The 69,245-nt window shown below is 56.7% G+C and overlaps 3 protein-coding genes across 3 annotated transcripts; 2 read left to right on the plus strand and 1 right to left on the minus strand.

Moving 5' to 3' along the window:
• Positions 1–31,683: 31,683 nt before the first annotated feature.
• FOXF1 (forkhead box F1) lies at positions 31,684–34,379 on the plus strand (the record flags this gene model as incomplete). Its single annotated transcript, XM_081273912.1, has 2 exons — positions 31,684–32,818; positions 34,198–34,379. The coding sequence occupies 2 exons, from the start codon at positions 31,684–31,686 to the stop codon at positions 34,356–34,358; spliced, it is 1,296 nt and encodes a 431-aa protein (XP_081130038.1). The 3' UTR covers positions 34,359–34,379.
• Positions 34,380–45,285: 10,906 nt separating this feature from the next.
• MTHFSD (methenyltetrahydrofolate synthetase domain containing) lies at positions 45,286–58,483 on the minus strand. Its single transcript, XM_081273913.1, has 9 exons — positions 58,315–58,483; positions 56,387–56,490; positions 54,940–55,053; positions 52,183–52,296; positions 50,635–50,725; positions 49,154–49,266; positions 48,799–48,924; positions 45,804–46,314; positions 45,286–45,757 (listed from the first exon to the last, which is right to left on the minus strand). Exons 1-8 carry the CDS (start codon positions 58,328–58,330, stop codon positions 45,826–45,828), a joined length of 1,167 nt encoding a protein of 388 aa, XP_081130039.1. The 5' UTR covers positions 58,331–58,483; the 3' UTR covers positions 45,286–45,757; positions 45,804–45,825.
• A 6,423-nt stretch (positions 58,484–64,906) lies between these two features.
• On the plus strand, positions 64,907–67,626 carry FOXC2 (forkhead box C2). Its single transcript, XM_081273911.1, has one exon. It carries the CDS (start codon positions 65,366–65,368, stop codon positions 66,866–66,868), a length of 1,503 nt encoding a protein of 500 aa, XP_081130037.1. The 5' UTR covers positions 64,907–65,365; the 3' UTR covers positions 66,869–67,626.
• The last annotated feature ends 1,619 nt before the right edge of the window (positions 67,627–69,245 follow it).

The raw sequence follows: 69,245 nt of genomic DNA on the forward strand, positions 1-69,245 counted from the left end.
CTCTAATTGTCACTAATATTTAATATTTTTTCAAGTATTTATTGACTGATTGTATTTCTTCTTCTGTTCAGTTTCAAGGAACATTTTTAAAACCCTTTAAAACAGATCAAGTTTATGTCAATCTTTTTTTTTTTTTTTTTTTTTTTGCACCAGAAATTGAACCCACTGGAGCTTAACTGCCAATGTCTCGGCTGGGCACAGAATCATGAGCCACCACACAGCTTTGTAGATTCAAAAAGCAATTCTTTATTCCCGAACTCACACCGGCCTCTACACATGTTCTGGTGCAATCCAGTTCTGCCGCCCAATTCACCTACTCCACGAGGCTTTCTTCCTAATACTTTTCTGAATCTCACGAGAACTCCACGGGAACAAGCAGCAGGAACACCCTAATCCCAGCAGCAATAATCTTCAACCTCCAACTTCCCTAAAACCCCTATTGTCTTAAACCGGGAACGCCTTAAAACCAAATTATCTTAAACCCGGATACTTCCTAAAACCTGGATCCACCCTGGTCATTGAGCAGGGTCACCTTTCTCAAACACACATGCAATGTCAACAGTGAAATTCCAAGGCAAGTCCATTTAACATGGGGTACACTGGCAAGGAAATTTCGATGCGTCATTCCTACTTGGCAATGGCCCTCAGCATCTCCCCCCTTCTGTTTAATTAAGCAACAAGCAATGTGGCTTAGGGACCGTGCCTGGTAGGTTGTCCAATTCAACATATGGTTCTTACCCGTCATGGGAAAACTGACCTTTAGGCCTCAGCCTCCTGTCTTAGGTTGAATCCACTGCAATCAGATCAACCCGTCACTGACTACCGGTCCAGCATTCAGCCATGCTTGTGGATAGGCCTATGCACCAGTGGGGGGGTGAGGTTCTTGCCTCACTTCTGTTGGCCCCCAAATTTAGCCTTGGTGCCAGTGGGGGAGTGAGGTTCTTTGCCTCACCTCTGTTGGCCCCCAAATTTTAGACCATCACTAGTAGAAGGGAGGAGGATACAGAAATGCCACGACACCAAGCCAATTGATGGCTCCTTTGGAAAAATTGCGTCACTGGTGACACCATCAGCAAAGATATGCCAGCAGTACCACAATTCGCTGCATCAGACGATATTTCACAATGCATGCAACTGATATATACTCCAGGCAAGTTCTGCAAGCAGTTCAAATCGGAGGAGTCTATCAATATGTCCATTTCCTCCCAAAGTAAATCAAGTCCTTGATTGAGCATTACTTGTTGAGTTATATTCATTGATGCATCAGTTTATACAGTTTACTGTGATAGCTATCGTAAGCTGTAGTTTGGTTTTATCTTAGTCTTCACCGGCACTGGGATGGAGATGGGAATTCTGGCAATGACGCTAAAGAGACATTATCCTGAACAGAATTATTAAATATAATGAAAAGGAAAGGTGAAAGTAAACAAACAGATCTGTTAACCTCCTAAAAAACAATCCTTAACACCTGTTTACCTAATTTAAATTAGTAAGCAAACAGATCTGTTAACCACCTTTAAACACAATCATTAACAGCTGTTTACCTAATTTAAATTAAACCATTTAAATCACGTGAATTAAAAAAAAAATTCGGGGGGCTGGGGATGTGGCTCAAGCGGTAGCGCGCTCGCCTGGCATGCGTGTGGCCCGGGTTTGATCCTCAGCACCACATACCAAAGATGTTGTGTCCGCCGAGAACTAAAAAATAAATATTAAAAATTCTCTCTCTCTCTCTCTCTCTCTCTCCTCTCTCCTCTCTCCCTCTCTCTAAAAAAAATAAATAAATAAAGTGTTTAAAAAAAAAAAATTCGGATCCATTTTTTCATGAGCGCTCCTCATATATGAAATATGGACATATACACATACAGACATACAACACAAAACAGTGCACACATAACATACAACACATAAGACAATAAAGGCCTTGTAGCTTTACCTAGGTGAAATCTCCATTGCAATGTTTAAAAACTCTAGTCAAAAAATAAAACACAGTCAAAAAATAAAACTGATCAGAAAAACATTAACCTAGGTTTGTATGAGCTCAAAAATAAAATAGAACTTTATGATGTGGGAAAAATGCAATAATAAAATAGATATTGAAAAAAACACCTTGGTTAATCACTGTCGCAGATGTAAGAATAGCCAAGCTGGAGCTCTGGATATCAGCTGTTATGGATTTGAGTCAAATTATCTTCTTTTTGATCTGTAGAAATTGCTTTAGTTAGTGTCTCTGGAATCCAAATCAGCTGCTGTTCTCCCTGTGGAAACAAACACAAACGGAACCCCGACTCCAGACAATAACTGGATCAGGACCTTTCCATTGTCCTGTTAGAATATCTTTCCAAAGTACCTTAGGCTTATGTACATTTTTTGGATACATATGTCTTTCCGCAGCACTAAGTCCTGATGAATCCAAATTTAAAGTGTAGAGTAAAAAGGGTTATTTTATCTTTGGGGGATATATACCCCTATAAGATCCTTTTAAATTTAAGTCATTCAAAAGCATTCTGCCTTAGTTTTTAGAATTACTTTAGTCCTTTTAATTTTTTGATGTGGTTTTAAACCATAGTTGTCTTAGCCTCTTGCATTTTCTATCTGAAATACCTTTACTTGACATTTTCAACCATTTTCTATCTTATTTCTATCTTCTAGTTTTCTTCTAAGGTTTTTATATTTACCCTTAGTTGCTTTTTTCTCTCCTAGTTTTCTTTTGTTTCCTATTTTGTGGGTTTAAAATTCTTGTCTTTCTACATCTTTTTTATCTTCCTATATCTTTTTTATCTTTCTACATCTTCTCTCTTTTTTTTACCTTTCTGTACTTCTGTTTTTAAAGTTTTTCACTTCAAATTTTTAATCTTCTTTATCTGAATATCTTTTATCTTATTATCTTCCCATTTTCATGGGTTTTTTTTCTCCATAATGAAGGCATCTTAACCACCTTCAATTTAACCTTTTAAAGCCTTTTGCAACTTATTTAGACATTTTACAACTTTTTACTTTACCACACAAAGATTATCTCATCTCCCTCTTTATAGTTTAATAAATACATTTAAATAGTTTGATGAGTAAAGCAATCTTTTTTCCGCCATGAAGGTATCTCGACCACCTTCAATTTAACCTTTTAAAGCCTCCCAATTATCATCTATACTGTACTTTTAAATGTACTTTTTCACCACCTACAGCTTTACTCTTTTAAACGAGGCTTAGATTCTGTTTAAATCGCTTAATGTTAGTTTACATGGCTGCCCTTCAACCAAAGGCTTTTTTTTTCTCCATTAAGAAGCTTTGTCTCTTATCGCTTCTCGGCCTTTTGGCTAAGATCAAGTGTAAGAAGCTTTGTCTCAATCTGCCATGTACAAATATCTTTTTCTTCTTTCTTTCTTTCTCAAGCTTTTAAAGTAAGTCTAGTTTCCTCAAAATCTTTTTAAACGGTATTTTACAACTTTTTACTTTAAAACAGAGATTATCTCATCTAGAAACATTTCTCTTTCCTTTAACCTTTTATATTAAAATATATTTCCACATCTTGAATCCTTTTATATCTTTTTTAACCATTAACCCTTTTTATAAATTCACATTCTGAAACAACCCTTATAAAATTTTTGAATTTAGACAAATTACTCCACTTTAATAAGATGAAATACTTTCATGTTTTTTAAGGTACTATAATATTGTAATTGAAACCCAACTGAAACTTCTTATACTCTTTGTATATAAATTACACATGATAGAATCTTAAGACTTAGTAACCTTGTTTCAGCAAAGACACAGACCAAAGCAATATTAAACTTTTTTCCATTTACCAATTTATGAAAACACACATAATGTTTAAATATATTACCTTATGGAACTTAATAAGTAAAGAGTACTTGATTTCATATTTAGTGGTTGATATTTTAACACGTTAGCTTTGTAAATTAATCAGATGTCTGTAAAAACCAAGATCTTAGACAAGTATAGTAAACAGAACTAGGCATCTCTTTCTTGTTGAAGAAAAATCCTTCTACAGGATACCATGATGGTCCCATTGATAGACTTAATAACTCGTCTTTAAAAAGCCATGGGCTACATTTTTGTATTGTATCAACATATGTCCTAGCTGTTCTTGGTCTCACTGAGGTGCCTCCTTTCTCTAACAATTTCTCTTCCTCGGAGGCGAACAACTTCAAACCTTGAGTCAACCATTTTCCCCAGTTTGCCTGAGAAAGTTCTAAGAACAGGCAACTTGAAATAAAAACAAAATAAATCACAACAAGAACACATTGTTTTTTGAAATGGTCACCCATTTTTTTGCTCTCCTCAGGGGCAAGCAATTTCACTTACCTTCTCTTCAGATGTTCCCCGTACGGGCCACCAAATGCCAATGTCTTGGCTTGGCACAGAATCACGAGCCACCACACAGCTTTGTAGATTCAAAAAGCAATTCTTTATTCCCGAACTCACACCGGCCTCTACACACGTTCTGGTGCAATCCAGTTCTGCCGCCCAATTCACCTACTCCACAAGGCTTTCTTCCTAATACTTTTCTGAATCTCACGAGAACTCCACGGGAACAAGCAGCAGGAACACCCTAATCCCAGCAGCAATAATCTTCAACCTCCAACTTCCCTAAAACCCCTATTGTCTTAAACCGGGAACGCCTTAAAACCAAATTATCTTAAACCCGGATACTTCCTAAAACCTGGATCCACCCTGGTCATTGAGCAGGGTCACCTTTCTCAAACACACATGCAATGTCAACAGTGAAATTCCAAGGCAAGTCCATTTAACATGGGGTACGCTGGCAAGGAAATTTCGATGCGTCATTCCTACTTGGCCATGGCCCTCAGCACTTAACCACTGACCACATTCCCGGACCTTTTTGTTTTGTATTTTGAAACAGGGTCTCGCTATGTAGGGCTGAGTTGCTGAGGCTGGTCTTGAACTTGAGACCAAGTCCTGCCTCAGCCTCCCAAGTCGCAGGGATGATAGGTTGCTGCCACGGTGCCCAACTCAGGCTCTTCCTAATGATAGAAAAGGTGTTCCAGACCCCGTTCCAGGTCCTGGGGACCTGACCTGTGCCGCAGTCTGGCTGGGCACAAATCACGAGCCACTGAAGCAGGAACAAACTTTATTTCCAAGCTCCACCAGCACACTCCCCGGGGAACTCTCCCGAACGCCACCCACGCGACTCCTCCAGCAATCACCACACACCCACCGGAACTCCCCCCACGGGACTTCACCCACCCACGCGAACTCTTCAGGAATCCCCGAGAGAGCTCAACCGGAACTCAACGGGAACTCCGAGAGAACTCAAAAGTCATCGTCTTCATGGCTCGCTGGCGTCACCTCTCAACCACTGCTTCTGGCAAAAATGCCATGTGTCATCCCGACTCGGCTGTGGCTCTCAACAGACCTGTTTGTCCCCTCTTGGCTTCACAGGCAGAACGGGTGGTGCCCATCACAGTGGAAGACTCTGTGGCTGCCCAGCCTCCTGGTGGAAAGTCCACAGCTCAGTCCTCCTGCTTGGGGTCACTCGGACACAGGGGACATTTCTGTTAGTTTGAACGGGGGCAGAGGTGGATCAGGGTCGGGCTCTCCTGTTTCTAGCAATAAAACATTGGCTTCACAGTGCCGTGTCCTTGGAGAACAACAGCCTCCCTGCCCAGGCACAGGAGAGGCCGGTGACCCCGCCTTGGTGGCAAGGGTGGCAGGAGGTCCCTGGGGCTGCTCCTCCTCCTGGACCTCCTCCCTAGCTCAGCTGTAAGCCTTGCCTCCCTGGGCAGCAGCCCCAGTGAGCCTCAGCCCAGCCAGCCTCACCCAGGAGGCAGGAGGGAATGTGGCCTCCAGTCTGAGAACCGTTTTGTAAATAAAAAAGAAACAGCACTTCTATCCAAAGAGGGTAGGGGGTGAAGGCACTGAACCCCGGAGCCCACTGTCCCTTGGTTACTGGCACAGCGAGGCTACTCTGCAGAAAGCAGGTCTCCCAGCATGCACGGGGCCTCGCCAGCAGCCGGCTGGGCTCCTGCCTCCCGGACGCCCTCCCTCTCTGAGAAGGAATACACTTGGCCTTGTGCAGGATGAAGATACGTTTAAATTAGATATCTGTTCCCGGGTCCGTCTTCCAAAGCCTGCAGGGACACGCCGCGCAGTTTCTTTCCCTCCTCTGCTGTCTCCAAACTACCAGCTCCCCGAGGCCACCAGGACGGCCAGTCTCTTGAGTCCCTTTCTGAACGAGGCTCCCACCATGAATCCACCATCCCCATGTGGACCTTCCGGGGGGAAATGACCTCCCGACAGAGAAATCAGAGCGCTCTCTGTCCCTCTGTTCACATAACAGCCGAGCACTTCTCCCTGCACGAACCCACGGGCCTCTGGCAGGAGCGGAGCCCGGCGCTGGGAAGGAGCACCCCAAGAGTTCCAGGAGCGCCTCGGAGCCCCAGAGCCGCTCTCCAAGGGACCTCGGGGTCCCCCCCGCCCTGTTGGCAGCCCTGAAAGACCCCCTTTGTGGCAGGGGAGGGGTCCAGCCACACAATGCCCTCTTGTCGGAGGCCTCCCGGAGCCGCCGGCCCAGCCGTGCGGGGAGGAAGGGAGCAATTTTGCAGTGGTTTCCGTGGCGCGGAGGATTTGGTGGAGACTCACGTTTCCCTGGCCTGGGCTGCAGCCTGGGCTGCTTCCTCAGGAAGACTGGCCTCAGGGAGTCATTGTGCAGGGCACAGAGCCTGCATGTCATCTCCCTGGGACGCGCCGCCCCAGGAGGGGGACCCTGGGAAGCTGGACGGGGCTGTGGTCACCTCGCTGGCTGGCCAGAGGAAGAGGACGGCCAGGAGGAATCTCAAGCCCGCCGTGCCGCAGTCCAGTTCTTCCTGTTATTCTAGAACTAAGTGCTTCACACATTTGGGAAGGTTATTAAGTGCCGGTCTGCTGGGTGCCCTGTGGTCAGAGCTAATCTCTTCCAGTTTGCAGGGCGTCTAGTTACGGCCCCTCAAGACCAGCTGTCGGAGCCGCTTCAAGTGTGCAGATACCACTTGCAGGAGCCTCAGTCCAGCGCATGTGCCCATCTCTAGAAGGCCCCAGGTCTCCTCTGATGGGGAGCAAACATGGAATGCGAAGCCACCCTGCGTCAGGGGGGAAGTCAGCTCCGTTCACTCTAATGGGACGAACCTGGGATTCCTATTGTCGCAGGCCCACCCCAAAGGGAAACCTACAAATAATCCTTCATTCTGAAAAACTGGCATTTGAAAAATTCTTTTCATGATTCTCCAAACGATTCGACAGAAACAAATTCTCACGACCTTCCAGAAAAAGGAGATGGAGGGGTGTGTCCTACTCTGGACGCGGAGACGCAGCGCCAAGGGTAGAATCAGGTGTCCAGTTGTCACAGGGGATTTGGTGCCGGGGTCCAGCCTCCTGGCTGTGCGTCCTGACCCAGCTGTCAGCTGATTCCTGCACAGGCGCATGCAGGACACCCCGGATGTGCCCCGGGCCCCGGGGAGTGTTAGGGTTTGCCCAGCCAGCCGGGCTGCGGCAGGGGAGCAGGGCAGAGGGTCTGTTCCTACCCTGGCTCCTTCACCCACCAGCCGCATGAGCCTGGGCAGGATACCTAACCTCGGGGCTTTGGTTTCCTCATCTGCAAAGCAGCCCGCTGGGTGGCCAGGGGTCACCACTGGAGGGTGGCTCAGTGCAGGTTGCTGTCCTCTCCGCACGTGTGCGATGGCCCCACCTGCTGCGGGTAGGGGCCAGCTCTAGGTCACACGTCTTAGACACGTCTTCACACAGACATGCCAGGGGCAGAAAAGCCACCCGGTCACCTGCACAGCCCAGATGAGCCTGTTGATGATGACCCTGGTGTGCAGCCAGTCCCGCCACAGAAATCTAAGTGGACAGGCCTGGCGGCAGACACACGCCCAGTCCCCAGAGGCTGGCCTGCAGGGAAGAGGGACATAACAGGCAGAGTACATCTGCCAGCCCCTGCCCTGGTCAGGCCTATTGTCCATGTGGCCAGAATTCAGGGCCCTGATCTTCAGTTGAACCCTGGTCCAAGTGTCACTGCAGAAGTAGGTACTGTTAAGCCCTGTAATCAGCTGACCAAGTGACACCGAGGACCTTCATGGTGTGGGTGGGCCTTGTCCCATCAGGTGAAGGCCTAAGAGCAAAACCGAGGCTCCCTAGGGAAGGAAAGCCCTCCAGTGGGCAGCACCAGCTCCCGCCTGCGTTTCCCCAGCTGCCCTCCCTTTCCAGCCTCAGGGCGGCATGAGCCAGGCTCCCCGTCTGCTCTGTCTCTGTCTTTGTATCTCTCTATCTCTGTCTCTGTCTGTCTCTCTGCCTTCTGAGAATGCAACGAGAGGTCCCTTCACTAGGACCTGAGTGGGCCACACCGGCTGAGGCCATGTGGGGGTCATAGCTGTTCCAAATTCCCACCTGCTCATCCTCTGCTGTGCCACCTGCTGCCCTGCCACCGGCCCCAGCTGAGGCTGGTCCTGAGGCTGCTGTCCCTCCTAGCCGAGTGTCCGCCTCGGTGCCCCTGTCATTCCTTCTGGCAGCGAGACGTGGGGTGCTGGGTCAGAGGAGCTCATCGAGGTGGGCGCCTCGCTGGCCTGCGGCAGCCTCTATCCTCATGGTCCTGACTGGGCCTCCCGTCTGTGTCCGTTTCCCGACAGATGGCAGGAGGGGTCGGGGCTGGCGGTCAGGCAGAGGCAGAGCCCAGCAGGCCAGGCTCTGCGAGGAGCAGGAGCACCTGATGTCCACCCGGTCCCTGCTCCCCCAGGGCAGGGGGTTCTCTCCAGCATCACCGCAGGGGCCAGGTGGAGCCCCTGGTGCGAAGGCAGGTCTCCGAGAGCTGGGTAAGATGGTGCTGACCAAGCAAGTGCTGACCATAGTACTCCCGGGCCTCGCGCAAGTCCTGGGATGCTGCTGCATCTCAGGGACGGGGTGCTCTTGGCCTCCTGCAGAAGGGCGGGAGGTCTGGCTGGAGCTCCCAAGACCTGACACAGACCGGGTCTTCCTAGGCTGATGTGGCTTGTCCTCCTGGTCCACGGCATGGAGGCTGGGTCTCAGAGGATGGCACAGGAGGCGGGGCCTAGGAGAAGCTGGTTAGGTGATTGGGCGTGCCCTGGGAAGGACTCACAGAAGGTCAAGACTGGCCCCTCCCACCCTCAGGCTCCTGGCCTCACTGCATGAGTCCCCTCACACACCCTCAGCTTGATGCCATCCACCATGTTGTGACATCCCAAGGTCCCTCACCAAAGGCCAAACATGAGGGGCCACCCAATCTTGAACCTTCACACTCTAAAACTGCGAGCTGAGCAAACCTATTATCTTTATAAACCTTTATCATTATATCTTCATACCCAGCCTCTGGTATTCGGCAATAGCCACAGAAAAGGGACTGGGAAGATCTATGGGGTGGAACTGCATCCGGGAGGACAGAGTCACCTGCCTGCACTGGGCTCCCAGAGGCCTGGGGAGACGAAGCCACCCAGGATCGGCTCACACCAGGAGCCAGGCAGTAGGAAGCTCCATGGCAGCCCAGGGGGCATTTCTCAAAGGGCTCTGCTCCCGGTCCCCAAAGAGCAATCCCCAAGCACAGATGCGCTGAGGTGCACGGATCCCCTGGTACTTGTTCCATGAAGACTCTTTTTCTGTTTGTCTTACCACATTGTTTGTTGTAAGAATAAAATAACTGAAACAAGAGGAACCTGATGTATCCTGGATTTTTTGTTTTACCGGCATATAAAATGTATGAATGAGATCATTTTATCACGGTAACGCTGTTGAAGGAACTGAACGTTACCCACAGGCTTCTCACCCACAGGCGTTTACCTAACAGACGCATGTCTGTATCGGCATATGGAAAATCAGGTCTGTGAACCTGTATTAGTTTCCAGGAGCTGCCATAACAAATCGTCACTAACTGGGTGGCTTAGAGAAGCAGAAATCCATTTCCCCTGGGTTCCGAAGGCCAGGGCTGATGGGGCAGCAGGGCTGCTTCCTCTGAGGCTGGGAGGGAGCCTCCGCCCTGCCTCCTGCTCCCGGGGTCACCGTGCTCCTGGGCTCCTGGGCTCCTGGGCTCCTGGGATGGCTGGTGCACCCTCCAGGCTCTGTGTGTCACCACCTGGCCGTCTGTGTGCGTCTGTCCCTGTTGTTTGGAAAAACTCATTATTTTTTAGATTTTTTTTTTTGCCCATCTTTGTCTAAACTGGATAAAAAAGCAGGACGACAACCAATCTGCTCTTCCCAGGACGCAGGGCCACCTGTCTCTGCCGTGCACCTGGGTTTGAGTTAGTGACCATTCGTCGGTGGCTGTCACACTGTGGCAACTGGCACTTTTCCTACTTGTGCCCCTCCCTCCTCCTGGGACTGCACCTCGGGCAGGAGGGTGGCAGCCCACGTCCCACCAACCCACCTTACACCAGCCCACTGGCACCAGCCCACCTCTCTGCTGCCTGTTCTGGACGGTGTAAGGAACTGGCCCAGGGCCCTGCTGTGGGCTGGGACTTGGCTCCAGAGCCCAGCCCCTGCGCTGCAGCCCCGTCCTGGCTCCGGGTCCTGCTTCCACCTGGTGGTGCTGCTCTGGGCATCTTGTGCTGGACACAGGACCCCCGAGTTTCCTCTGTGCACACGCAGCTCCCTCACCACCCTGAGGGCCCCTATGGTCTAGGCTCAGATCCCAGACACCCTGGGGGTGCAGCCCGGGCGCCCCGCCGTGAGGCGCTCACGCAACACACTTCTCCCCGCTGTCCTGCCGCTGGGCAGCCTCCTGCATCGACACTCACACGCCTCGATGGGCTCAGGGGGCCGTCTTCCCTGTGGCCGCTCCACTGAGCATCTCCAGCCCAGGGTCCCAGGCTGGGTCCGTCCACCCAGAGAAATCTGAGGAAGAAGGAAATGGTTGTTCTCTGTTAAACACGCAATTTCAGGATCCTCTGTTCCACATTGAGAGACGCCTAAAACAATCTCCAACGTTCACCCAAAGACAGTCCTGGGGTGTCCACAGCCATGGGGAGGATGGCGCCTCCCCAGGGGAAGGAGAGCTGGCTCGGCGCGGTGGGGCACCATGTGGCACCGGGCATGAACTAGGGCTCCGTGCCACCCTCTGGAGGGCACTTGACCACAGCTCGGGGTGAAGGAAGCAGGCACAGAGCAGTGCCCTGCAGCTGCGCCCAGTCGGTGTTGGACGACAGGACCTGGACGGGCCTAGGCTGGTGGGGCAAGGCACCTGGGCCCGGGCGGGCTCAGGAGAGTGCTGGCTTTGAGAACTCCACAAGCTCATCTGTGGACATCTCTGTGTATTTGTCATATCTCAATAAAAAGTTTACTTTAAAAATGATGCAAATCAGATTTTGTTCTGTTATCTGAGCCCGGATATCAGACCGTGCCCAAATGCAGAGGCCTAGACCACCTTGATATTGCACACAGCCCTGGGGTCTGAAGTGCAGAGGGGCTGGGTGGGGCCCGGGCTCGGGGTCTCCGTGCAACCCGGCATCAGAGTGAGGGGCCGCGCTGGGGTCCTGTGCCGCTCCCTTGCTCCTGTGGACGCCCCGGGCTGGGAAACCTCCAGCACAGGGCTCCTGGCCGCTCTCGCCCTTGGAGGTCTCTCTGGGCCATTCCTGCCTGGCACAGGGCTTCAGAGTGGAGTAGGGGCCCGGACATGAGCGAGCTGCCACCTCCCTCCCCTGCCTGTACAGGTACCACGTCGTCACCTCCACGGTGCTCTGCTGGTCAAGGCCTCTCGGGGCCGTGGTTCTGCCTCAGGGAGACACAGATCCCACCGCTCAGGGAAGGGGCCCCTGAGCTCCTGCCAAGGGGTCTAAACAGCCAGCGCACGTCATGCTCCTCACCGGGAACCTTCAACAGTGGCCGTCCACTCAGAACAAAGTCCACCCTCTCCACGGCCTGGCCGACGGGCAGGATGGCCTGCCACCCCCTCTTCACTCTGTCCCTCTCTCTTCTCTCCACTCCCTAATCCCACTGACCACACTGACCTCCCTGAAGACACTGCCCAGCTGGAGCTTCGGGGCCTTTGCACATGCTACTCCTCTCACCAGGAGGCTCCTTTTCGGCTCCCAGCCTGTCTGACCTCTCACCCCCCAGGCCTCTGCCCAATGTACCTCCCCTGGGCTGCCCCTCCCAGGACCCCTGCAGCCGAGGTGCTGGGCGCTCAGTCAGCGAGGTGCAGCGGCTCAGGCGTGGGAGTTGGGGAGGTGCTGGGAGCCAGGCCGGCTCTGCTGCCACTCAGAGTCAGGGCCACTCGGGTGCTCCGTCACAGCAGGGGCCTCCACACCCAGGCGGCGGCTCTGGGACCTCAGGAGGCAGGCGGCTGGGGTCTCTTGAGCACAGCCACCCTGGAGGGGCCCCCTGCGTCTCCACCTGCCCCTGGGAGATTCACAGCCTCTCCTGGCAGGTGGGTGCTGTGCTGTTCCAAGTCACTTCCAGAGGCCCAGCGCTGGCCGCAGTCCTCCGGCCTGGGCCATGGTTTTGGATGCACCGGTCCCTGTATCAAGTGCCACCAATTCAAACACAAGGGAATGGGGTGACTTGGAGGTGAAGCACCTGCCCAGCGCCCCTGAAGTCCTGGGGTCCACCCCCGTGCTGCAGAACAAGGAAACCTGAGTGTGTGGACCCTGTGGCCAGTGCCTAGGGAAGAGGCGTGACTACTCGGGGCACCGCCGCCGACTCCAGACTTTGGCAGATCCCAAACAGCAGCACCTCCCTGGAAGCCCTGGCCACAGCCCTGGAAGCATCCAGAAGCCTGCTGTGTTCGAGTGTGCACTGTCCTGCTTACCTTTCACCCAGGTGCGCAGTGCCCAGGTGTGCCCGTCGCCAGAGTTCATGGAGCAAGGCCAGGGACTGTTTGGGTCCCCAACATTTGTTCTTTGAAATCCTCACTGCCATGTGTCCCCACCTCCAGTGCCAGGTACGGTCTTGGGGGAGTCTCTGCTGGGATATCAGTGGTACCAAAGGGACGCGGAGAGCACCTGGCCTCCTGCTCTCAGAAGAGGGCGTTGGCAACCCGCTGGCACCCAAGCCCCTGGCACTGGCAGAATAACCATGGGCTGTTGGTAAGCTGCCTGTTAGGGTCACCTCCTAACAAAGGGCCTTTGTTAAGATAGCCCTAAAGGTAGCGGGAGGGATACAGCCAAATGAGATCATCACATTGTGTGCAGGTACCTGGCCGGGGTGGACAGCCACAGGCACCAGCAAAAAGTATAGGGAAAGGCGGCCCCAGCTGACTGCAGTAAACAACAAGCACTAAATTATTTTCCTCTGATACCTGTCAGGGTTTTTAAAAGATAAAACCAGGCTGAGGTGTGGCTCAGCCGTAGAGCAATCGCCCAGCACGTGCGAGGCCCTGGGTTCCATCCTCAGCACCACATAAAAATTAATAAAATAAAGGTGTTGTGTCCAAGTACAACTCAGAATAAATATTAAATAGAAAAAAACAGCACGTCAAGGACGGGCGTCCACATGAATCGCGGGGTCTAGTCCCAGAGGGCTCTGCCAGGCTGTGCCAACTGGACAGCCACTGGCCCTGCGCAGTGAGAGAGGAGACAAACTGCACTCTTCCTTCCGGCCGGGAATGCCTCGGATTCCTTCCCATTCTTCTGGGTGGTTCCTTCTGGATTCACCCTTGTGACCGATGACCTCTGGAGCTTCCTGCCTCTCCCTCGGCACCATCTGTCCCTGCGAGCCCCAGAAAGAGCTTCTTTTCTGGATCATGGAAAAAATAAAACATTCAAATAAAACATTCAAAAGCAAAGAAAATAGTGTCCCCACCTCCAGAGCCGGTCCCTCCCCCTCCCCACCCCCCTGGGTCCTCAGCAGCTCGTCCAGGAGCTCGCATTCCCCTGAGCCCTGGGAGCCCTGGGCTGTGCTGGTGGCCGCTGCTCAACCAGGCCCTCTGCACCCAAGACCCTCCCTGAACCAGGTCACCTCCTCACAGATCCTGTTTGGAAAAGTGGCCTCCTGAGGGACGGACGCCTGGACGCAGAAGCCCCAGTGCAGGAAAGAGCCTCCCTCCTCAGGAAAACCACCCGAGCCCCTCCGGGGGTCTCCAGGTGCCCTGAGGCCAAACGGTCGCCCCAGCTCAGGGGACAAATCGAATACTGAAGGGCAAGCCGGCCCCAGGCCCTTCTATTTACGACTGTACCCAAGTCCAGGTCCAGAGTTTGGTGCCAGAGCTGGCCGGGAGTCAGGACCAGGGGCCCCGAAGACCCTCCTCAGAACTGGGTGCGCTACCCCTCGCAGTGGGAGCCCGAGGGCAGGTGGCCACCTCCCTGGGCCCGTGTCTCATCTGAGGTCTCCCTCATGGCACTGCTCTGGGGACTGACTGAGGGGGTGGACAGGAGGCTCAGCTCTGGCACGCAGGGTGAGCCACAGGCTCAGTGCCACCGTCACGAGGGCCCCCGTGGCCCAATGCCAGCCCCAGCCATCTTGGTCCTCAGCGTTGGCTCCTGGAGGTCAGCTGTGAAGCCCGTGGAAGGCCAGCAGAGCAGGCCAGAGGCCACCTCAGGAGCACAGGCTGTCCTCTGACCCAGCAGAGCAGGCCCGAGAAGGGAACAGAGGGTGCTCCTGTGGTGGGGGCTGGGCGGGCCAGGGACCCAGGTCCAGGGCGGCCCTCTGGCCTCCTTCTTGGAGCAGTGGCTCCAGCAAAGTGAGAGTTTGGGGCAGCAGATTCTCCTGCCGTAAGTAACAGGCTGTGTGCATCTAGGAGTCTCACGCCAGACTCATCTGTCATCTCAGAGGGGACCCTCCAGCCCAGCACAGTCCCCAGAGCAGCCCGGGAGCCCACCATGTGCAGTAGAGCACAGGAGGTCCAGCTGGGACACTGGGTCCACCTGGCCAGCACTCAGGGACCCTGCAGCCCTGCAGGCACCCAGCTGCCTGCGACTTCCTGTCCTGCTTCACCCTCGGGCTCCCGTCCCACAAGCCGAGCTCTTAATGCACGCGGTTTTACAGGAATAAACCTCTCACTCATATAAAATAACCAACAAAAAATGCATCTTGCAACTTGGCTTCATGCACTCTAAGGTAAGTGGCCGTCTATGTGACGAGCCCTGTGACATGTCCCCAGCCACTGAGCTATCAGAGAGCCTGGATCCCAGAGTCACCTCAGAATGAACTCCCCCCCTCAGATCCCTAATCGCCAACTGGCACAGATATCACTCATGGCTGCAGGGAGCTGACAGATGACGACACCCAATGGAAGTCGTCCTGTGCCTCGAAGCTGGCTAGTCCACCTCTCTGATCCTCGATTTCCCCATCTGAAAATGGGGACAATAAAATGCCTGCCTCAAAGGGTTGGGAAGACCAAATGGCTGAGAAGCCCCAGGCACATGCGTCATCGTCACGAAGGCAGCATGTGCTGTGATGGAGAGACACACCCGCTGGACTGAGAAGGACCGTCACACCATCAGTGTCGGCCTGGCCTTCAGAAAGTTATTATAGAACCTCCAGTTCTCAGAGAGTCAACAGGCCCAGAGATGGGGTGGGACCTGCCTGAGGTCACACAGCACTGCCATTCAGGGCTCCCTCCCAGAGCTGCCAACAACCAACCCTGAAAATGGCCACAGTGTGCAATCTCCCCCTCTTGGGGGTTCAGAAGGAGCCCAGCACCCCAGGCTGCCTGTCTCCAGATGGGTCACTGATGGCAGTGCACAGGCAGCACTCCAGGGAGGCAGGGGGTGCTCCGGGAGAGGGTGCTGGCACCTGGCTGCTGGGGGCAGGTTATAGGAGGGGGGCTGGAGGGCAGGTTCTTGCCCCAACACTGCCCACGCCTATCCACCAGAAGCCCCCGTGTCTCCAGGCAGGATGTCGGAGGCAGAGATGGGAGGTTTACTGTCCTGCCCATCCCAGAAACCAGGAAAATCGGGCCCTGGCTAGTGGGGTGGCTGGCTCCAGGACACACCTGGCCCACCCAGGGAGACCCACCAGCCCCACAATTAATCTGCCCTGCTGCAGACCTTAGCAAACATTTGGACTGGGGACTCCCTCCTTTGGTTTTTCCACATATTTGCAGCTGTGGGTCACCGGCCACTTCCGGAGAGGCAAACGTCGGGGGTTCTTCCGCCCACCCAATCCCCCACACTGCTAGGGTGAGCCTTAGCATCCTCAGAGTGTCTCAAAGCTTCTGGTTCCAACGGGGGTGCCCCACACCCAGGATGTCGGGGAGGGGCAGGGGGGGTGGAGTCCTGTTGGGCACCTTAAGCTGAGCCCTGGGGTCCCAGCAGCAGTCTCCCCTCAGCCTGGTGATTCTGGGTGAGGTGGTGCCCACAGAGGAGAGCCTGGGGTCTGGACCAGGGAGATGAGTCACCCACGCTGGCGGGCACAGCTGGTGGGGGTCTGGCCCCATGCAAGCCTGAGCCGTCCAACCCTGGACTCCAAGTCCCCCACAGCCCTGCACAGGTGACGTCACTCACCCACGCATCCATTCATTCCAGCAGCCCCACACGTTATTTTTGTTGACATCCTCCTGAGTTTTTTCCCTACGCTGGGGATCAAACCCAGGGCCTCACCCAGGCAGGGCCATAGCCCCAACCGTCTCTGTTCTTCTTTTGCCTTCATCCATCTTGGGTGGAACTTCTCCTGACCTGGCGCAGGACTTCGACCTTCACATGAGGCTCCCAGAGCCAAGTGTGACTTCCTTCCCTTTTGGATGGGCCACATAGGTGCAGAGAGGTTGGGTAACTGCCCTGAGGCAACTCAGCAGAAGCAGAGCCATCCTCCGAGTCCAATCAGTCTCCACACTGTTCCACCGCTTGCCAGGCTCTGTGCCCTCTCCCGACAACCTGGGCAGAGGCTTTCCTGCTGCAGACAGGCGAGTGGGCTGGGAGCTCTGGAGGCCAAGCACCGTGCTGTCAGCGCTCCCTTAGCAGCGACGGGGTTCCTCCGCGCAGCGCGCAAAGGCAGCGCCTCCCGCCGGGTTGGTGGTGCACCGGGTGCCAGGCTTGCGGCTGGGGGGGGGGGGGGTGGCGCGCAGGCAAAGCCGGAAAGGGCCTGGAAGTGCGGCTGGTCCTGCCGGGGTCGCTTGGAAGACCGAGCCTGTACTTAGTTCTCCGTGGTAAATAACAGCTCTGGTTTCTGCTAAAAGGATTCATTCCCAGAACACAATAATTTTCATCTCCTCCTCGCTACAACCCGTATTTTATGGCTAAATATACGCCATAATGAGCCGCTGGCCTGATAGCGTCGTTAAGGAGATATTTGACCTCGAGTTTAATTGCAGGATGGAGAAAACGGCTGGGGCGCACCGAAGGGCCCGCCAGCGAGTGCAGGACTGGCATCTGGCATCCGCAGCCCAAGAGAAAGTGGTGCCGGCGGAGAAAGGTCTGGGGCGCCCAGACCTGCGGCGGGTGAGGGCGCAGGCGCCATGCGGGCCCAGTGCGGACTGACCCCGGGATCCCCGGGCGTGACCAGATTAGGATGACCCCTATCCCTGGTGGGGGGCCCCCGCGACACTCCCTCTTCGCCTAACCTGCTTCCCAAAGCTCCCAGAAGAAAAGCTACCCTGTCCCGAGGAGCCAAGCGCAAGGATAGCTACGGGGTGCCCCTCACCATCTATTACGGCAGGCTAAATGCCGGCGTGAAGTGTCCCCGCACACACCCGCATCTCGCGAGGCAGCCAAGCGAGCCGGGGAGGAAGCCTGGCCCGCACCTGCTCAGGGGTGTCTGGACTTGGACCCGTGCTGGCTTACAAACGCCCCGTGCAGAACACAGCAGAGCGCTAGGGGGGTGGGGTCTCCCCACCTGGGGGCTGTGACCCCAGAGCTTCAGCACCAAACACGTGGGCGGGCCACAGCCTGCGACCTCTGCAGCCGCTGGGAGCGGGGCCAGTTCAGTCCAGCAGCTGGGGAGGGAGCTGCGTGGCCGCACCCCTCTTTCTCTTCTGGGATTCTTCTCCTCGCTGCTCAATATCAAGGCTACAAAACCCGTCAAGCGAGTGTCAGCAGCGCACGGGTTTGACAAATGGTAGCTCTCTGAGAGAAGGGGGGTGCCAACAACGGTGACTTAGGCCACTTTGTTCTGTCTTGGTGGTTCTTATGCGGGAGGGGCCAGTGTTAGCGATTTTATCGGCTGAAAGTGAAGGCAATGTTTTTCCCCAAAATGCAGCCACACACCTAGTTTTGCACCTCCCCAGGACCTTTTGATGTCCTGTTAAGAACACCTGCCCCCAACAGGGCAACTGCAAACGCTTCCTGACCTGGAAGCAAAGGGGCCCCTCAGCCTCTCCTGGCTCAGCACCAGCCCTAAGGTGGCAGAGCAGAGAGGGTGGGCAGCCTTCACATGGGGACTGGGCCCTGAGACTCGCCCACACACTCGAGTGAGCATTTTCCATGCCTAACCCTTGGAGTTAGAGGCTGCATCCTGAGAGGCCCTGGCCAGGCAAAGGCCCTTACTTTCCCCCTCTCCCTTGAGAGTCTGTGTCTTCCCCTGGCTGCCGTCCTCACTGCCCAGTGCTAAGCAGACTGCAGAGGTCAGGTGCTCCAGGCCCTCAGAGCGTTGCTGAAGTCCTTCGGGTCGGCCTTGCAGTCCTGGCAAAGCAGGAATTCAAAATGGGGGGTGAGGGTGGGGATGCCATCCCTATGTTGCTGGGAGGTCCCGATTCTCCAGGTCCCAGGCGCCAGCAGAGGTGTTAGCCGCTCCCTCCCTCCTCTCTGAAGGCAGCCTGACCCGCCAGAAACCCGGGCTGAACCGCTGGGAAGGTGGTGGGAATGTGCGAGGAGCCACGTCTACACCACAGGCTGAGGAGCTGTGGAGGTGCGGTCACCCACATCTCCCCAACCAAGGTCCTCTAGGAGAAGGCGAGACAGGGCCTGGACTGTCCATTCCTTTGGGTCTCCTTTGTGGCGATCTCGCAGCAGTGTCTGAAGAGCTGGGGAGTGTGTTCGCCGCTGCCCTAGTCCAGGCCCCACCGGTCCCATGGGCCAGGGCCACCAGCAGCCCCTCTGGCAGGAGCCTCTCCCAAGGTGCTCCCTCCTGTCTCTGCTTTTCCCACTCGAAGTCCTCATTACCAGAGGGAAAGGATCGGACAAACGCAGCCATGGCCTTTCCTATCAGGGAGGAAGAGGGAACTGTTGGGGGAAAGGAGGATGAAAGTTTCTCTTGGAAAGAGGGAGAGTGGGGCGGCTTTTGGAAAGCCCAACTCCTTTTCTACAGGAAAAAATAAAAAGCAGCTGGGCCGAGAACCCAATGTCAAAACCAGGCAGAGTTGAGCATGAGGCAGAAAGAAGGGGCGAGGAGACCAGAGCCGGAGCAGGAGGAGAGGAGCCTTTGGAAAAGGGCACTGCAGGGCTTTAAGGAGCATTTTTCTCCTCCACAAACTTGATTGCGCTGTGGAGGGCGGAGGGCGAGGCAGGAGGGATTGCAAAGTCCCCGGGTTTGGCGAGCAGGGGGGTGACTGCAGAATTCCCATTTTGTGTGTGCGTGCGTGTGGCTGCGGGGAGGGGGTTGGAGAGAGGGTGCAGCACAGTTTCACGAAGTTAGAGGAAGGGAGGTCCCGAGCTGGCGGAGCGCGGGCGTCTTTTGATTGGGCCCGGGACGCAAGCTCGGCGAGTCTCCGGCGGCCGCCGTGCGCGGATCGGCGGGCTGTTTGTAATTCCATCCTTTGCTCATTAACATAAACACCACTTGAACAAAAATATACACGGCCACCTACTTCGCCGGGAAGACAGTCCAACGCCCACCGGCCCGCTCGCCAGCCACCCGGGCCCCCTGTCCCGGCGGCAAGATCCGGGTGCCTGGGTCCCCTCCGTCCTCGCCGCGCCTGGCTCGGGCGCGTCTGCCCCCGGGAGGCTTCCCGGCTCCCGGGTCGCACCCCCACCGTTCAGCTTGTCATCCCTGCCGCAGCCCGACCGAGGTGCCGAGTTGTCAACGCAAATTCCTAGTTAAGCCACTTGTTGATAAAGCCTCGGGGCAAATTGGTTCCTTTTTACCTGGCCGCCCCGCCCCCGCCCCAGCGGGCGCAGCCCTAATTGAAGCCGCCGCTCGCCCGAGGCGGCCTGGAAGCGCGCTAATTGAATTGGAACCGGCGAGGTCTCTGTTCCGCAGGACGCCTGGCGCGGAGAGGGGTGGGACGAGATGGGGAAGGAGGCCTGGGCTTGCTGGGGTGGGATCTAGTTGCAGCAAGAGCGGTGGGGCGAGGGTCCACGGAGCCGGTTAAGTGGACCTAGAGACCACCTGGAGGCTCTCCTTGGCTCTCTTGCCTGGTTCTCTGACCAGCACCTCCACTGTTCTCAAGGATGTCTGGCACGTGGCCAGTCTCCTGAAGCTTTGTCCCCTCTGCTCCCCACTGTCCTCCCGTTTCGTTGGGCCAGGAGCCTGCTGGAATAGAAGCTGGGGATGTTTTGAAGTCTGTAATGGAAATCCACCAGGCTTGGCAGTGGCCAGACTCCAGGTTCCTCTGTATGGACACAGGCAGGTGGGCAAGGAGACCATTTCCGGGATAATTCCCCCTAATGTAGCCAGAAATATCCGAGTGGTAGCTCCTTGAAGATCCTGCTTCAGCGCATGTCTTCTTGGTCATTCCCTCTTTCCCAGTAACGGGATACAGACACATCCCGAGCCATCACCCACTGCGAAGAGCATTTCTTGGTTTTGACAGCGGTGGGGTTTGGGGTCCATTCAAGGCACCCCCAGTTCATGACCTCAGATTCAGATCTAGTAGTCACCTTCCAGAACCAACCTAGGTTGCATCTGGTGTCCTGCACCAAGGTCCCCACCCATAGCACCCTTCTCTCCTCCTAGCTGAAGGGTGGCCCTGGTACCCAGGGTTGGGCACTTTTTCCACCTCCAAAGGCAGCGACCAAGTTGGACTTCGTTTCCAAAAGGTGCCTCCCTAAGGCCGCGGGTCCCAGGCGCGGCCCTGGGCCCCAGGGACTTTCTAGGTCCTCTGCCCCAAACTCTCGGAAAAGAAGGCTGAATCCGTCACTGGTGCCGCCAAAGCAAGGCTCCGCTGGCGAGAAGAAAGACGTGATAGGAGGGGGCACCTAAGACCCTTCGCCAGCCACATCAGTTTGGGGATTTGCAGCTCCAGCGTGCCTCCCCGGGGCGCCCAGCGCGCGCTCCCTCCCCCGGGCTGGTGGAGGTAAAATAAACACGGCGTCCACGCCAGCAGGACCCATCATTAGCCCAAACCGCGGTTAAAAGAACTGCATCGTCTCAACACGGGAACAGCAGGAACCAGCCCGGTTCGCCCGGCACCAGCCCGCCGCGGCCGCGCCCGGGTGGACACGCAGCCTCCGCGCTCCCAGGGCCTAGAGAAGGCGCCGCCAGACCGCGGGGCCCCGGCCGCGCCGCGCTCTGCGCTTCACCCGGGAGGCGATGCACCGCCTCCGCCGAACGGCAGCCCTCCACAATTCTTTCTGGGAGGCGACGCACAGAAATGGAGTCAGACGAGCGGAACCAGAGTGAGTCTTGGCTGCTTGAAAAGGAGACGAGAGAGAAGTCGGGGGCAGGTGGGCGGCGGCGCAGGGCAGCTTCCCCGGCGCGACCCCCTCCGGAAAACGCCTCCGCGGAGCAAACGCGAGGGCGCACTCCCTCCCACAAGGGGCGAATTCGAGGCCTGATTATGAGAATCAAGTGGGTCTCAAGCCAATTTGGGGGCGGGGGACAGTCACCCAGCGGAGCAGAAAGAAGCTCTGCCTGCAGCCCAGCCAGGAGCTAACTCCTTCCCCAGCTTCACCGAGAGGGAGGCGCAGCGGAGGGAGGGAAAGGACTCATCGGACCTTGGGATCTAACAAAAGAGTCCAAATAGTTTGAAGTTCGTAATTTCTAAAATAGCTAGAATTGAACATCTTCTAGGGCAGGGGCAGAATTTTTGCAGGTAGTTAATTGCCAACGATTAAGAAAGGAGAAAAAAGCAGGATGAGAAGTAGATTGGTCAGGGCGGGAGGCGGACGTGAGCCGAGCGAGTCGCGGGTTCCTTTAGGACCGGCCCTGGAGTCTGCGTGGACCCCACTGCTCAAAGATTTGGGATATTTCAGCACTGGAAAAAAATATATTTCAAAATAAAAAATAAAAGGACTAGAAAGTTTGAGTGGTTGCTTTATGATTTTCCTCCGGTTGGTTTTTAGATTCTGTAGGGTAGAGAATTGTGGGCTGGCTATGAGGTGAGCCTTGACCAAGAGGCAGAATAAGAATTGTTTTAAAGGGCTGCGGGGAATGGCCAGGGATGTAGCCTGGAGGGAAAGAGCCCTACCCCAAGGAATTCTTGGAGGTCTTTTCTGGAGGAGTGGGGCAGGGGCCCCCTGACCCCTCAGGGGCCAAGCACCGGCTGTCCAAGGGGGCTCTTTGCTCAAAGGCCTCTGTTCCGATTCTGTGCCTTGAAAACAGTCTGGGTGAGGACCTTCCTAACTTCCCCAGGAGCTGCCTGCCCAGCAGCATGGGAGCAGAGGCACATGCGGAGGGTCTGGAGCCAAGGAGGCCACCCCTTTCCAGAAACTGGGCGGGAGGGGACCAGGCCAGCAAGTGGGGGTGGGAGTCAGCTGGGCCTCCCAGGGCTTTGGAGGCTGCCTTTGGCTTCACTCGTCTGCTAGCTAGGGGCTGCTATTTTATTATTCAGCCTGGTGGGAGGCTGGGGCGGGAAGCTTGCCCTCATGCCTAATCTGAGTTGGAGGTCATTTCCCCCTTCCTCCTACCCCTGCCTGGAGCTGCCCAAGGTGGAGCACCACGGGGTCTGCACCCTCACCCTTCTTGAGAGGGAGGGAAGTGCTTTAAAACAATCTGACATTTATTAGGCCCTTTCTGTTCGCCCTGCTGTGTCTTGTGTTCCTGTCTGTGAAATGAGCCTTGCAGCAGTTTCTGAGCAGTCAGGAGGTGCTCAGTGGCTCCCTAGTGACAGTCCGTCCTGGGCCAGTCTTCATAGCAGCCTGAGGACGTTATTCTTGCCATCGTGCAGGAGAGGAATGAATGGAGGCCCAGAGAGGTTGAGAAGTGGCTCAGAATTCACCCAGCAGATGGGGCTGGACAACAGCCAGCTCCCGGTGGTCACCCCAGGTTCAGGGTACTGTTGTCTGCAGGGGGTGACCAGGACGAAGCCTGGCCCTGAGGGGCAGGGGTTCACTGAGACTCTATCCTCTTTGCTGCCTCTATCCTCTATCCTCTGCTGTGAGCTCTCCACCAGCCAAGGAGGCCGCTCTCTGACCTGGCACTTCCCAGAGGGGAAGACACTTGTTTAAAGTCACAGGTGGCCTTACATCCCCTGACTTGTCTCCACGCCACCAAATTCTTGGTCCTGTCTGGCCAAGTCCCCAGGCTGGGGTTCCATAGAGTTTTACAGGCTGTCACAAAAATGGGGTGAGGGCTGGGGATATAGCTCAGTTGATAGAGTGCTTGCCTCGCATGTACAAGTCCCTGGATTCAGTCTCCACCACACACACACACACACACACACACACACACACACACGAAAGTGAGGAATGCCATCCACCAGCCCCCAAAGAACCAGGCTAACAGGGCCTCTGCACCCGCAGGGAATAGCTACCACAGCTAACAATTACTAACTTATCTAATGCCTTAACTAACTGGAAGAGAGGGATTTCCTTTGTTCTTCTTTTACACTGGAGGAAAATGAGGCACAGAGAGGTAAATTCACTGGCCCTGTGTCACACAGCAGTGGAGCCAAACCTTAAGCAGACAGGGCCCAAGTTGCTGATTACTCATAGTTATATTTGTTTGTTTATTCGTTTGACATTTCTGGCATGGTCTGAATTTACGACGCCCACCCACCTGGGCCTGCCACTGGCCTCTGCACAGTGCAATCCTGATATTTTCCCTCTGGTCCTGGGTCAGCTCTGTGGGTAGGTTGCAAGATGAGGAAAGCAAGGCACCCACGAGTTGAGGCATTTGCCCAAGGCTCAGAGCTAGTGCCAGTGCAGGACTGTACCCTGCTTTGCCTTTGGGGGTCCTGCTCCAGGTCGGGGTGCTAAATCTAGGCCGAGGTTGGGCCCTATGGAGGTGGGCTCTGGCCACCCTTCTCCTAGGACCCCGCCCCTGCAGCAGACCCAGGGAGTCAGCCTACCTCAGTGTGCCCCCTGTGCCTGTGTCTCTGCGGGTCTCAGCCCCTCTGTCTGGGGGACCCTGCGCCAGGTGGCCCTGAATCTCTCAGCCCCTGCGTGTGCCTCCTGGCCTGTCTGTCCCGGGCTCTGTAGTGCCTCCGGAGCTCTGATGACCAGCCTCTCTAGAATATCTGGGTGCGCCCTCCGGCTCCCTGTCCTGTATTCATCCTTCCTTACCAGCTCCCCGACTGGGCTACCCTTGGCAGCCCGTGGCTGTTCTCCCATCACCCAAAGACAAAAAGGCGGTCCTGTCCAAGCCCACCGCAGGGCAAACTCCCCGGGGGCCACTAGAAAGCCAAAGCCGTTACCCGGCTGGGACAAAGGAGCTGCAGTGGACTGGGATGGCGGGTGGAGGGAGTCCTCTCCAGGCTGACCACAGGCCTGGGCCTTGCAGGTGGTCCCCCTCCTCCCTTCCCCAGGCTGGCCGGGTGGGTGGAGTTCGATTTTCACCCTAAAATACACACTTGTTTTCATAATGTCTAAGGCCTCTGAGGGGCGAGGGCAGAGCTCTGAGCCGCCGCCGTGGAGACCACAGGCTCGGCTGAAGGCACGGGCGGGCGGCTTCCTGGGAGCCAATCGCTGCTTTTGATTAAGAAAAAATCTGCATGTGTGTTTCTGTGGATCCCTCTCTCCTAGTGCCCTCTCCCTGTGCGTGTGCGTGTGCTCTGAAACTGTGAAATATCTGGCCCTGGAAATTCGCTGTTCGGAACCCTTGTTTGCCTCTTTTCCACGCCCGCCCGCGGCTCCTTTCCACAGCGGTGCCACGCTGGGGAGGGAGTCGGGTCCTCGCCCTTCCTCTCTGCCCCACCTTTGTCATCACTCTGCCCCTCAGATCTTTTGCTCAACGCGCCCCCCATGTACACCCTCACACACGTCCCTGGAAGGGAGCATTCTTGCATCTGTCTGAGAACAGCTGCCCAAGCAGCGAGGATTAAAATACATGATTAAAATACATCGGGACGCCGTGGGGCCCCCCTCACGGGAAGAGCGGGAAGAGCGCTGCCCTCCGTGGCCGGCGTCCAGAATGGGAACGCCCGGGGTTCCATGTCCCCAGAGCTCACCCTGTCCCTTGGAGCAGCGTGTACCGCTAATGCCAGAAAACTCCCAAAAGTCCTGCAGGGAGAGAGCTGTGAATTCCCGGGCTGCAATGTTGTCAAATATTTCATTGAAGAACGTCATGGAAAATGCGTGCTTTTGGGTAAAAGGGCCAAGTGGAAGGGGTGAGCTCAGGGCTGCAACACGAGGGTTTTCTCTCTCTCTCTCTCTCTCTCTCTCTCTCTCTCTCTCTCTCTCTCTCTTCTTTCTTTCTTTCTTTCTTTTAAACATACTAGAAGCCTCTTCCTGACACGCAGGCTGTAGGGGACATTAACTGCCAGGGACAATCCTTGTCATAGCTGCTCCTGAACTTGGCCCATCCTGTACACCTCACGTCCCCGCGTCTTCTGTCTGCCAGGGTGCTCTCTGTTCCACGGTCAGGGTTTACAGCCCCCCACCCAGGGCATGCGTGTCCCCTCCCATACCACACAGAACAGCTTGAAGATCACTAGGCTTGTGTGCCTTCCCAGAGCAGCCACAGTAACAGTCATTGCTACAAAAGTAAAGTAGGAGTGTCACTTGTCTTCCCTGAGAACTAAAGTCAAAACAGAATATGCTTACTGGATCACAGTGGCAGTTCTGTGACCACGATGACCACCACCACCTTGTCATCAGCATCATTACTATACCATCACCACCATCACCATCGCCATCGTCATCATTATCACCACCATCATAACCATGGTCACCAGCATCACCATCATTACTATACCATCACCATCATCACCACCATCACCATCACCACCATCATTCATCAGCATCACCATCACCATCACCACCATTACTATACCATCACTATCACCATCACCACCACCACCATCATTCATCAGCATCAGCATCACCATCACCATCACCACCATCATTCATCAGCATCAGCATCAGCATCACCATCACCACCATCATTCATCAGCATCAGCATCAGCATCACCATCACCACCATCACCATCATTCATCAGCATCAGCATCAGCATCAGCATCACCACCATCACCATCATTCATCAGCATCAGCATCACCATCATTGTCACCACCACCACCACCATCACCACCATCAATATCACCATCATCACCACCATCACCATTGCCATCACCGCCATCATGTGGGTGGGGCTGCCTGTGAACCTCCTGGCAGCCTACCACTTACCTGGCCATACTTCACCCAGACCCACCCTCTGATACCTGGGCAGATGGAGCATTTGTCACTACTTATCCTCCTCCTTGCAGTGTGCTGTACTGGGGGCGTGCATCAACACGTCTCCCGCAGCATTCTTTGCCCACAGGGATCACAGGGGACATCTCTCACAGGTGCCATGTACACAGCCCATGGTGCCCCACATGTGGGCTCTACTTATCCTGCCGCTGTCCTTATGTATCCTGGGTTGTGACCAGGACAACCTGCAATACTCTGCCTCCAGGACCACTGGACTGGGGGGGGGGCTTATTATACACAAAGAAATTGTGTCCTTAACCCTGTTACCTGGTACACACACCTTGTAACATTCTGTGTAGAGAATACCTCTCTATTCCGCATCATTATATTGTGCACATCTGAGCGTTTTCATCACTCTTGAAACCACTACCTTGTACCCATGTCCTCCTGTGACGTCGGTGCCAGAAGCCCTCTGCCACTCTGCGCTACCGAGGCTGCTTATGAGGCCGCCTTGAGGCCTGGCCTGGCCTTGCGGCCCAGGGCCTGGCTGGCCAGCGAGCTAGGGTGCTCTGCAGGCGAAGGCAGCACAGCGGGTGCACATCTGGAGTGTGCAGAGACCTGTCCTGTGCGTTTTGTACCCAGATCAGTTTCTATCCAAGCGCAGGGGCGCCCTCTCTTTCCGACCTTAACGTTTCCCACCACAGACCTCTATACCCAAAGACTGAACTTTCACTCTCAAAGAACCCACCCCCATCCTGATTCCTGCTCTTCGCTCCGGGGACCTGAAGTTCCACTCCCCTGCCAAGTCCCGCTCCCTTCTCCACTGATGCCTGCGACCCGCCAGGCTCCTGAGCGAAACGTCCAGGTCGCCCGGCGCAGCGCACGCTGACCGCCCTACCTTGAGGCACCGTTTGGACGTCGCCTCGCAGGGGGTTGGGGCAGCAGGGGCCAGGGGGCGCGGGCCGGCGTCAGTGCAGGGCCGGGGCGGCGGCGGGCAGGGCGGCTGCCCTCGCGGTGGGTGGTCGGCGGCCGCCCTGCCCCCGCCGAGGCCGGCCGTCCGGGCACAATCCGAGCTGGATCTGGTTCCCCGCTCGGGTTACGGCGCGCTCTGGGCCCCGGCGGCTTCACTTAAGCAATTAGCCAGTAAAAATGCCTCGGGCTTGGGGAGTGGGGACGTCGCAGGCTGTTTTTACACCACCCCCCTCCAATTTGGGGATTCCTGGGGCCAGGCCGGAGCGGACTGACTAGGGACCAGAGCAGAGTTTTAAGGGATCCGCGGCTGAGAGTGAAGCTCTGCTCACGGGTCCTGTGGGCATTTTCTCCCACAGCCTAGGCCCAGGCTGAGCCTCGGGGGTCTTCGTTTCTGTTTGAGTAGATCAAGTCCCGTAACCTGGTCACACCCTCTAGGAAACGGGTGTTATAATTAGTTCCAATACTTAGAGGAAAAAAACTGCAGTTTATACAGCGTCCCAAGGTGTGGGAGCTGGGACCACATCCCCAGGACCACTGGACTATGCCTGGAGGGTCTCTCTGCAGGGTGGCCCCTTAACCTGCCAGCCCCTTTCCTAAAGGGAGAGGAACAAGACTGGCTTGATAGGGAACCCTGGGAATATTAAGCAGGTAACCTTAGGGCTTTTACCAGGGTCCGGGGTAAAGCGCAGGAGGATGGGGATCAGGATCATGAATCAGCTCCAGGCAAAGCCTTGAATCACCAATGTCACCTTAGGGAGTGGTCAGGAGGATACCATTTCACAGCTCATCAAGGGGATTCGTAGCCCAGAGAAAGGCTAAGAATGCCTGCCGAGGGCTGTGTACCTAGCCGTGCAGTGGGTGGTGCGTGGTCAGCCGTGGAGAGCACCAAAGCTAAGGTCACTTGGGCTGTTAGGCTAGCACCCTCAGCTGTCCAACGAATCCCAGCCCCTGCAGCCTGGGAAGCCGGGGCTGTGGCGTGGGGACAGAAGCATTTTGAAAGTGCACTCTTTCCACTCCTGGACTATCTGGGAAGACGACAAGTCATGCCCTTCTGTCCTAAGGGGAAGAGAGGAAGGACAGAGAGATGGTGGCTTCGCAGCACTAGCTGACCTGGGCCAAGTCCTCTCTGGGCTTCAGCTTCTCTACTCCAGAAATGCAAGATCAAAGGGACCTCTCAGGGCCCCCGAAAGAGCCAAGAACTTGTCTCTGAACTCACAGAAAAGCCATCTTACCATGAATGTGGTTTTCAAGAAATTGGGGGGTCCATATTACAGAACTGGGTGCTCATTCCTCTCCCCGGTCAGGCCCCACTCTCACCTCCCACCTCAGTAGGGACTGAGGTTTGGGGAGAGCTTTAGTCTTTGGCAATCCCAAGACCCCAGCTGCTGGGCCCCTCTCTCCCTGGGCACCACTCTGCAGATCTTCCCCTGCGGAATCTGGCTAGCTCTCAGGCCTAAGGAATAATCCCACAGCTTCTTCCCTAAAGGGCAGAAGTTCCTTTATCCCAAAACATAAGGAACTCCCCGGGGGTGCATGTGAAAGGCTATGGTGTGCTGGAGGCTAGGAAACCCCATCTCAGGGTTAGTCCAAGAATCTGCAGCAAACCCCAGCTGGAGAGCGCCTAAGGGGAAGGAGGCTACTAGTAAAAGGGTCCCCAACTTCATGTTCTGTAAACTCCCCTCACTTTGGAAGCCTGTGGGAGTGAAGGAAGGGGAGAGGGGAATGGAGATGCTATTGCCACTTTTGGAGAGCTGTGGGTGCCTGTGCACCCCTCACTGGCTCACCTCTGCTAAAGGCCAGGTGTGGGGAGACCTCCTTCCCAGGATCAAACCCCCCTTCCAGCACCCAGGCCGCTGTCCTCTGCAGCTGCCATGCGTGTGTGGGGAGATAATGATGTGTGCCCATGGCATGCGCTGGGGTGGGGTGGCCGTTTTTGTGGTTGTGTGTGAGTGTGGGACCAGCTCTGGTGGGCAAATACAGCACAGCGTGGTGTAGGCGTGCCTGGAGCATGGGCTCCCCTCAGTGGGCTGTGTGACCCTGGGAGGGTTGTGGCACTTGAGCTGTAGGTTTGCATTGGCTGGGAGGGTAAAGGCAAAGCTTTGGAGGTACTGAGGGTGTCTGTGGGTAGCAATGCCAAGTGGGCCCTGAAAGTGGAGTGCGTCTGTCCACCACGGCTGTCTGTCTGTGAGAACACCCAACTGTGTATGCAGATAAATATTAAGTGGTTATGTCCCACACTCGCCCTTTCCCCAGGCAGGACAAGGCTGGGGAAGCAACTCTCTCATCTCCAGAGCCATCTTCCCAGCCGGGCTCTGCCAGGGGAAGCGGCGACAGCCCGGCAGGCTAAGCCGGCAAGCCACCCACCCCCAGTTCCTCGCACAGCAGTGCCAGGCGCCCTGAAGGCGTCAAGGCGTCTTCTGCCAAAAAGTTGAAGGCTTATGTGTGTGTGTGTGTGTGTGTGTGTGTGTGTGTGTGTTGCGGGAGGGGGTGCTGCTGAGAGGTGGACAAAGATCTGGAGAAACCCCAGAGGCCAGTGGACTTTGAAGGAGCCGCAAGCTGGGCTTAAAGCCCGGCACACGCCTGTCGCCCTAGCTCGAGCTGGGGCACAGCGGTATGGCTCTTCGCGATGACCCGCGAAAACACGCCTTGCCCCCCTTCTCCCTGCCCAGGCCGGCGCCCAGCGGAACGCTGGAAAACCACACTCACCTGGGTCTGTGCGCGCTGCGTTGCGCCTTCTGCGTGATCCCGCGCTCCGCCCGACAGCACCTCCGGTGCACCCGAGTTAGCCCGCAAGCCCGCGCAGCGAGGTTGGCTAGGGACGGCGTGCGTGCCAGCCCCTCCCGGCCAGCAGCCAGGCGCTGAAGGGCCGCCCTGGCCCGCGCTCCCCACCCGCGCAGCCTGCCTTCCGGAACCTGGCCTGGCGCGCAGTGTCAGAGGCCCCCGCCGCGGTGGTAGGCTGAGCCCACAGGGGCATTAGGCCAACTCCCCCCGCGCACGCGGAATTCTCTATTATTATTAAAGAATCCCCCGAACATATTTACTTTGAGCCAGTAAACTTCCTGCCAGGGCCTTTGCCATCTCTCGGGAAATCAGAACCTGCGCTTGGGAAATGGGAACTCTGGACCGCGGAGCCAAACAGAAGGAGATTCAGTGGGAGTATTGGCAGGGCGATTGGGGGAGAATTGGGCTGTACGTGAGTTCGGCTCAGAGCGCGATGTGCATACGCCTGAGAGAATGCGAATTCCAGCTCCCAGGGGCCTCCTCGGTGTGCGTGAGCGCGCGCATTGATGGACGTTCACATGCCTGAGCACTGTGTGCTGAAGTGGGCATACACGGTGCCTGTGGGTCTGAGTCTAGGTGATTTACTGGGTTTTCAAGTGGACCATTTGTGTATGTGGGTGCTAAGTGTATGCTCTAGCACACGAGTGTGTGTGTGCACAGATAAATGAGTGAGCGGGGCTGCTTGTTCTGGGAACCTGTGCGGTTTTGCACTCGCCTGGTCCGGCCTGCCTGTGGCGCCGGACACAAAGCAACCTTGACCAGCCCTGAGCTTTCGTTTTCCGCCCGCGCTCAGCCCGGGGCAGCTGGCCGCCCGCTCGCGCACTTCTGGGCGAGTCCGAAAAATCCCGGGCGCGGCACAGTCCTTCCCGGGGCGGGGAGAGTAGGTAGGCGGTCCCTCGCGGGAACTTACGCCGTCCCGCTGCGGGTACTCGGAGCCCAGCCCGCTATGCCCGCGATGGTCACGACCCGGAGGCCGCTGCTGCTCCGGCGGGTGCCATTTGCCACCGGGCTGTGCGGGTCGGGAAAGGCCTGGGGCCTGGGGCTCGTCTCCCGCGGCTCCGCCCGAGCCTAGAAGGCCGGGGGCTTGCGCGCCGCGGGGTCGAGTCGCGGGCGGAGGGCACACTAACACTTGCTCGCCAGGTTGGTGGAGGCGGGGCGGGTTCTGCGGGCGGCTGCGGGGCGGAGGAGGCGGGGACCCTTCTAGCGCCCACCGACTGGGGCCGCAGGGAGGCCGGGAGGGGACTCCTGCGGGGTCTTACTTCAGCCCGCGAGGCGCCCCGAGCGAGCGGAGGTGCGGTGAAAGCGGCCTGGGCGGGAATCCGTGGAGCGGAGCGCCGCGGGCGGCGGGGACGGAGCGCCGCTCCCAGCCGGGGCGCACGCCGGCCGCAGGCCCCAGAGGTGGTGCCTCCCCCCACAAAAGCCCGGGGGAGCTTCCTCGCCGCCTCCGCCCGGGCTGCCCTCGGCCTCCGCTCGGCTCCTTCCCCTGTGGGAGGGCGAGAGAGAAAGAGGGAGGAGAGAGGAGTGGGGGAGGAGGAGTTGGAGGAGAGGGGGGCTCTGAGCCAACCGCCGGCGGATCCAGCAGCTCCTCGGGAGGGCGGGCGGGCGGACGGGCGGGGGAGGGCGCGCCGAGGCTCGCTCGGGAGAAGTGGCCGCCGATGACGGCAGAGGTGCAGCCAGCCCCGCGCGCGCAGCCCCCTCCCCCTCGCCCTCCTCCCCCTCCTCCTCTTCCTCCTCCTCCTCCTCCTCCCGGCCCCTTGGCGGCGCAGAGCAGCGGCGGCAGCGGCGGCGGAGGCAGCAGCCACCCGATGTCTTCGGCGCCCGAGAAGCAGCAGCCACCGCACGGCGGCGGCGGCGGCGGCGGCGGCGGCGGGGGAGGCGGCGCGGCCATGGACCCCGCGTCGTCCGGCCCGTCCAAAGCCAAGAAGACGAACGCCGGCATCCGGCGCCCGGAGAAGCCGCCCTACTCGTACATCGCGCTCATCGTCATGGCCATCCAGAGCTCGCCCACCAAGCGCCTGACGCTCAGCGAGATCTACCAGTTCCTGCAGAGCCGCTTCCCCTTCTTCCGCGGCTCCTACCAGGGCTGGAAGAACTCCGTGCGCCACAACCTCTCGCTCAACGAGTGCTTCATCAAGCTGCCCAAGGGCCTCGGGCGTCCCGGCAAGGGCCACTACTGGACCATCGACCCGGCCAGCGAGTTCATGTTCGAGGAGGGCTCCTTTCGGCGGCGGCCGCGCGGCTTCCGAAGGAAGTGCCAGGCGCTCAAGCCCATGTACAGCATGATGAACGGGCTCGGCTTCAACCACCTCCCGGACACCTATGGCTTCCAGGGCTCCACCGGCGGCCTCTCCTGTCCGCCCAACAGCCTGGCGCTGGAGGGCGGCTTGGGCATGATGAACGGCCACTTGCCCGGCAACGTGGACGGCATGGCTCTGCCCAGCCACTCGGTGCCCCACCTGCCCTCCAACGGCGGCCACTCGTACATGGGCAGCTGCAGCGGCGCGGCCGCCGCCGAGTACCCGCACCACGACAGCTCGGTGCCGGCCTCCCCTCTGTTGCCGGCGGCCGCCAGCGGGGTCATGGAGCCACACGCAGTCTACTCGGGCTCTGCGGCTGCCTGGCCGCCCTCGGCCTCTGCGGCGCTCAACAGCGGAGCCTCCTACATCAAGCAGCAGCCCCTGTCCCCCTGCAACCCTGCAGCCACCCCCTTGTCCGGCAGCCTCTCCACACACTCCCTGGACCAGCCATATCTGCACCAGAACAGCCACAACGCCCCAGCTGAGCTGCAAGGTGAGTGGAAGGCTCAGACTGTCCCTCCAAGAGGTGTCTGTGAGTGCCCTACAGGACCCAGCCCTAAGCCCGCTGACTGCCATGGTGGAGACCCTCTTACTGCTGAAGAAAGGAGCAGCTCCCCTGGGTGCCCGGGGTCCCACTCTGTCCCTTTGAAGGGCAATGCAGCTTGAGACCTCCAATTTGGTCCAATTTATCTGTTCCTCTGTTCTAACTCTGCCCTATTGACCTCCCCAAGCCTGACCAGGTAGGCCCCATTCTCACCAAAGTGTCTCAGACTCCAATACTCTAAGTCCTTTGGGTGCCTTAAGTCTTCTCGCTCTTCAGAGGGGTCTCTGTGTGGAGCCAGGACCCTGAGTCCTGGCCAGGGAACCCGCAGTCCCCTAGTGATCCCTCAGCAGGCCATCGGGCCTGGGCAGAAGGGAAGAGTTAGGCCCAGAGCCTCCTGGGCTTGGTGCCCCTCGGCTCAGCCCGGCCCTTGCAGGAACCAGGCTTGGCAGTGAGTGCAGGGGCATTCTGTGGTGACAGATCCAGTGCGGTGGCCAGGCCCAAGGAGGGTCAGGGCTGCCAGCCACACAGCTCTTTGTTTCTCAGGATCAAGGTTTTTAGGTCCCCAGACCCCCACCCTAGACACACAATTCTTTGAGAAAGAACATGTAGAACAGTCTCCCCCTCTGAGCCATCCGCCCTGAGCCACCACCCTCTGGGCCTAGTTCTGGAAGGAGTGGGGGGCAGCTCACTGGGGCCTGTCAGGGTCAGCTGTCAGCAGCCTCCAGGAGGCAGGAGTGGGCCTGGAGGTGGGTGGGCTGCCTCTTCAGACCCCTACCAGTTCCCTTGCAGGGGTGGGGGGCTGTTCTCTCAGAGATCCGTCCTCTGACGCTTTTCTTTTTGCCCTGCGGATGACCGTGATGCTGGCCTAGCCGCGGCGCAGGCCTGGCCTGGCTGGGGCTTCTCGCTCTGCTCTACCTGGTGGAGGTGGCTGCCCGGAGGCTTCAGAAGATCTGGCTCCCAGAGGCCTCTGTGGCCTCAGTAAGGGAGGCTGCCTCCCTTACCCCTTCCCCTTCGGCTTTGGGAAACCCTTGGCCCTGACGGACAGTGTCCAAGGCCGGATAGGCCCTGGTGTGTGAGCTGCAGGAAGCCGGGCAGTGTTCTGGGATGGTTGCCTGTGTGCACAACTCAGGACCTGAAACCCGGTCAGCCTCGGTTGGCCCCACAGGAGCGGGGGAAGTTGGGATGGAGCAGGCCGTGGGTGATAAGGTGGTCGTGCGCTGGAGCCGGGCTGGCAGCTGCGTGGCCCGCTGCACAGTGCCTTGTCCACCCTGAATGCTGGCCCTGATGCTAAGTCTGGTGTCCCCAACCCTCTGTCGCTCTCCTCGCAGGCATTCCGCGGTATCATTCCCAGTCGCCCAGCATGTGTGACCGAAAGGAGTTCGTCTTCTCCTTCAACGCCATGGCGTCCTCCTCCATGCACTCGGCCAGCGGGGGCTCCTACTACCACCAGCAGGTCACCTACCAAGACATCAAGCCCTGTGTGATGTGAGGCTGCGGCCCACCAGGCGCTCCCGGCATGGGCTGGCAGGCCCGGGGACCTCGGAGCCCACCACCAGAAACTGCTTTATTCTTGAGGTATAGCCTTCGGCAGAAAAAAAGGGGGGGTTGACCCCTCCCCAACAGGATTATTTGGAAAGAAATCCCCAACGCAGAGGCCCCAGGCCGCCGCGATCAGCGACTCCTCCCCCACTGGCTTACTGCGGGCTTTAGAACGTGATCTTGGGGCCTGGTGGGACTGCAGCGCCCGGCGATCACGGGCTGTTCTCGGTCGACCGTGTGGAACCCGGCTGCGGAGGGAGGCGCTGAGCCGCTGAGGCCTTCGACCCCCAGCGTTCTGCTGAGGTCCCCGCCCTGGCCAAAGCGGGGAGGATTTTTAGGCGAAAGGCAACACGTGAGACCAGCCATTATCAAATACTTTTATTTTTTGGTTGAGTATTTATCTTTTTATTTTTAACTTTTTTGAAAGAATGTCTTGGAATGCAGGTCCCTCTAGAGCCGACCTTTGCCGGGAGGGAGGGGACCAGATGGCCTCGCCCTCCCGGCTCAGAAGGCTCCTCCAGCAGCCACAGGTGGATCTTTGTGCGAATACCTTACATTTCTGAAGCCACTGTTCGTCTTTAAAAGAAAACAGAAGGAGCCCAGAAGCCAGCGGCTGTCTGGCCTCGGCAGTCCCCTGTCCCCTTCCATCGTCCTCATCCTTCTCGCCAGTCTGTTTTGTTTTGAATTTCATTTTTACTTTTTCGGTGGGTATTTTTCTCTCTCCCGAGCTCTACTGTAAACTTTCTGGTCCGAGAGCGAGGTTAAGACCCAGGCCCCGGGAGGCCGACCGGCTCTCAGCCCTGCGGAGACGCAGAAAGGTTAAGGCACTTTTAAAACTAACGCGAGGCTCATCCTGTTATTTATTCTACTTTCTCTCCCAGTAAGCGGAACCCCGCACAGGCTCCTCCGTTGATCAGTATTAATGGTGTAACTTTGTTGGCAATATTTGCCATGTAGAATTTTTTTTAGATATCCATTGTAAATTTGAAGCAAAGACCAATCCATGTAAAAACAAATTTCCTATGTTTTATATAAATATATATAATATGAAGGACTGTCCCCCTTTTTAGTATTTGGGCTGCTGGGCTGCAGCATGTGACACGTATTTTAAATTTACTTCTGCACTGTATAAAACAACAATTTGAGGATGTTTTTGCCTTTTGTGTATTTTTTTCCTAAAAAAAGAACAAAAAATAAAAATGTATAACATTTGTATATGGCCTTTAAAATTGTATCAACTAGAAATAAAATCATGTGGATATTTTATTTACAGAATATCTTCCAGATTCCCAAATGTTGGAAAGCTTTGTATCTCTAGACCTTGAAAAATTTAAAATCTGGGTAATTCAGAATATTTTTTTCCTTTTTTCTTTCTCTTTCTTTCTTTCTCCCCCCCCCCCTTTTGGCCAATCCTCTCTTAGTTTCATATTGTAGTAAAATGTGGACAAGGGTAACTATTTTTCTTGGCTTCTGTTTTTAAAGAAGAGCTCTCTGCCCCTCTAAATGTCATTTCTCATTTTAAAGATCATTTAAAATTCTCATTTTAAAGAAATAATCAAACATTTAAAGGTTCCCCCTCCCACCAGGAAAACACACATATGTGTGTATGTTGTATATGCAAATTATAGATGGGTGTGTGTGTATGTATGTATATACATATATATGTATATATATAATTTTTTTGGTGGCCACTCCAAGACTAATGAGTTTTACTTTGAACTTCAAATTTTACTGGTCCCGTATTCTAAAGGTTATAAATCATAAAACAACTTTAAACGTTTGTTTTGGTTTTTGTCTTGTTTCATTTTGTTTTTTTGGCGTCCATACTTGGTTTTCCCCAATTGAAAATAAAGTGAAATTTGAGAGATAAAGGGACCACCACTGGGAGGCCAAGGCCATAAGCATATTCTTCCATGTATGTATGTAAGTTTGTGTATACACACATACATTATAAAATATATACAATTATACATAAATGTACAAAATATTTCTTTTTTAGTTTTTGTTTCTGTGATTTTTTTCTTTTTCCTTTTCTCACTTTTCTTTTTTTTTTTCTTTCTTTTCTTTTTTTTTTTTTGTACTGAGAATTGAAGCCAGGATTTTGTGCGTGCTAGGGGAGCACTCTACCACTGAACCACAGTTCCAGCTCTGAAATTTTGAGAAAGGGTCTTGTTAGTTTGCCCTGGCTGGCCTCGAACTTGCGGTCTTCCCGCCTCAGCCCTCTGGCTAGCTAGGATTGCAGGCGTTTGCCATTCCGCTGGCTCCTAAATCGTATTCCCCGACCCGGGGTGAGGGGAGAGACTTCGGTTCATGTCTTCTGCAGACCACCCCTCCCATTCTGATCCTGGCTACCCAGGAAAACAAACACAATAAGTCGCATTGTTGGTGCGGCCGCCCTGACCCACCGCAGTGTCTGCGCGCCGTGGGGTCGCGAGTCTCTGAACCTGCTTCTTCTCAGATTTGACATTTTGGACGTGGGGGTAATTTCTCCGGTGCTCTGTTACATCAAAATTATCAATAAACTCGTCCGGGCAATTAATGTCCCAAACTAACAGCTGTCTATAAAACCGAGATAAAGGGGACAGATAAAGGTCGGCGACTCCAACCCTCCGGGTTTCTGGACGCTGAAGCCTCTGGCCAGAGTCCGCTGTGCACAGCGCGGTCCCCGCACGCGCCTGGCCCTGCGCTCGGTTCACAGCCCGCGGAGAAGGCAGGATCCTCCCGGGGCGGAGGCCACCTCGGCGCGTTTTGCCCGAGAAAGCGCCCAGGCCTCCCAGCGCGGGGACACTGCACCCGGTCCAGGCGGCCTCCGCAGGCCACAGCAGGGGCCCCTCCTCCGCGGCCAGAGGCTGCGCCCCAATTAGGACGCAGGCTGGGGGAAGTGGGCTGATTAGGAGAAACCCAAGCCGGCCAGGCGGCGCGCCCCAGGTCTCCTTCTGCAGCCGCTCCAGCCCCGCACCCCTGCTCGGCGCCCTGGCGCGCCACAGGCCTCGGAGCCTCCGTGGTGCGTGGCGCCGCTGGACCCGAGTCCCGGGTGGCGGCGAAGCCGGCTTCCTGTCCCTCTCCGGGCAGGCCCTTCTTTGCAGCGGGATCTCCCGGCTCTCCCACGTCTAGGGTAGGAGGCACTCAGGGGGCTGATGTAGGGAAATGGCCCCTGTTCCCTGGGGACGGGGCCTGACCTGCCGGGAGGACGAGAGGCAGAGCCCAGCCTTCCCGCGAGGAGAGCCAGGGAGGCCGGAAGGGCCAGACCCGCAGGCAAAACAGCCTCCACACCCACGGCTGAGATTTCGCGCCGCTTCTGCTGGACGGAGACCGCACTTGGTTGGACTGTGCCTTGCTCGGCGCGCATATCGGCCTGGACTCGCATAGGGGCCCTCGGGTGAAGGTCCCACCGTCATGGGAACACCAGCGTCCCGCACGTGCAAATTACAAACTTAAAACGCGAAAGCGCCCCGCCTGGGGCAAAATTATATCGACGAACTACCTCGGCGGCGGCTGTGGGCTCCCTCGAACAGGGCATCCAAGGCAGAATCCACCCACAGTCTCTAAGCACAGCTTAGGGGGTTCGCCCTAAGCACCGCAGTCAAGGTGCCCTTAACCCCCCACGCTGAGGGCTGGAGGAGGGGAACGGAAGGCTGTGAGCCATCCATCCGGCTTCTGGTAGGGGATTGCCCACCCTCGCGCGGCCAGGCTTCTCCGCCAGGCAGACGCCCTGGGCGCTGCTGAGCCCCGAGACTGACCCTGCTGACTGCTCCTTGCAGCCCCAGGTGGGAGGAGCTGGGGGCCCCTGCAGGGCTTCACTCCTGGAGCCCAAGGGCCAGCAGTGGAAGGCACCCCAGGGGTGTTGGAGGGCCTGGCTCTCCCAGGTGCGCTGCGCCCACTATTTTCTCTTCTGCGTGGGGCTGGGGGATTTAGAGCAGGACAGGGTTAGTGGTGTGGCAGGATGGGCAGTTTCCCTGGGAGGGAGAGAGTAGTGGAGAGACAGCTGGAATCCCTGCCTGGCTGCCACCTGACCTGAGCAAGCCAACTCTGAGCCTTAGTCACCCCTCTCTGATAGCACTGTCCTGGTGGGCCTAGGGGGTGATGGTTAAAGAAACCATGCTCTTAAGGAGCCAGGGACACCTAGTTCCCTAGCACCCAGATGGGAATGGCCACCAGACCCCTTCACACTCTGGAGATCTGGTGTTGTGTGCCCTTTGGGGAGGGGGCAGCACAAAAAGTCCAAGAATCCATATTCTAGGAGGGCCCCTTTGGGAACAGCTGACCACCCATCTTCCTTGGTGTGCCTGGACTGTTCTTCCTGCCCCGGGGAAAAGGAAGACAGCACACACGCTCAAGTGATAGGCTTTAACAACTGGTAGGGCCTGTGGCTACCATGTAGATCCACTGCCAGAATCTCCTAAGCTCATGGAGCCTGGGGGGCCTGGGGCCTGGGATGCAGGCCACAGGGCGAAGAGAGGTAGGAGGGCCCTGCCCAGTGGCCTCCCCTCTGATGTTGATTCCCAGGAACTGCCCACATCAGAGGTGCCCGAGTGTCTGTCCAAACTGGCTTGACCTCTGGAGCTGGGGCCCAGAAATCTGTGGCTTCTGCAGCTTGCTAGGTGGTCCCAGCGAGTGCTACAGTTTAAACATCTCTGTTCCCCAGTGTCTCTCTGGGCCCTGAGAGAGTCCTGGGGATGCAGCCGGGCTCTGCCTGGCCTCTGCTGCCCTCTCCTGCCTGCAGGGATCTAGTGGCGAGAACAATGGTTGGTGGCAAGAACCCAGGGCCCAGGCAAGCAGGCATGATGGCCAAGATTGACCATGCAGCCCCGGCACGTGCCGCTCAGCACTTCCCCACGGCCCCCTTAGGAGTCTTCCTGTGGCTCCTCTTCCAGACACAGAACAGGCAAGATGGAGAATTTGGATTCAGACTCAGGATTTTCTGACCCCCAAACCTATGTCCCTAACCATCTGCCTCATGGCTCCCCGACATCCATCTCACTCCAGCCCCCTGTCCAGTGAACGAGGAGGACTGCTGACGTGTGGTCCATGGTCCAGCCACCACTGGGGCGGTGGCAGTGGGCAGGCACGACAGGGGCTTCAAGAAGTTGCCCAGCTGTTGGCTGAGTGGGGAAGGGCCCCCTGGTGGGTGGGAGCCTGGTTAGCAGTCCCTGCTCAGACTGGCCTCCCTCCCAGGTGCTGGACCATGATTCCGGTTGGTTTCCACCATGCCCACCCACTGCGCTTCCTTTGCTCCCTGGCCCCTCAGTCCAGTGGGGGGAGAAACCCCACAAACCAAGGGCAAGGTGGAGGGAAGCCAGGTGGGTGACAGGCTGCTTCCTCCTGTCCAGTGCTTCCGTCTTCTGGGCATGGACATCTCAGAGCTCTGGGCACGGCTTTGAGGAGGTCCCTCCCTTCTCTACCTCTCCTGCAGGCAGCCCCTGGAGGGCGGCTTCTTTTCCCCACCCTCCCCTCCCCACTGTCCTCCTTTGCCCTGGCCTCCCTGGGGCTTAGGGTGCATGCTGACACTGGGCTCCAGCCCCTGTGTTCCATTCCTTGAGGCCTGGGTTGGGCAGGGACGAGTCACGACGGCTGTTTGCAGGTATGTCGTCAGCATGGAGCAGGACAGCGGCAGAGCCGCCTCCAGTGCTGCCTTCCCTTGGAATGGGAGCATCCTCACAGAACAGTGCCCATGGCCACCCAGCTGGCTGGATGAGCGGAAGGGCCCAGGGCAGAGCGTGGGTGACGGCAGGGCAGCAGGCACTACTGAGTGGGCGAATGCGCCCGTCCCTTTCTGAGCACACGGGTTCCTCGTGCTCCCCAGCATTTGGATACACAGGGCCATCTGCTGCCCTCCAGCCATTTCCAGGACCTGGACATGGGTCACATGCATGCTCTGAGAGAAGATAACACTGAGGCCAGGCCTCACCCGGGGGTCCCTGGTGTTGGGTGGAGCAGCAACCTGGTCAGGGCCCAGAGACAGCCCAACTTGGTGCCTGCAGAGCCTTGGGTTGGTTACCTCCGCTCCGCCCTTCCCTGTCCCATGGCGTTGGCTGTCAGCTTGGGGACAAAGACCAGAGGAAGCCTGCCCAGAGTGGACAGACCACTGGGCCAGGTACCAGCTGCTCTCTGTGCTTCATGTCAGCAGCCTGGCGCTGTGGTGGCCAGCAGGCTCTGGTCTGGGAACAGTATGTTGGGGTTATCTTAATCCAGCTAATAGCATCGCACATGTTTCCTGACTGTGGAAGTGGGCCAGGTCTTCCAATGTCCCTGGAAAAGGATAAAACAGCTGTGTCTTTGGAAATGTCCCTTGAAGCAAGCCTCAAGTCCCCACACGGTGTTTCTGTGAGGCAGGCAGCCCCTGCTGATCCTGGCTCTCTGCTGCAACCCCTCACCAGGCACAGCTGTGGGAGCAGAGGAGTGGGCCACCTCTGTCCAGCAGGTACTGTGAGAGGAAACCCGGGCAAGGGGGCAGCTGCAGGTGAGGGGAGGCTGGGCAAGGTGGTGCAGGACCGGGCCCTGGGGAGAGGAGGGCAGCAGGTCCCAGTGCACTTCCCAGGGCTCCTCCAGGCAAAGCCCACCCTGGTGGTGGTGGTGGTGAGTGGAAGCTCAGGGCCGGGAGACCCCTTGGAAAGGAGAGGAGGAAGGCAGAGTCTGTCCATCTGCCAAGGGTGTGTGTGTGTGTGTGTGTGTGTGTGTGTGTGTGTGTGTGTGGCACTGTTCTCCATGAGGACGCAGCGCCACCTGCTGTCCCCTTCGCACAACCAACGCTGGGACCTAAAAATGATCCCCCAAGGAGATTCCACAGGTGAGTGGCAGTGGCAGGCACAGATGACGCTGCATTTGGCATTTCAGAGCCTTGACCTTTTCAAAGGAGGACTTGGCTTTGTTTGGAACGGGGTCAAACTAATGGACTCTTTCCTAAGTGTACAAACAACAGGGCTCCTTAAGAAAGCTTCAGAGAGATGACAACAAGGCAAGAGACCGCCCCTCCATCCTGGCAGCTGTGTTGGCCCAGGAGACAGTGGTCTGTGCACCGAGACCTGGCAGCCCGGGAGGAGTTGGTGGTGTGTGCGGCAGTGAAGGGCAGAGTCCAGAGCTGACCCTGCCCTCTTCTCCCCTGTGAGCAGGACGCTGGGAAGGGCTGTGGGGCTCCAGCGAGTTCATCTGCGAGGAAACAGGCGCAGAGGGTGAGCGCATGGCAGGCGGCTCCAGTTGGGATGCACGGCGGCCCTGGTGTGTGGGGCCAGCACCCTGTTCTTGGCATATTCAATGGCGCCTCTGTTCTGACTAGCTGCTGTGGCTTCCAGGGAGCCCTGAGGCCTGGCTGTGGTCAGGAGCAGGGCGATCAGTGTTTCCCTGGGGACAGCCTGCTCCCTCCTGATGGGGAGAGGCTCCAGGGGTCTGGCCAGCTTTGCTGTGGGACCCTGAGAAGTCGCAAAAGCTCTTGGACCCACGCCTTTCTTACCTGGAAGATGGGAAGGTACAGAGCCAGCTTCCCGGGCTCGCTGCAAGGGCGGAGTGGGCTGCCCTCCCTGAGCTGGAAGGCATCTAGTTTGCTCACAACTCAGCACCTAGGGCCTGGTTTATTGCCTCCAAACCTCCAAAGTGCAAAATGTCCACATCACATGGTCACATGTCAGCTCCCATTCTAACCCTCATGATTAATGGACATCAAGAATAAAGGCTTCCATTCACAGAAGAAGTTCTGTCCCGCGGGAGGGACAGGAGTGTGGCTGCCAATTTAAAAGTCTCTGCTTGTTTGAAAGATTGCCCAGGCAGTCCCCAGCAAAAGCCTCAGGTGACCACTAAGATTGGCAAGGGACCAGATTGGATGGCAGGAGGGGCTGTGAGGAGCTCCCAATTCTCTGAGCCTCAGGTCCAGCAGGGAGCAGGGAGAAGCGGGCAAAACCCTGTGCCAGCCCCTTGATTGGCTCGGGCCACCAACACCAGCTACTTCATCAAGCACACGGAGCAAGGCTGGTCCAGCCGTCGTCCTCTGGGCTGGCAGCAGGGGTGGTGACTAAAGGCTGCAGGGCAGACCCCATGCAGAGCGGACAGCCCTGCTGCCCCAGATGCCCCACAAACACCTGCAGAGCAGATGGGGTCTGAATCAATCTGCCCAGCCCACATGGCTTTGCCTCTTCTGACTGTAGGTGGCAAGTTGGGGACAATCCACTATAAAGGAAAACGCATGGGCACTTCTAACTTCCTCAGAGACCTGGTGCAATGGAAATCTTGACCCTGCTCCCTACTCACTAAGGGACTGCGGACCAGTCAATTCCTTGTCCCGTATCTCGGCTACCTCATCCGTGAAACAAGGTGTCTCTCAAAAGTGGCCGTGAAGACTGTGCATGCGTCTGCCCACCTATGACTCATGTCTCTATATTTATTCAAAATACAGTTTTATGTATGTGCTTGATAATTTACACACAAGCATCACTTCCTTTAGAAGAAATGCTGTCCTGAGGAGCAGAGTGCCTAACACAGCGCCAGGCCCCACTCACTCCGGGCTGCCCTCTGAGGGGTCATGGGAACAGTCCATCTCTGCTCTGCCTGGCCCAGCGTGGGGGCTCCCGAGAGCCTGCATCCCTTCCATGGGGGTGCCCCCTTGCCTGGGGCTGGCCCTCAGTGCCTTGCCCTGGGCCTCTGCAGGGCGCTCTGGGCTTCCTCCCCGCGTGGGGCTGGACTCCAGGAGCAGAGCTGCCCGTGTCTTGGGTCTGCTCATGCAAGCAGGCACGGTGTGACAAGCAGGTTGAGGGTGGCTCTTCAGGACTGCCCAGAGCTCTGGGGAGGAGTTTCAGACTTCCCCTCCCTGAGAGCAGCGCAGCGAGTTGGAGCTACTATGACCAGAGGAAGAGGTTGGCATCCTCCTTGGTCCATTGTGCAGAGACATGGAGCTCAGCCCCCAGGTGGCTGGGGGGCAGTGGTGAAGGCTGCCCACACCCCTTCCTTCCTGCCTTTATATATGGTGCAAGATTCACTTTGAAGAGAGGCGGCCACAGACACCCCGGCCCCCAAATCAGTGGTCTTCAGGCGGGGACATCTGTTCTATTTGGAACACTGGTTGCCTGAATCCAGAGAAGGCAGGTGAGCTCAGCCACCTCCCGACTCCTTTCGGCCGAGCAGGGAGGGAGAATGGGGATTCTGGAAACAGAGTCACCAATGCACAGGCACTTCCCAGGACTGGGGTGCAGGCAGGTGGGAATGCTCCGGAAGGAGGCAAAGGGGACATATCTGGCAAAGACGGAAAACTTCACATTTCACAACAAGTGAGATCAAGGGGGCCTGGTCCTCAGCGCTGTGCTGGGAGTGCTGGGGGCGGGGGCAGGGTCAGCTGTGCTACAGGGGACGGTGCTCCACCCTCCCGCCCCTTTCCATGTTCGCGTCTGGCACCCCGTCCACCCTCCTTCCAACACGTGCCCTGTGGTGGGCTTCCTGGGCAGTATTGCCACTGTCCCAGCCTGTCTCACTCACAGGGAGTGTGTGGGGCCACTAGTTGGGAACTAGGGAGCCAATGGCACCAAAAGACCTGGGGGACGGGGCCACAGAGGACAGGCAGGACTTCTCCAGGGCCTGCCAGGATGCTTGGGGGCTGCCAGTAAGATCTGCAAGTCTGCTGACACGGAGCTTCCTTCTGAGAGTCACATTTGGATCTGCACTTCGCCAGTGCTACCCAGACAGCGCTGACTGGTCCCCCAGCCCCGCCCGTGAGGTGCTCCCAACCCCACGCAGCCTAGCGGCGAGCAGGGGACAGAGGCAGACAGCGAGCTGGCCTAGCAACAGTGCAGCTCAGCCAGGCTGGCTGGGGGACAGGGAGGCACAAGGAGCGCCCCTCCGCCTGCAGGGAGCGGAGCATGCTGGGCTTGGCCAACAGCGCTCACAGCCCATGGTCTCGGCCAGCCTGCAGCCAGGCTCCAGGCTCTGTGATGGAGACACTGGCTGCATGGACTAGCAGAGTGGCAGAAACTTAGAAGTAAAGACACAGATCATGAGGGGTATCTCTCCTGGCCATTGTCCCAAGAACGTCTGGAGTAACAGTAAAGAAGCCTACGTATGGGAAGAGATGTTTGAGAAGAACACATGGAATTACAGTGGTTCTGAATCAAGGGGTGACCTTCCTTTCCTTGGTATTTTCTGAGCACTCTACACAGCTGTTTTCAGAGCTGCATCACCCTTACGTCTGGGTTGTCCTGCTCCCAGAGGGACTCCTACACACCCATCCTTTCCAACAAACAGCAGAGCTGAACCCACCAGTCCGTCAAGCACCCTGCAGGAGAGCGGGGGTGCCGAGGCCTGGCCCAGCCCCAGCTCTGCTTGTTGGGGTCACTCCTGAGCATTTACTCCCCAGCTTGCCAGCGTCCTGGTGCCCTGATACCCTGCTGGGATCTTGCTTGCCACTTGAGGGGCCATTCCAGGTAGAAGCTGTCATCTAGAACCCAGAGGTGTCTGCCCAGCCCTGTCACTCCTTCTGGAAGTGTCATTTTTTTTTTTAATTTTTTTTTTTAAAGAGAGAGTGAGAGAGGAGAGGAGAGAGAGAGAGAGAGAGAGAATTTTTAATATTTATTTTTTAGTTCTCGGCGGACACAACATCTTTGTTTGTATGTGGTGCTGAGGATCGAACCTGGGCTGCACGCATGCCAGGCGAGCGCGCTACCGCTTGAGCCACATCCCCAGCCCCTGGAAGTGTCATTTTATTCGAATAAGCCCTGAGCCACCTGACAGGCAGGTTCCAGGCACTTACTTGTTTTTGTTGTTACTGGATTAAGAAAATAAATTCCATAGTTATTGGGCCACAGAGGACAGGCAGTGCCCTCCCGGACGACTTCAGAAGGAAGCTTTGGGGAGAGCCTGCAGCCCGACCTTCCAGCTGACTGACCTCTGCCAATCAATCACTCTTTTATTTTATGACAATTTTAATTTCTAAGAATTAGAGGGGTTTCAGATCCTTGTGCGTTGACAGGTTAGGTGGGATCACTTTGGTGGCCGTGGACAGAGAGTCCCGGGATGGGTTCACCTGGACTCACTGACTGGTCTAACGTGCAGTGCGAGGGTGGCGCTGGTGTGGGGCACAGCTGGGCACAGGAGCTGAGGTGGTGGCGTCAGGGCCGGGCCCGTCAGCTCTGATGGCCACCTGTGCAGCCACATCTCCCATCCCAGGGGCAGCCTCAGCTCTGGCGCAGGCAGGGAGCAGGCCAGACAGGGAGCTGCCATCCTAACGGGCACCGCAGCAGGAAAACCGGGACCCAGGTCCCAGAGCTTCTTGTTTCAAGGTGTGAGTGAGGTCCCCCTCTGGGGGCCTAAGGACACGCACTCACCCTCTCGGGGACACGGGGGCAGCACAGGAGCCTCAGAGGCGCCCCCACATCCCCTGGGCTACAGTCTCCAATGCCGCAGCAGCAGCATGGCAGGACGTCACACTCCTCCCCAGGGTGGCTCTAGCTGCCTGGGCAGCCCCCAGGTGACTTGTTGGGTGGTCTGGCCAGGGCCACAGTCAGGGCACGGTCACCCAGGTGCAGGCCCTGCAAGCAGGAGGCGGCCTCCTGGGCTGCAGCCAGGTCCCGGTAGTGGAGGAGCGCCCTGTGCTGAGGCCCCCGCCAGGTGAGCTGCAGGGGCGCCACCCGGAGCTCGCGGAGGGCTCTCTTCAGGTCCCTCACGCGGGCATCATGGGGGAGGTTCCCCACACACACGGTGGCAGCCGGCACGTCCTCCCCATCACGGGGGCCACAGGCTGCTTCCAGGGAATCTGCCCCTGGCCGGGGTGCATCGTGGGGCCTCCTGACCGTGCCTGGCAGCGCTGGGTGCCGGCCGGCGGATCCCAGGAAGGGCTGGTGCTCAGCCTGAAGAGCAACGTCCTTCCCCGCCCGCTTCTCTCGGTCGCGGAGGCTTCTGAGCACCGGGATTTTCCCAAGCATCTCAGGGCTGATCTGAAAGAGTCAAGCAATTCCGGCAAATCAAGGGTCCGGGGTCACCGCAGGGCACCTGCCAGACATTCCCGTGAAGAACTGACCACCCGCCTGCTGCACAGGTGGGGTGCGCGGGCTGCAAGGCTGCAGCTCTGGTCCCCACCCTCAGCCCGGGGGAGCTCTGCACCGGTGACGCTGCTCTGGACTGTCCCCCACGTACCACGGTGGCTGCAGAAACCGGCCCAGGAGGCCAAAAAGGAAGCCTGGGCCCTTTCCAGAGAGGCACCGAGGGCCACGGGCATCAGGGTCACTGGTGACTGGCACTACCCTTGACTAGCCCCAGAACAGGGGGGGTTTCTGCCCCAGGGAGCTGTGGGTGGGACGAGGTCCTGCAAGGGCCACAGGGGTCCTCTAGCTACTGAAGGAACACATCCAGGGGCCAGAAAACGCAAAGACTGGACGCCACCTCTGCTGCCAGCCACCAGCCGTGGGTCACCAGGCTGTGAAGTGAAGTCACACGAAGTCCAGTCGCCTCTGGGGCGTCTGTGTGAGGGCTCCGTCTAGATCAGTACTGTCCACCAGGGAGGCCCCTGGCTGCCCCACAGGCAGTGGAAGAGGTGGCCGGGAGCAGGCCCGGCCGCCGGGCCTGTTGTCACAGCCGGTCCCAACTGAACAGACTGAACTGGCTGGACGAAGCTCCACTATGAAGCCCGGTGGCTGTCAGGGGACAGCTGTATGAGGTGCTACTGGGGAGTGAGCAGTAGGCAGGCCAGGGGCCACAGTGCCAGCCAGGCCTCGACAAGTCCCCTCCGCAAGGTGCTTCTGCTGGTGGACCAGCAGGTACCGCGGCTCCCACAGCAGCGTGGACGTTGGCTGCAGGTCCGCACCAATGCTACTTGGTCATGTTGTGCCACAAACCAAAGGGCTGCAGTAGCACCGCCATCCCACCACGCTCAGAGCCCAGGACCGCACGACGGACCTTCCCTGCCAGGGCCTGGCTCTCCCAAGAGCCATTCGCCCGGTTCTGAGCATCAGTTCCAGGGTCGTCCAAACTCCAAGAGGAGCCGGGCCCCAGGCAGAACCAACATGTGAGAGCAGGGCTTAAGCCCAAATGGCTTAGAGAGTCCAGGGCCTCCTCGCAAGCCCGAGTCACCATCCTCCTCCATTTCCCCACTGTCACCAGCACCAGGTGCAAAACCATCTTCCCCTTTTGGCAGAAGGCCTTCCTGGGGTCACAACCCTCTGTGCCCGAGCCCTGTCCTGCCTCCCTAGCAGGCACCCTCTGACTGGCTTCTGAATGGCGAGGACTGGCTGCTGCGGGTGACGTGCTTCTTCTAGTTGCCTGCGGCTGACATGAATGAACCAAGACGCAGACAAGCTGGGCCACACCTGGATCATGGCCCACCGCCTCTCCCTGATCCCAAGCAGTCCCCAGGTCGTGGGACAGGTCCACGTGTGAGCTCTCTTGTGGCTCCCTTTGCATTTCTCTTAAGACCTGTAGAATGCCACCATGGAGACTCCCCACTTCCTAGAGAGGCCCCAGAATCTTCCTAACGTGGCTGCAGCTGATCGATCCTCCTGATGACCACGAGGTGGCCTCACAGCTACCTTCCCAGGCTCTTGCTCCTGGTTCCAAGGGGACGTGGCCTCACTGCCACCTATGGGAGTGGCCTCCACTTCCAAGGAAGCAGGACCCGGATTCCAAGGTGAGTTCAAGCTCTTCAGAAAGACCCAAGGGACGTCCTGACTTCCAGGAAGGTGTGAGCACCTCTCCCGGGCACTCTTGGTGTCCTTGGAGGGCCTGCCCGTCCAGTTCCAGGTCGGGCATGCCGTTCCCATCCACTCTGAAGAAGCCACACCACCAGGCAGGAGAGCCCAGCTGCAGGGCAAGGCACCAGGCCGAGGCCAGCGTCCAGCGTCCAGCGTGGTCTGCCCTTGGAGGCAGATGTTCTCTCCAGGCCTGGGGACAGGACCCTCCCTTGCTGGTGACTAGGCTTGGTGGACCAGACAGTGTGCTTGCTGGCTGCCACCAGACTCAGCCTTGGGAGCTGCCGAGGTGACCTGGGCTGCGTGGAAGTCACAGAGGTGACACCTCAGGGAGCCTGGCCCTGCCTTCCACGCCAGCGCCTCTGCCGGAGACCCAGGTCCTGGAGGACAGATCCAGGTCCTGGAGGACAGATCCAGGTCCTGTCTGCAGGGCAGTCGGGACTTGGGGGGGAGGGACCGGCTGTGCTGTAGCTGGGATGGGAGGAGACAGCTCCGACAGGGAAAAGCAACTGGCGGGAGCCGCCTCCAGTCACCGGTGCCTGCTACAGTGCTAGACCTTGAACCTGGATGCCTCTCGTAACCCGAGTTTGGAAGCAGAGTCTTGGGCCCAGCCTGGAGATGGGACACAGGAGTTCAAGTGTTCAAAAACTCCACAGCGACTGTGATGAACCCCACACCAGAGCCCCACAGTGGATGGCCACAGGACTCCTGCTCCCCTGAGCTGCAGCCAGGACCCACCTTGGACCACGTGATTCCTGCCGGCTTTGGGCGCCTGCAGCCCGTGGAGATGACCCTGGTTGGAGTGAGGATGTAGTCCACAGTGAGGTCATGGTCCTCGAGGAGCGCCTCAGGGATGTCCACCACCTGGTCAACACCAATGGGGAAAGGAGCTGACGGGCAAGACTGCGCAGCCGTGCTCATGTCCCTTGGCAGGAAATGCGAGGCTGGCTGAAAAAGCGCCCTGCCCCCCTGGGTGAGGTCAGCCTCTGCACCACCTGCGGTCCAGCCCCACCCCACCACCCTCACACCCCCCACCCGCCTGCTCAGGGCAGCTGGCAGTGAGCAGTCCTCTCGACCAGCCGGAAGGAAGCACCTGGCAGTCATGGACGATGGTGACCACTGGCGTCCCCTCGTGGACGGCTCCCATCGACACCATCATGGCGTATTCAAGGTCAGCGTAACCTTCTCCCTTCCCAATCCTCCAGCCTAAAAGAGGGCAGGCGTTGGCACCTACATGGGCCTGGGTGCCACTGAGGGGCAGGTTCCTTCAGGGCACTGCGGCGGGAGAAGCTTGAGCCCAGTGCGCCAGCCTCCGCAGCCACCTCCAGGGCGACGCACAAGCAGCCCTCTGAAAACGCACCGTGGACAAGGGGCCTGTTAAACCCTGGAAAGGGAAACAGCGGAGGCCTGCAGAGTCCCGTCAGGGAGCCTCACACTGGAAACAAGAGCGTTCTCAGAGACTGAGAGCGGGCAGCAAGATATTCTGACCCAGGTACCCAGAGGAGAAATGAAAGGTGCCAGGTGGGCACAGCTGAAGGGGACGTGCCTCCTGGGACACATGGAGCCGCAGCCTGGGCAGGGCCAGTGCAAATGGTAGCACAAAGGAGCCCAAGGAGAGGCGAGGGTGTGGCTTAGGCTTCACAGCCCTTTGGCCTCGCCAACCAGCCAGGGGACAGTGAAGGTTAATGGCCTTGGGCCGCAGTGTGGACCTGCACTTCCCACTGGTCAGAAGCTACAGGAGCTCTGAGGCCTTGGCCAGCATCGTCCCCGCGCCCTGGGAGGACATGTCACTGTTGCTACTTCCCCAGATCAGACCTGCCGCTTACAATCAGAACCTTCAGCCACGCACAGAAACGAGGGGACTCAGGGGAAAGCAGCAAAGACCGGACAGTCACCGAGGCCGCTGGGGAGTTGGTGCCCCACGCAGCGCTGGAGGCCCCCCACACTCCTGTTGGCACCAACATGCTTCCACCCCCACGTCTGCATGCCACTCACAGAGTGCCACGGCGGAGACCTCCAGCACACAGGGCTGCCTGACACGGCAGGCACACAGGAAGTCGCGTGTGCCGGTGAGCACTGCCTGACAGCTCAGCAAGGCAGACCTGGTGCACCTGTGCCAGCTCAGCTGGGGGCTGGGAAAGAGGGCACAGCACGGGTGGAGACTGCGAGGGCGTGTGGACAACAGCAGTCCATCACGTGGACAACAGCAGTCTGTGTCACCGGCCTCACTGGCCACAGGACACCTGGTGCTGCTTGGGAGGCTGCAGGCCCCTGGGGCACATGAGGCTGGGAAAGGTGCCCCAGGCTGGCTACCCAGCTACGAAAACGAGTTCAGCCCATGTCTGCTGACCTGAGAATCTGAGCGCACCCGAAGGGAGCTGCCTGAGGCAGTTCTGTAAAGCTGAGCCGGGACCACGAGGGAGGAGCGGGTCGATTCTTCCCCAAGAATGACAAATGAGGTGGCTCAGAAGAGACGCCTGCCCAGGAAGCAGGGCACCCACCAAGGCTGGCACACAGCACCCACAGCAGCCTTGCCGGAACAGCGCCCACCAGACTTGCTGGTTCCAGTCCTACCTTTTTCAGAAACAGCAACAGATCCCACGACAACTAGATCCACAAGGACTCCGGAATCCAAGCCGACGGGCACACTGAAGTCCCTCACCCCCTGTGAAGGACAGCTGAGCTGCAGGTGGGCCGTGGGTCCTCACTTCCCGTCACCACCCAGGAGCAGGTTGGCCAACCTCCTGGCTGGCTGCATACCCGCGGCAAGGCAGCGTGTTCTGGGAGCGCCAGACCTGGGCAGGCAGGATTCCCACTCTTCCCCAGGAAGGTGCCAGGGGCACTAGTGGCAGTCGGAGCTCAGGAGAGCCACAGGGACTGAGCCAGACCCTGGCCAGACCCGGCACAGCCGCGGAATCTCAGTGGGCCCCGAGCCTTGGGTTTCTCACCTGCAAGGCAGGGACACCACACTGGCCTCACGGACCAGTGCTGGGACGACTGGAGACCACGGAGGCTGAGTGTCCAGCACATCACTGTGCGACTCACTCATTCAAGGTACAGTGCGGGAAGCCCTTATCTTTACGAAAAGCACACTCACTTCCCAATACTGCTTCAACCCAAACGCACTAGAGTTCATCCACTTCTCCTAAGAAATGGAGGCCTGCAGGTGAAGCCACATCGTCACGGTGCTCACACCGGACCACCAGGACGTCTAGGGACTGGTCCTCACCATGCCCACGTGGAACAGCGCCTGGCAGGCCGTCAGTGTGGGGCTAGGCCCCAGCCCCAGGTCACTGTGGGACTGCAGGACAGGCGCAGGTCCCCCAGCTGCAGGGATGGGAGGGCTCACAGCAGGGACACTGCCCAGAACCTCCGCTGAGTCTTGTCTGCTATTCACCCACATGTACGCGTGCACGTGCACCTGTATCTACCTTATTGTGTTTGTGTTTGTAAGCCACAGCAAATTCTAGTTTTGGAATATCAATAAATAATATATCATTCAATCCTACACGTTAGACTTAAGGGGCAAACCCCTGAAAAAAAGAGAATTTTAAATTACCTCATTTGTTATTCTCAGATTAGGAATCTGATGACCTGGTATTTACTTTAGAATTCTTTAAAAAACCACCAAAGCTTATTTAACTATAAAATTCAAAATGAATTGTATCACGCTGTACCTCACTACAATGTTCACACACTTTGGTTTTACTAGAATGAGGCATTCAAGGAAATCTAATGCATAAACTGTTCGTCATTATTCTGAACTGGTGAGGCAATTTCCAATTAGCATATCCTGGAAATCCATCCTACCTCCCCCCCTGCAGTTGTTCTGGTGGCGATAGAAGAACAGACCAAAATAAGACACCAAGGGACACCTCAGCCAGCGCTAGAGGGCGCCAGAGCCCGGGAAACTGGCTTCACCTTCACTTTTTAAACAATAATCTATGAACCGCCGACTTGGTGCAAAACAGAAACCGAGTCACAGGAGCGGAACCCATTTCTTCATAGTTCGTCCACTTGGCTTCCTTGGCGGCAGAACCGTGGACACTCTACCTTCTGTCCATGTGGCAACTCACAATGTCTTCAGATCTTCCCCGGTGCACGCCCAGTTGGAGCACTCACCTGGGAGGTGGCACATTTTCTCAACATGTCTTTGTTGGCTCCAGGAGGAGGTGTGATCCTGTTAAACAATCCTGTTCTCAGCCGGGGCGTTGGAACCAGCAAGGTTTTTTTGCTCTTTTGAGGAAAAAAGATGATCAATGAATTACAAAATTAATTTTTTACATGGGACTTTCTTACATGTTTGCACCGCGTCAGGAAGGGAAGACGATGACTAGTATTTGCGTATTTTGGTGTGTGCCAAGGAACTCCCTTGTTTGCAAGCCCAATTACATGGCGTGTGCTGGTCATTGTCCTTCAGCCGCTTGCCGTGTACCTTCCACAGACCTGCTCTCTACTGTTCCTGCCACTTGAAAATCTAAATGGAGATCTGTTGGGGGGGCTGGGGCTGGGCTCAGTGGAAGAGCATTGCCTAGCATGGGTGAGGCACTGGGTTTGAGTCTCAGCACCACATGAAAAAATGAATAAATAAAGACAAAGGTATCAGGTCCGTTTACAACTAAGAAATAGAAAAAATATATATGTTCTCATAAAGATTCCAGTCAGTTTCCTTGTACCTCTGTCCTCTGCACTATGCAGTTACAATGCGCTAATCTGCAATGGATTCAGCACAGCAAAATCAATGGTATTCCATCAAATGTTTTTATCTGCCTTGTTCAACAAGCCACATCCAAGATCAAGTCAAGATTTTATATGACCATGTGTGACACCTGCTTTCTTCTACCTAGTTCTCAATCTCTTATGGTGTGGCCTAGAACAGGGGTTCTCAGAGGGCCTGGGCAGCAGCAGGGGTCAGCAGCTCCTGGCACCTGTTATAAATGAATCAGATGCTCTGGGTATGTTGGGGGGGCAGGGCAGCTATCTGGGCTTTAAGAGGCTTCTGGATGCTTCTAGTACACCTGAGATCTTGGAAACCACTGGCCAGTCTCTACAGATTATGTGAGGGCAGCCCATGAAGCAGACAACAGCGTTTGTAAAAGGCTCTCATGTCAAGAGTGCATTCTGGTTTTTCAGCAGACCAACCCAAGACCACTAAGACTTATGAAATCAGTGTGGCTTAAAGAAAGATTCTCAGCCACGCGCAGGCACTCAGCACACGCTGTTGTCATTGCCGCAGGCTGCTTCTCTGCATGGCAGGGTCCAGGTCTGGGGCGCCACACGCGTCCTGGACAGTTCCCTCCTTTCCAGGAGCGGTACACCCCGAGCTCCGCGGTCTCTGCCCCAGCTGTGCAGCAGCATCACCTGACGAGCTCTGAGAGTTACCGAGGTCTGCAGCCGGCTCCTGGGCCGGCACCAGCACCTGGCAAGGCCAGCAGCCCCCACCGCTCCCAGGCGACACTCCTGGGCAGCCAGGGGAGGCAGAGGCTGCCCTTGCCAGTGGTCCCCAGCTGCCTGCAGGAAGCACTCCTACCCAGAGTCCTCATCAGGAAGGGGGACTGAGCCACTCTGGTGGGGCCCAGGGACTGTGTGTGTGTGTGTGTGTCTTTTTTGCCACCACTTCCCAGGGCCCAGCGGAGGCTCGACAGCTCAGGAGTCCACCATGGCACCCAGCAGCAGTCCTCTCCTGGGCTCTCCCAGGACTGGGCTAAATCTGACCCCACCGGCCAGGACACTGGCCTCTGCTCTGAGGCTGCCAGAACACCCTGCACCTCACACAGGAGGGCCGGCTCCGGGGTCAGACTTGGCTCTGCCACGACTCGACACTCCCTCTCCGTGTCTGGGGCCCTCCGTTGTCATATGGGCAGGGAAATGGCTCCCAGAGACCTTCTGGATGACTGAAGAGAGCGCCACAGAGAAGGCGTTCGGGGACGGGCCTCGCAGCACAACCACCCAGGCTGCCCCTCAGGCTTGGCAGGTGTGACTTCCAGTTCCCAAGAGGGACTCACGGTGGGAAAGCACTGCTGGCCACGAGCTCTGCCTCTGGAAGGTCCTCGGGGGGCCTGTCTGTGGCTGAACCACGAGCAACAAGACCCTCTCCTCCTTGGGCTAATTTAAAAAACCAGAGCAGCACCCCCACATGGCCCTCCTTCTCCTGGCAAAACCACCTCTGGTCTTCACTTTACCACCTGGCGGGGGAGGGCCCTGGAGTCACTGGACTTGAGGAGAGAAGGGAGAACTGAGCCACCTCACGACGTGCCGCAGCCCGAGGCAGACTTCCAGAGACCCGGCAGCAGCGGGAACCCCAGGGTCAATCGCCAGCAACAACTCGTTTCAGCCAAACGTTAAAATGAACAGGGTCCTTGGACGTCGCTGCCCCACAGCTTCACCTGGGGTTCATTTATGTACTTATTTGGGTTTTATAGCAGCTTAAGAGTTATAAGTATCAAATTTATACCAAGTTCTATATTTATGCATTTAAGTCAGGTTATAATAAATTAATTTAAATCAACCCTTTGCAAGGGGCCCGTGCACTTGAGAAAGAGTACTGCACTCTGCATCCTGGAACACATTCATGAAATTTCTTAAAAATGAGCTGTCACGTTTCAAACAATGACAACACTACAAAAGCAGCAAAAAGAAATGGCCACAGGTGAGCCTGTCCTGATGATAAAGGCCCAGGGCTCTCATCTGACCCCCTGTGTCTCTGAGCTTGGACGGTCCAGGGCTGGCTGACACCGGCTGACCAGGGAGGCGCTTCTGGACTGTGCTGGAGAAACCGGCTCCGAGAGCCCTCTGCACTGGGAGTCACAAGCATCGTCACTTGCCAGCCGCTGGAGAGAGGGCCCTCGGGGCCAGGTGGCGTCTGGGGAAGCAGGTTACCTGCAGTGCCAGCAGCCGAACGCCTTCTAGAGGTTTGTCAGGGTCCACTTTCACTTCCTGCGTCCTGGCAAAAACTTCTAGGTCTTTGAGGTTCTGGCAAGCCCGGTGAGACCCCTATTAGGCAGACAGAGAGCAGCACTTACATCCAGGACCAGGAAGCGCGCATTCTTCTGGGGAGCGTCGGGATTCACTTTGATGGTCCTGGCTGTTCTGAACACCTGCAAACGCGGGAAGTGCTCCGCAGCACGAGACGCGCCCTGTTTAAATGCGATCCCGCGTTACCAAGAGGACAGGGATCCCGAGGGGCTGGGTCAGCCCCCACCTAGACGCAGGGTCAGCTTTCCTTTTTCTTTTTGGTACTGTGGGGTGAGCCCAGGGGCGCTTCACCACTGAGCTCCAGCTTTTATCTTTTGACCCAGGATCTCACTAAGTTGCTGGGATTGGCCTTGAACTTGGAATCTTCCCACCTCAGACTCCTGAGTCACCGGGATCTAGATGCGTGCCCTGGAGGGTGAGCCAACTTTAAGACAGACGCTAAGGATCACGGGGAAACATCTGGCAAAGAGGGCAGGGTCAGTGGACTAAACTAGGAACTTGGTCTTCATTGAAATAAAACACACGTTCCCCAAGTGGAGAGTTTGGCGGGTTCTCACAGATTCAGGGGTCACCTCCACCTGAACCATGGAATGGCGGAAGCGGAAGCCCCCCTCCCAGGTGATCCTCTTTAAAGATCTCTGAATGATTCTGCTCCCCACCACCCCCGGCTTCAAGCTGCTTCTCCTGCTACCAAGCACTGAGACGAGGCTCGGCCGTGTCAAGAACCACACAAAGGAGAGTTTCTCAGGGAGACGGGGCAGCATGGAGCCAGCTCAACCAAGGACCAGGGCGGGCTAGCTGCCCAGCGTGGGACAGCAGCCCAGTCGAGGGTGCTGGCCAGGGACGCTGGCCCCTCCAGGCCTGACAGGGCCACCGGTATCTTTTCAGAAAGCACTGCCTTGGTTTTGTTTTGTTTTGTTTTGTTTTTTGAAAACACACAGCAAAGGCTCCTCCACAGCCCTGTCTTCTGTGCACTCTGTTATGAGCAGACACCTCGGGTTCCTGTTTTCACAGCGGCATCTGAGGCATCTGTTTGCCCAGGGCGCTGTGCCTGGGCCTTGCTCTGGGCGTTCACAGCACAGGGCTAGAGCCGCCAGCTGGGATAAAGGCTTCCACAGCCACCGTCCTGGGAGCCACCACCAGAAGGCCACAGCCAGACCCCGTAGCACACAAAGGTGGTAACGGGAGCAGCGGAGTCTCGAGCCACAAGAGTGGCGGCCAGCCAGTCTGGTCTCACCTGACTGCTCACAGTGCCCAAGTTCAGATCCACCAGGAGGCAGAGGGAGCTGCAGGGCTGGTGTTAGCACGCAGAAGCAGCCTGTCCTTCAACACTGCAGAAATGCCTCCGTACCTTAAAGTTGGGGATCCTGTGATGAACAGGCCGGGGAAAGTCAGCTACATTTTCTGACTCCATGTAGTCCCAAATTCGTTCACGAATGTCCTGTTTGGAGCCACCTATGGCAACAAAGAGCTGTGACTCATTGGTGAAATAAAAGGAACTCCACGAGAGAAGGACGCTATATGGAGCTCATGACCACACCAGACAAGATTCAGGTACCAGTCCCGCCCCCAGGCCATCAGCATGACACTTCTTCCTGTGAACCCCTCCTGCTAGCTGGGCCTGCACACAAGGAGGTGCTGCTACCAAAGCCTCCACTGTCTTTCTGTCAATGGTGACAAATGATACATAGAGCGGTCATTGTTTTTAATGTAAAAAATGTCCTTGCAGATTAGTCTGAATAGGTGTGTGGGAAACACGCATGCTTTTTTGTCCAAAGCACCCTACCTCAGGGAGAGGCGGACACTGACCCAGGCAGGCGCCACTGAGGGCCATCTGCTTTTCAACCTTCTGTGACCTCCCGATTTACATCACCATCCAAAACTGTGCATGCACTCTCTGAGCATGAGGACCAGACTGAACCTCCTGAGCACAGTGTGCACACGAGTGTCCTCACAGCCAGGCCCTGGAGCCTCCTGGAGCCAAACAGTGCTGGAGCTTCCTCTCTGGCTGCACCTGAGTGCTCAAGGAGCTCAGTGCAGACTCCAGGGAGCTCAGGGAGACGCATCTCTAGAGAGGGGGCTGGGGCCTCGCCACTGTCAGCCTGCGGGGCACTCTGAAGACCCGACTGAGCCTCGCTGGCAGAGCCCAGCACTTGGCTTGTTCCTTGTGGCTGGAATCTTTGCGCACGCCGCTGCTGCTGGGAAGTTCTGTGCTCTGTCCCCCAAGCTCTTACTCCCCAAGGCCCAGCTCCAGCAGCAGCTCTGCCTCGGAGCAGGCTGAATGCTCCCCTCCTCGGCTGAGCTCCATCCAGGTGGGCTGCGGGAGCTGCTGTAGGCGAGGCCCTTCTGACCACTCAGCCTCATGCCCACCCAGCCTCACTTCAACCCCAAAGGTGGCTGAACACGGTTGCTGGCCATGACACGCCTGCCCATGTCTCTCTCCCTTAAGTCTCCTTAGGTGTCATCTCTGCCAGGAAGCCATCCCTGAGTGCTCAGCCCCAGACAGATGCCCTCCCTCAGGAACCCAGAGGACCCCCCCCCCCCCCCGCTGTTTGCCTTTCACAGACAATTACAAGGGCATGGTTAGTATCGCAGGCAAAGGACCTAGAATATCCCCAACCTGAGAAGGACGCTACATGGGGACAAGAAATGTCAAAATCGCGGCCCCTGCCCCGGAGAGACAATGACTCAGACACATAAGTGACACAAAGCCATGGGCTAACTGGCAGGGGGAGGGGAAATGAGAAGTAAAGGGGCAGGCCTTGCCCTCATGAACCCGCGGGAAGCGGGAGGGTGGTAAGGGCAGCACACGGGGCGCGCAGTGCCTGAACCCTGCTCTGCGCGCGCCTGTTTGCTCCCCAGGCCAGCCTGGGTCCTGGCCGGCCAGCCTGGGTCTCAACCGCCCCCGCTGGGTCCTGGTCGCCGCATCCTCCCCGAAGGGCGCCACCGCCACCGCCACCGCCACCGCCACGCGCCGCAGTCCCCCCGCCGCCCACGGCGCAGTCCGCAGGCGACAGGAGCCCGGGAGGGACCCACGCGGCGCCCCGCGAGCAGGACGCGCGCGTACCGGCCCCTGCCCGCGGCCCCGGCCGCCCGCGGAGGGCGTCCTCCTGGCCAGCGGCTCCGCGGGCGACTCGGGCCGAGGGGTTCCCACCGCCCCGCCGCCGCCTCCGGTCCCCGCCATCTCGCCAGGTCCTCGTGGGACGCGCGGCCGAGCCCGGGGTCCACCCGGTCCCCGCCGCCGTCCCGCTGCCCCCAGTATCCCCGAGCGCCCCTCACCCGCCCCGGGCTCCATGGCGACGCAGTTTCTGCGCGACGTGACGTCACCGCGGCGCCGCCGCAGGTCACCGCGGTCGCCTCCCCGGGGCTGCTCGCACTTAGCCTCGTGCGCAGGAGCTGCGCGGGCTCTTCGTGGCCCTCGGCTAGCAGTTCCACCGCCGCGTGGCCACAGTGACCCCCTCCCCTGGGAGGAGCCCTGTTGCCCCCCCAGTGGGCGGTTGTGGATGAAGCTGCCGTCAATGGCCACGTGGAGGCTCACTTAGAACTTAGCTGTCACAGGCCCTTCCTGATAGTCTTGAGCCTTTAGAACCCGGCCAGAGGGTAATGAATAGCCACAGTGGCCAGCTGTGAGGAGCCTGGCCATCGGCCCTGAGCTGGGTGACCGTGAGTGTCCAGGCCACCCTTTGAGCTTCAGCCCCCTCTTTTGTGGAACTGGTTCCTTCACTTTAGTGGGCAAGGGGAAGGGTGGCTGCTTGGTCCTGGGGGAGCACGGCCAGCAGCGTCCTCATGGAGCTCCACAGCTAGCTGGTGGGTGACAAAAGGCCCCGTGACAGCCAAGCCCCTCCCCTCAGGCACTCTGACTCCAGAGCTTGTGGCTTTCTGAGACCCCCCAGCTCTCCTTTCCACTGGCTGCTCTTTGTGAGGATTCTCCTGTCCAGGACCCCAGTGAGCAGCCAGCAACCTGGCACTTCAGGGAGGGGGTGACTTGGCAAGGATGCCTAAGGTGTCCCGATGACATCTCCTTGTTCTTGCTGCCACCACCCAGCCAAAGACGGTCACCTCACGACGGTGGCACTCCTGCCTCCCAGTCTCCTGCTTTTCTTTCCTGCCCTCTGCCTACCTGGACCCCACCTGCCTGTTTTCTGGCTGTGAGTCTGGCTTCTGATCCCTGCACAGGCTCAGCGTGAGCTTCGTCACCGGGCAGAGGTGGCCCTGCTCACCTCATCCCAGCACCTGCCTCCCGTGGCTCCAGTCCTGCTCTGCCTGCCTCCCTTTCTGGCTTTGCTCGTGTGCTTTCCATCTCAGAAATGCTGTTTCCCACTCCACCCTCATTTTTTGCAGGTGGAAAAATCCCACTACACCAAGAATGAATTTTCTTAAACTGTGGACCAAGGTGACGATGGGCCACTGTGAGTTCATTGGTTGTAACAAAAGCATCCACAGATATGCTATCCATACCAGGGAAGGCGGGGTGGCCAGGGACGCAGGGGGAATCTCCACCTTCTGCTTGATTTTGCTGTGGACCTAAAACTGCTGGAACAAACAAACAAGAAGGCTATTAAAAATTCCTCCCCCCCAGATGTCCTGGTGACTAGCCAAAGGGGAGGGCAGGGCATGGGGAAACACCTCCGCCCAGGTGGGAAATCTTCCAGTGCTGCCCCTGTGCGGTCACCTTCTACTAGGAAGGCAAGAGGCGCTCTGCAGGGGCACAAAGCCCCTGCAGAAAGCCAGCAAACAAGTAAAAACCCTCCGCTGAGGGGTGGAGAGAGGGTTGGGTGGCTGCTCTGACTTTCTCAGGGAACCAGACGTGACTTAGAACGCCTGGCGTGTGTGACGGCCTTCCCAGGCATCCCACGTGGACCCCGGGAACACTGTGGCTGAGTTTTAAAACATCCCCTTTGCAGGTGGGAATTTAGTCAAAGTTAGTCAAAGGAAACTCATGACCATCTTTAAATACACAGCAGGAAGCCAGTGGATTGCAACTCTGAGGGCCAGAACAGAACAGAGGTTGGAGCCTATTTTTGAGATGCATTGTAACTGCTAGAAGCAGCAGTTACGGTGGAGTCCAGCCAGTAGCAAGGTGTCTTTCTGACGAAGGTGCTTCTGGGCTTTCAGCCAGGCCCAGGGCTGGTATCTCCTCACCCCTCAACTGCTGGTCCCCTGTGCTGACAGTGGTAGCACTGGGAAGCGAGGCCTTCTCCTGTCAGGCTCCCCATGGGGACTGTCATGCTGGGGAGGTCTTTGAAGCTGCAGAAAATGCTTAGCAGATACAACACTGTTGAAGAGCCAGGAAGAGGTGTTTGAGGGACATTGTCTCCCAATTGCCAGATCAATACAGGTTTCTCAGTTAAATTCAAATTTCAAATAAACAATGAACATAGATACAAATATGCTGAATACCATGCATGCCTATTCTGTATATGTGTGTGTATGTAAATATGTCCCAGGTAATCTTTGAACATATTTATGTGCTCAATCTGGCAACCCAAAGCAAAGAACGTTCCAGTGTAGAGTTTTTCTTTCTCTAGTTTCCAGGCCCGGCCGGCTTGCCAGCTTCCCCAGGGACGCACACCGCCTTCTCCCTCCCATCTGTCCTACCTCGCTTTCTCCCACGGCAGCCCTGGGAGTAGGTAGCAGCGAAGCATCCCTGTGCCCGCCTGGGACAGAAGGGAGGCAGCACTGTGAGGTACATTGGAGGCACCTGTTGAAATTCTAGCCTGGCCCTGGGAACCTGTGGAGGGCTCCAGTGGCTAAGATGAAGCCCCATCCCCTGGTGGCCGCATACCTGCCACAGCCTGGGAGCTGGTGCTGTGGCGATCTCCTCCATCCCTTACGCAGCATCTGCCTAGACTACACCAGCACCTGTTGGCATTGAATTCTGGGCTTGAACCCCGCATGGGCGAAACGTCCTGTGGTTATGGCAGGGGAAATGGGAGGTGTCTCTGAAGTGACATCCATTTATTCAATTTATCACTTGGAGCATGGAGTCTGCCCCGCCCCCCCAGCAGGATTCAACCCAGCACAGGGAGACCCTGGACCCTGACTGCCTTCCTGGTGCCTCCATTCTGGTATGGAGGCCGGGCAGACGGCAGGCACAGGGTGGTCAGTGCAGCTGGGAGATGAAACAGGATGCGGTGAGCCGAAGGAAGGAAGCCAGGGGAGGAAGTGGCTGGGAGCCAGACTGAGAGTGGGGGTCAGGCAAAGGTCTTGAGGAGTGCAAAGGCCCTGTGGGGCCCAGGCTGGGCTGGTGTGGAAGCCCCCTGTGGGGCGCTTGCAAGCAGAGGCTGAGGCTGGGGCAGGGGTGTCCTCACCTCTCACTAACTCCAAAGGGGGAAGAGGATCGATGGTGCCCGGGTGGCCTGATTTCGGTGGGGCGGGGGTGGGGGGCTGCTCTGTGCTTCCCCTTTATTCAGTCCTCTGAAGTCTCCCATAAAAGGTAATTTCTGTAAGTCAAAAGACAGTGGGTTTTTACAAGGCAGCATGCACTCCAGTTGACCAAGGATCACTTCCCATGTAGCATCTGGAAGCCGTGACAGCTCTGCTCTCTGGAGAAAGGTTGGGAGGACACTGGCTCAACCAAGGAGGGCAGAGGAGAGGCAGCCCTCCCCCACCTGGCCACGGGGGTTCTCCCTGAGCCTCCGAATCAGAGGAGGCTGCACTGGCTCACAGGCCTTCCTCTGAGAAGCTTTCTGATCAGTTCCCCCAAACTGTGCTGCACTGGCAGCAGGGGAGGGGGAGGAAGGCATTCCTTCAGCAGCCCTGGGCTGGGGCTGGGGCTTAGCAGTAGAGCACCCGCCTAGCACGTGTGAGGCGCTGGGTTCGATCCTCAGCACCACACAAAAATAAATAAAATCAAGGAATTGTGTTCAACTGCAACTAAAAAAAAAAAAAAAAAATTAAAAACAAGCAAAAAAACCTGGGAGCGTTTCCCTGGAGAAGACTTCTTGCTCCCAAGAAGTTTCAAAGACATTTCTGTTTCCCCGCAGATCATGCTCTCCAAACATGGCAAGGCTACGGAAAACACTGCGCAGTTTATTGACCTTCCCTCCCTCCGGCAGGTTTCCGAAGGCCTCTTCCTGCTGTGCAATGCCAAGGTGCGTCCGTCAGGTGTCAGCACCGTCATTAGCGCCGAAGCCACCGGCTTTTCCTTCTTTTTTTGCAGAGTAGTTCCCGTGTTGGACGCAGGATGGCGCCAACACCCACAGAGTCTGTCTGAGCCAGGTGAGGGAGCCCAGCCGCGCCCGGACGGGAAGTGACACGCTGTGAGGAAGAAACAGCAACTTTCGCCTTTTTCACCGCTTATCACTTTAGTAACACACAGGGCCCTCTGGGACCCGATTTTGCTTTAGGCTCTGACAATGAGGAAGGGGGAAATCAGCAAGGAAATAGCAGCCCACAATCCCAAATACGCTGGTAGGTTAAAGCCAGGATGGTAAAGATGGCAAAGTCCAGGTGTGTTCTAATAACCTGAACAGACATCTCTCCCAGGGTCCCACTACACCGAGAAGAAACCCAGTCCCAGGGGAAAGGGAAATGTCTCTCTCACCTCTTCTGTCTTACTTAAGGAGGTCTCCCTGGCCTTCACTTCTCCTGGCTAATAAATTTGGCAACTCAACCAAAGTTCTAAATGGCTTCGGTTTAAACCTGGGCTCTCTCAGAGGTACAAAGGCAGGCAGAAACTGACATTTTAGAATTTGTTTTTCAGTCTTTAGGTAGTTTGAGTTTTGCCCTATGCTGTGATAAAGCATTTAACACACACACACACACACACACACACATACTCCGACACATACACACACCTCGTAAAAGCAGAGTAAATAATATCTCTCCAAGAAGCCTACAGACTGGGGGTGTTTCTTGATCAATAGTTTTGCATTTTCAGTAAAACTGTGAGGCTCAGCATGCCTGTGGTGCATTTCAGGAGAAACGTACTTTCTGTCACATCCTTATTTTTTTAAAAGATGAATGCAGAAATATTAGAGGTATAAAAAAATAAAGTTGTAGTGGGAGTTTGGAGTCAGGAGAGAAGGCAAGCCATCCACCCCTGAGCTAAGAACTAACTGGGCAGCTTTATTTTACATTGTTGGAAAAGTTGGGAGGGGGGTCAAGTTAGAGAAAGAACCAGAACACCCATAAAAATTGTGTCTCAAAAGTAGAATATTCAAGACAATAGGAGCCTGCTCTGTGCTTTCCTTTTGGTTTTGAATTTATTAGGAGACAAAGGTAATGCACACAAATATTTTTGTGTTCTTTCATTGAAAATGAACGAGAGGTCCCCGATTTCTTCTAGACAAGACTTAAGGGGTGGATTCACACTCTTGCTGAGAATTTAATGAGAGTTAGGAAAAGAAACACAAATGTTTTATCTGCAACCCTCTTCCCTACCCAACCGGACCAACAAGCCTGGGCATTGAGGCTTTGCTAAGGTCAGTCCCAGCCCTTCAAGGGGGTGGACAAAGGGGGCTCGGATTATTGAGGTGTGGAAGGAATAAATAATCGCTCCCTAAATAAACAAATTGTCCGAGGGATTCCTAGAGGCGAGGAGGAAACTATGATGGTCGAGGTCCTAGAAGTCTGCTTCAGGTCAGTATCGGGAATAATTAGAATCCTGGGGGCGTCTTCCACCGTCTGCACCCTCTTACCCAGCCCCCCCCCCAAAAAAAAGCCCGGCTGGGCCTCAATTCGTCTTATCAAAACTCAACAAAACAAAAGAGACTAAAATACAAAAAGTCAACTTGAAGAATCCCAAGGGGGCTCTGCCAGCAGCGGAGGTAGGGACTGCGCCCTGGGGTCGGCGTTTGGCAGCTCGCGCGGCGGGGAAGCGTCCACGCGGCCAACCCCGGCGCTCCGCGCGAATTGCGCGCTTCTTCAGGCGAAGCCCCGCGGAAAGCAGGCTCGGGTTTCCCCTGGCCCCGCGGAGCAGCCCGGGCTCCGACTGGGCGCGGGAGGCTGCCGAATTGTTCTGGTCTTCGGGGAGCGCGGGAGTGAGCTTGTCAGAGGGAATTTATTTCTGGGGAAGGGAGAGGCGCGCGGAGCGGGACGCGTGGGCCGCCGGGGTCTGCGGGGGAGAGGAGGGGGAGAGGGAGCGGCGGCTGCACTCGGGCCGAGCCCACACGCGGTCACCGAGACGGACGACGTGCGGGATCCCGGCGGAGTCGAAAGGTGACTTTCCCAGGTTGGCAGTGCCCTCCCCACGCGCCTTCCCAGTGGCCCCCCCGCAGCCTGACCCGGGGCAGGAGCGAGGGGATTCGGTTTCTATGCGGCGCCTCCAAAACCTGAACAGGTCGTTCCTGACGCCTGGAGCTGGCGACCCGCCGGAGACGATTAATCATCGCGTTAACCGGGGACGGCACCCAGTGCCGGTCCCCTCCACTCGGATCGGGCACGTCCGCTTTTAATCCATAATCTAGGCCCCGATGACTAGGAATCTAACCACTCGCCTCATCACTCATTAATAAGAAAGTTCCCCCAGCATCTCTGCCGTCCCCAAGGTGTGGTGGGAGCTACTTGGCTGCACTCGCCAATTCGATTTTATATTTCAAACTTATTTTTCGCTAAGAAACTTCTATTTTTTTGCCCTGGGCACGTGGTCCCATTAACCAAAATACCATAATAAAATAAATTTTATTAAGATAACTCATTTTTTAAAAGACTTTTCAAGTTAGGGCTGAGCTACAAAAAAGGCGAGTGCTGCGCGGCTGGGTCTTAGAGCCGCCGGATTCCTTCGCTCCGCTCCCTGATTGGTGCCATCTCCCCATAGCTGTCAGATGATTGGTCCAAAGTTGCAGGAGGGGGCGCGGCCTGAGGAAAGTAAAAACTCGCTTACTGCAAGAAGACTTTTGAAACTTTTCCCAATCCCTAAAAGGGACTTTGCCTCGTTTTCCGGGCTCCGCAGGGCAGCCACTCTGGACCCCGGCTCGCTGACCCTCAAGGCTGACGATCTGCAGGGGGACTTGGAGACCTGCTTTCTCCCTCCTTGCGCGGACGGGGGGAACATTCCAGTGCACGCGAGGCGTCTCTGCTGCGACCAGCAGTCTGCCCGGCTGCCATCCGCCGGACCCCGAAAGCGCGCGGGCGAGCAGGGCCGGAGCTGTGGTCGCCCAGGGCGCGCCCTCCAGGATGCTGACCCGCCCAGTCCGCTGAAATCGAGCGCTCCTCTTCGGCTCGAGCGCCGGCGCCTCCTCCACCTCGCCGCTGAGGCTTCGCTCAGCCGGGGCAGTCCCCACCGATTCTTTCCCTTCTCGCGCCTCGCTCTCACTCTCCAGGCCTTCCTCGCTCCCCTGGCCGCAGTCCGTGCGCGCAGGCGGTGGCGAGCGGTCTTGGACGCAGCATGCAGGCGCGCTACTCGGTGTCCGACCCCAACGCCCTGGGAGTGGTGCCCTACTTGAGCGAGCAGAATTACTACCGGGCAGCGGGCAGCTACGGCGGCATGGCCAGCCCCATGGGCGTCTACGCAGGCCACCCGGAGCAATACGGCGCGGGCATGGGCCGCTCGTACGCGCCCTACCACCACCACCAGCCCGCGGCGCCCAAGGACCTGGTAAAGCCGCCCTACAGCTACATAGCTCTCATAACCATGGCGATCCAGAATGCGCCAGAGAAGAAGATCACCCTGAACGGCATCTACCAGTTCATCATGGACCGTTTCCCCTTCTACAGAGAGAATAAGCAGGGCTGGCAGAACAGTATCCGCCACAACCTTTCGCTCAATGAGTGCTTCGTTAAGGTGCCTCGCGACGACAAGAAACCTGGCAAGGGCAGCTACTGGACGCTGGACCCTGACTCCTACAATATGTTCGAGAACGGCAGTTTCCTGAGGCGCCGGCGGCGCTTCAAAAAGAAGGACGTGCCCAAGGAGAAGGAGGAGCGGGCCCACCTCAAGGAGCCGCCCCCGGCATCCTCCAAGGGCGCCCCGGCTGGGCCCCCCCTAGCGGACGCCCCCAAGGAGGCCGAGAAGAAAGTGGTGATCAAGAGCGAGGCTGCATCGCCTGCGCTGCCGGTCATCACCAAGGTGGAGACGCTGAGCCCCGAGAGCGCGTTGCAGGGCAGCCCGCGCAGCGCGGTCTCCACCCCAGCGGGCTCTCCGGACGGCTCGCTGCCAGAGCATCACGCATCGGCGCCCAACGGGCTGCCCGGCTTTAGCGTGGAGAACATCATGACGCTGCGAACGTCGCCGCCGGGCGGCGAACTGAGCCCCGCGGCCGGGCGCGCTGGCCTGGTGGTGCCCCCGCTGGCGCTGCCCTACGCTGCCGCGCCGCCTGCAGCCTACGGTCAGCCGTGCGCTCAGGGTCTGGAGGCGGGGGGCGCGGGGGGCTACCAGTGCAGCATGCGCGCCATGAGCCTGTACACCGGGGCCGAGCGGCCGGCGCACATGTGCGTCCCGCCCGCCCTGGACGAGACCCTCTCGGACCACCCGAGTGGCCCCGCATCACCGCTGAGCGCCCTCAACCTCGCTGCCGGCCAGGAGGGCGCGCTCGCTGCCGCGGGCCACCACCACCAGCATCACGGGCACCACCACCCACAGGCGCCGCAGCCCCCGCCCGTTCCTCAGCCCCAGCCCGCGCCGCAGCCCGGGTCGGCCGCGGCCCCGGCGGCTTCCTGGTATCTCAACCACAGCGGGGACCTAAACCACCTCTCTGGCCACACATTCGCGGCCCAGCAGCAGACTTTCCCCAACGTCCGGGAGATGTTCAACTCTCACCGGCTGGGAATTGAAAACTCGACCCTCGCGGAGTCCCAGGTGAGCAATGCGAGCTGTCAGCTGCCCTACAGAGCCACGCCGGCCCTCTACCGCCACGCAACCCCCTATTCCTACGACTGCACAAAATACTGAAGCGCCCCAGCCCTTCCCTGCTCTGGGCCTCGCCTCCAGACGCGACCCTGTCAGACTGCGAAGGCTGCAGACAGTGACGCACAAAGAAACAAATCATGCCCACCGACCCGGGAGCAGAGAGCTCGTGCGCCCGCCTCCAGCCGTCTGCGAAGCGTCTATGAAGTGTGCAGGTAACTTTAGTCCGCCGCCCCGTTTCTGAGATCCCAGGAAGTCCCTCTAAAGGGACGCAGCCCAGCGAGATGAATACCGATTTTTAAAATCCCCTTCCCCTACCAGGACGCTGTGCTTTTCTCTACTTGGGGTTTCAAAGATCTAAATTATGGACCAAATACCATAGCGACCATTAATGACTTTCTGTAGAAACCCCCACAGGTGTATGGGAGTCTCTATAGATGATGTATGTGCTGTGTGTAATTTTAAATTTCTCTAACCGTGCTGTACAAATGTGTGGATTTGTAACCAGGCTATGTTGTTGTTCAGAGCCATTAATATAATATTTAAAGTTGAGTTCACTGGATAATTTTTCATCTTGCCCAACCATTTCTACCAATTGAATTTAAGAAATCTCTGTGGGGGTTTTCTTGTACAATTCTTTACCCCATTGTAGGTCTTTTACAAAACAAGAAAATAATTTATTATTATAATTTTTTTTTTTTGGTCAGTGGATAAAGAAGTCAAGTATCTGATACTTTTTATTTACAAAGTGTGATGGTTTTGTATAGTAGATTCCACCCTCAGTATTCCTACAAGAAAAAAAAACTTAAAAATTTTAACTTCATCTGTGTTTGTCTTATGTGGTCTTAATTGTTGTATTTACCTAAAATAAACCCATGTCGTTTTTTTGCCCAAAGTTCGGACAATGTGTTTGTGTTCTTATATTAAAAAAAAAAAAAAAAAGGTGTGTTTCCAAACCCACCTTTTCTGATTATTTTTGTTACACCGGTGGCTGTTCGTGTAGGTACATATAGATGATCACAGGAGTGCTCCCCTATTGTCTTATTTAGTGACAGAAAAATCTTTCAATTAATTAAAACCTCCAAAATTAGATTTTTTCCCCCAGGCAATCTGAGAACAGTCCCCTTTGGATGGGGCTTCTCGAGAGATCCTGAGCTGGTCAGTTGCTGTAGTGCATTTTGTTATATTCAGAAAAAAGTGCCAGTTGTCAAAACAAAACAGTGCCACTCCATTTCAATGTCCAGCTGTCCCCAATTTAGGAGGCAAAGGAGAAGGATAAACATTACCCATTTGCTAACTGTAAGCCAGGGTGAGTCCTGCTTTCTTTCCCTCGATTTCCTAAAATGCGGACTTCTCTTGCTCACTTCAGTGGTTTTTCCAGAAAAGAATTTGAGCTGGGCCAGCAAAGGTTCCAAGGGAATTGATTCTCTAGCATTTAATATTTCTTGCCTTTGGGACCAGCCCAGACATGGGTTTCAAAAGGCTTTACTTCCCTATTTGATTTTTAAATCTTTACCCTATTGCAGTGAATAAATTTCAAAGCTCACTGCCCTTTGAAAGCAATTTGATGCTTTTAGATTTCTAAATTTTAATCAATTTAGGATGTTAAATGATGATATCCTTACTCTTTCTGATTTTGTTATCTTTTAAAATTTTGATATCAATATAGCCTTTGTGAAATGTAGTTGAGGAAATGTCTTTCTTATCTTTTTTTTTTTTTTTTTTTTTCTGGAATCTACAACTCCCCTGCTGGCCTCCACTTGTGAGTTTTGGGACTCCAGCTTCTGTCATTCCCACCCCAGCAGGTGAGCTGTGCTCTGCCACCGACAAAGCTCTTTTTGAATTTAACATTCCAGGGGACAGCGATTTAGCTACGGGTGGCTTTGCTTGGTGCAAGGCTGACTACCAATCACTGTAACCTGGGTATTGTGTTTTCAAAATGGCCTTTTGCCTCTGTGCCACGTTAAAATAGAGTGAGGGGAAGTCTGAAGCACAGTAATTCTCCCCACATGTGCAGCACAGATTCTTCAGTCTGCGGAGGCAAAGGTGGCCGGTGGTCAAGGCTTAAAGCCTGCGGGCTGGTTCTTTCCATAGGTTCGGACTGGGGCTTGACTTGAGCAGGCACCTAGGCAGCCATGCTAGGGTTCAGTGAGCAAGAGGAGGTACCTGAGGAAGGGGGTCCTCTCCTAGGGTCAGAACTGGGTGGCCGCAGCCCCTGGCTCCCGCCAGCCACACCGGTTTCACTTTGCTTCTGCTCTTCCTGCCCCTGACCCAAGAGGACCACTCAGCACCACCAGTGGGTTGTGCTCTCCTTCTCCAGATGTTCCAAAGAGACCTCCCTGAAAGCTTGCCCTGCCTTAGGGTCTGGAACTCTCGCTGCCCTGTGGATGATGAGACCGAGAGACGTGGAAAGTAGAGAAGG

This window comes from Spermophilus citellus, assembly GCF_964194105.1.
Source record: "Spermophilus citellus genome assembly, chromosome: 18".
In the NCBI taxonomy this organism is placed as follows: Eukaryota; Metazoa; Chordata; class Mammalia; order Rodentia; family Sciuridae; genus Spermophilus; species Spermophilus citellus.

Bases quoted from the DNA above. Each gene is read 5' to 3' on its own strand.
- MTHFSD (XM_081273913.1), bottom strand. The intron at 55,054-56,386 runs GTACGGAGGCAT...TCTGCCTAATAG, and splicing joins ACAGGATCCCCAACTTTAAG to GGGTCTCACCGGGCTTGCCA. The intron at 49,267-50,634 runs GTAGGACTGGAA...GCCCTCTTTTAG, and splicing joins TGTTGCTGTTTCTGAAAAAG to GCTGGAGGATTGGGAAGGGA.
- FOXC2 (XM_081273911.1), top strand. From the start codon at position 65,366: ATGCAGGCGCGCTACTCGGTGTCCGACCCCAACGCCCTGGGAGTGGTG.